At 40.2% G+C, this 72,089-nt stretch overlaps 1 protein-coding gene across 1 annotated transcript; it reads left to right on the top strand.

Annotated features, from left to right (window-relative positions):
• Positions 1 to 39,633: 39,633 nt before the first annotated feature.
• On the top strand, positions 39,634 to 48,412 carry OTP (orthopedia homeobox). Its single transcript, XM_020998362.1, is given in 4 exon segments — positions 39,634 to 39,670; positions 41,001 to 41,410; positions 47,881 to 48,018; positions 48,020 to 48,412. Coding segments are annotated over 4 exon segments (978 nt in total).
• The last annotated feature ends 23,677 nt before the right edge of the window (positions 48,413 to 72,089 follow it).

The raw sequence follows: 72,089 nt of genomic DNA, 5'->3' as shown, positions 1-72,089 counted from the left end.
ATTGTATTTCAAGAAATTCTGAAAACAAACAAACAAACAAAAAACCCAACAACAACAACAAACAAAAAAACTGCTCTGATATTTTAGGTCCAGAGGGCAAAATAGAAATTTAAATAATCCACCAATCACCTCCTGAAAGAGATCCCAAAATGACACTATTCCCAGGAATATTATAGCCAAATTTCAGAGCTCCCAAGTCAAGGAGAAAATATTGTAAGCATTAAGAAAGAAACAATTCAAATATTGTAGAGCCACAGTCAGGATCAAGATTTAGCAGCTTCCATGTTAAATGAGCTGCGGGGACAAAGGAGATAGGATTACAACCAATAATCATCTACCCAGAAAAACTGTTGTAATCCTTCAGGGCAATTCAATGAAATAGAGGACTTTCAAGCATCCTTGATGAAAAGACCAGAGCTGAATAGAGAATTTGACATTCAAACACAATAAAATGTAAACATTTAAATCATAAGGAACTCAATAAGGTTAAACTGTTTACATCCTATGTGGGCAGATGATACATAGAACTCCTAAGAACTTTATCATTATTAGGACAGTTAGAAGGAGCCTATATAGAGACAGTGAGTATGAGTTGATTATGTTGAGATGTTCTTTTAAAAAAAAGAAAAGGTGGGAAAGAGGGATAACTGGGAGAAAGGAATGGAAAAAAGAAGAATGAGGAAATTGTCTCACAAAAAAAGAGATGTGTAAGAAAGTTTTTGCAGTGGAGGAGAAGATAGGGGGTGGTAGGCAACTCTTGAACCTCACTTTCATTGGAATTGATTCAAAGAGAGAAGAATATGCATCTATGTATATAGATCTATATTTACACTCTCACACACAGTGTTGGGTATAGAAATTTATCTTATCCAACAGGAAAGTGGGAGGGGGGAAGGATAAGAGAAGGGATGATAAAAGAGAGGGCAGATTAAGAAAGGCAGTGTTCAGAAGCAAAACAGACTTTTGAAGTGGGACAGGGTAAAAAGAGAGAAAGATAAGCAAGAAAATAGGATAGAGGAAAGTGCACAGTTGGTAATCATAACTGTAAATTCGATGAGCTCACCCATAAAATGGAAGCAGATTGCAGAATGGATTAGAAACCAGAATCCAATAATATCTTGTTTTGAAGAACACTCTTGAAACAGAAATACACACAGAGAGAGCAGGATCTAGTGTGTTTCAGCTGAAATGAAAGAGGCAGGTGTAACAATCATGATCTTCAACAAAGCAAAAGTAAAAAGAGACTTAATCAAAAGAAGTAATTAGGGAAATTACATTTTGATAAAAAGTACCATCGACAATGAAGTAATGTTAAATTTTACAGCAAATTTCTCAGATAAAGGCCTCATTTCTCAAATATATAGAGAACTAAGTCAAATTTATAAAAATAAAAGCCATTCACCAATTTACAAATAGTCAAGAGATAAAGACAGTTTTCAGAAGAAGAGATTATAGTCACATGTAAAAATGTTTTTAATTACTATTTATTAGAGAAATGCTAATTAAAAAACTCTGAGGTACCACCTCACACCTATCACAAATGACAAATGTGGAATGTGGGGGAATAGTTGTGAACTGGTCCAACCATTCAGGAGAGCAATTTGGAACTGTGCTCAAAGGACTAAAAAACTGTGCATACCCTTGGACCCAGCAATACCACTGTTAATTTGCATCTCAAAGAGATAAAAGAAAAAGTAAAATGATCTATATGTACAAAAATGCTTATAGCAGCTGTTTTTGTGGTGGCAAGGAATTGGAAATTGAGGGTATGCCCATCAATTGGGGAGTGGCTGAACAAGTTGTGGCATATCATTGTGATGGAATACTATTGTGCTATAAGGAATGATGAGGGGATGGTTTCAGAAAAACCTGGGAAGACTTATATGAACTGATTCAGAGTGAAGTGAGCAGAACCAGTAGATCATTGTACACAGTCATAATATTGTAATGATGATTGGCTATGAAAGATTTAGCTACTCTAATCAATACAATGACCCAAGACAATTCAGAAGGAGTTTAGAGAGAAAACTAATGAACTGATTACAAACTGAGGTATAATTTCTTACTTGATTTTTCTTGCTTTTTTTTTTTGCTAAATGGCTAATGTGAAAATGTTTTGCATTTTTCACATGTATAATGCGCATCATATTCCTTGCCTTTTCAATAGGTAAAGGAGGAACTGGAGAGACAGTGAGAATTTGGAACTTTAAAAAAATGCTAGGACCCACATAAATCATTGATATTTCTCTATATTACCAACAAAGCCCAACAGCAAGGGATAGAAAGAGAAATCCCATTTAAAGTTACCGTAGACACTATAAAATATTTAGGAGTCTGCTTACCAAAATAAACCCAGGAACTATATGAACACAATTACAAAACATGTTTCACACAAATAAAATCAGATCTAAATAATTGGAAAAACGTAAGTTGCTCATGGGTAGGCCAACCTAATATAATAAAAATGACAATTCTACCTAAGCTAATTTACTTATTCAGCACCATACCAATCAAACTACCAAAATTTATTTTATAGAACTAGAAAAAATAATAACAAGATTCATTTGGAATAACAAAAGGTCCAGAATATCAAGGGAACTAATGAAAAGAAATGCAGGGGAAGGGGGCCTAGCCATTCCAGATCTTAAATTGTATTATAAAGCAGCAGTCATCAACACTGCTGGCTAAGAAATAGAGTGATGGATCAGTGGAATAGGTTAGGTATGCAAGACACAGTAGTCAATGACTTTAGTAATCTACTATTTGATAAACCCAAAGATCCCAGGTTGTGGTATAAGAACTCACTATTTGACAAAAATTGCTGGGAAAACTGGAAAAGAGTATGGCAGAAACTAGGCATAGACTAAAATCTCACACCATATACCACAATAAAGTCAAAATGGATTCATGATTTAGATATTAAGGCTGATATTATAAGCAAACTGGGAGAGCAAAGAATAGTTTACTAATCAGATTTATGGAGAAGAATTTATGACCAAACAGGAGATAGAGAACATTACAAAATGCAAAATGGATAATTTTGATTACATTAAATTGAAAAGTTTTTGCACAAACAAAGCCAATGCAACCAAGATTAGAAGGAAAGTAGAAAATTGGGAAATAATTTTTACAACCAGTGTCTCTGATAAGGACCTCATTTCTAAAATATATAGAGAATTAAGTCAAATTTATAAGAATACAAGTCATTCCCCAATTGATAAATGGTCAAATGATATGAGTTAGGCAGTTTTCAGATGAAGAAATTAAAGCTATCTATAATCATATGAAAAAATGCTCTAAATTACTATTGATTAGAGAAATGAAAATCAAAACAACTCAGGTACCACATCACACCTATCAGATTGGCTGACATGACAAAACAGGAAAATGATAAATGTTGGAGAAGATGTGGGAAAATTGGAATATTAATGCTTTGTTGGTGGAGTTGTGAACTGATCCAACCATTTTGGAGAGCAATTTGGAACTATGCCCAAAGGGCTAGCTATAAAAATATGCATACCCTTTGACCCAGCAATATCACTTCTAGGGCTGTATCTCAAAGAGATCATTAAAATGGGGAAAGGACCCACAGGTACAAAAATATTTATAGCTGTTTTTGTGGTGGCAAAGGACTGGAAATTGAGGAATGTCCATTGATTGGGGAATGGCTGAACAAGTTGTGGCATATGAATGTAATGGAATACTATTGTGCTATAAGAAATGATGAGCAGGAAGACTTCAGAAAAACCTGGAAAGACTTGTATGATCTGATGCTGAGTGAAGTGAGCAGAACCAGGAGAATGTTGTACACAGTAACAGCCACGTTGTGCCATGACTAACTTTGATAGATTTAACTCTTCTCAGCAATGCAAGAATCTAAACATCTCCAAAGATCTCATGATAGAAAATGCTATCCACATCCAAAAAAAGAACTATGGAGTTTAAATGCATATTGAAGCATACTATTTGCTATTTTTTTTCTTCTGTTATGTTTTGTTTCCTCTTTCCAGTGATTCCTCCTATTGGTTCTAATTACTACTTACAACATCACTAATGTGAAAATATGTTTAATAGGAATGTATATGTATAGCCCATATCAGATTGCATGCTGTCTTGGGGATGGAGGGGGATAAAAATTTTAAACTCAAAAGCTTATGGAAGTGATTGTTAATAAATCAGAATAAATTAATTTTAAAAATGCTAGGGGCTGCTAGGTGGCACAGTGGATAGAGCTCTGGCCTTGGAGTCAGAAGGACCTGAGTTCAAATACAGCCTCAGACACTTGACACTTACTAGCTGTGTGACCCTAGGCAAGTCACTTAACTCCAATTACCTCACAAAAAATGAGCAAAAAAAGTGTAAAAAATAAATAATTTTTTAAATGAATTAAAAAATCAGATCATGGGCCATAAATTTAGAGTGAGAAGGGATGTTAAAAGTGATTTATTAGAGTAACCTCTGGCCCATTAGGAGTACTTGCCCCTCATGTCACCTCATGAGTATTATGGTAGGGATAGAGTGGGCAAAGGGAATCTCTATGTGTACACAGGGATGTGCAGGACTGGACTGGCTTGAAATTGCAGCTGAAGTAACTACAATGCCCTCTCACTCTACTTTATTACCTCCCTAGGGACCCCCAGTGCTGCCATGCCTCTGAATTTAAAAAAAAAAAATTTTTTTTAGGCAGTTAGGGTTAAGTGACTTGCCCAGGGTCACACAGCTACTAAGTGTCAAGTGTTTGGTCTGAGGCCAGATTTGAACTCAGGTCCTCCTGACTTCAGGGCTAGTGCTCCATCTACTGTGCCACCTAGCTGCCCCCTCATGCCTCTGAATTTTAACCTTATATGTGAATGGACCTCACCACAGATGTTGCTGATGGGACCTCGTGGTTGGGTAGCTAGCTTACAAAAAGTTTATGGTTAAAGACAAACATGGCAAGTCCATGGTTAATCTCACCATCCAGAAAGATAACCCCAAGATTGTATATAGCCACCAATGAAGATTCAAAATTTTCCCATTCTGCTAACTGGGCCCACACAAAGCACAATGAAGAAACCAGGGACAATATGGAATCATTGATCATCAAGAAAAAAGAGCCTTAATCAGTGGACAATGTAGACTGATTTGTCATGATGTTGCTGATTGGTTCAAAAGAAATGAATACTGCTTAGGTCCAATTCTCTTTCTCCAGTGGTTCTCAGCGTGATCACTTGCAAGCTGTAGCTTTCATTTTCGTGTCTGCTTCCTCACTACTTGTCAAAATACCATGGTGGTGGCAGAGCTATAAAGAATCCTTCGGGCTTGTGGGTTGGTTTTCAGTCTCATAGGGACTGTGTTCATCAGTTTCTTTAAATTTAAATCAATGACCAGAGGTTGTTGGACCTGTATGTTGATATTAATATATTAAATTGTTTTCAAAATCATGTAAAAATGTCATTTATTCCAACCTCTTCATTTGACAGTTCAGGAAACTGAGGCCTAGAGAGTTAAATGACTTTGCTCATGGTCAGATGTGTAATGTGACAGAGTCCGGATTTGAACCTAGCATTCTTTCCACTCTGCCTTCCAAAGTTAAAAAAAAAAAAAGACAGGACTTGGTGATAGAATAGATACGGGAAGTGTCAAAGATAACTCAGGATTCTAAAAAAATTGTGGTACAGTCCAAATTTGAATATATAGTTTGTCTGGCTAACGAAAAATTTCACAAAAATTAATTTCATATTCAGTGGTAAACAAGTAGGCATGACTAGAAAAAAAGTGGAACACTGGCCTTCTACACTGAGAGAAATATGCTGATTAAGTGGGGGATCCAATTTGAGAGGGGAGAATTACAGAATCTCAGAGCTGGAAGGGCTCTCATAGGCATCTTAGTCCACCCCAAGAATTCCTTTGTAATGTAACTGTCACTTGATTTTCCAGAATTTGCTTAAAGACCTCCAAAGAAGGCACTGCCTTCTGAGACAGTGCATTCCACTTTGGGATATATAGTTTGGGAAATTTATCCTTCAGCAAGCCTGAATTATCTTCATTGCAACTTTCATCTATCATTCCTGGTTCTTTGCCCTCTAAGGCCAAGCAGAACAAATTTAATCTTCCCCTTTCACACAATAGCTCTTTAACTACTTAATGACAGCGATACTGTCACCTTAAAGTTTTCTCTTATGCAAACTGAACATTCTCAGTTCCTTCAATCCATCTACACAAGGCATGACTTCAATACCCTTCCCCATCCTTGTTGTCTCCACAGAGAATTCTTTCCTGGTTCTCAGAGTCCTTCCTAAAAAATGTTAGCCAGAAATGGAAACAGACACTCCAGATTTGGGTGGACTTGGCATAATACTGTGGGGTTATCAACTTTCTAGTCCTGAATACTGTCTCTTAGTGTAACCTGAGATCACATGAACTTTTCTGACTGCCAGTCACACTCTTGACTCATGCTGAGCTTACAATCCACTGTATTTGTGTCTGTATTACAGTCCACAGATATTTTTCAGACAAATACATCTTGTGAAATTGATCTTTTGAACACCAAGTGTAGGACTTTACATTTAATCCTGTTGAATTTCATCTTACTAAATTCAATGCTGTCAACCAAAGGTTCTTAACTGATATCCATGGATAGATTTGAGAGAGTCTGTGGTGAATTTGGATGAAAGGGAAAAAAATCATATTTTTACTTTCACCAACCTTTGGTTTCCTTTGCAATTTCATGCATTGTATTTTTTCCATTTAAAAACAAGATTCTTAGGAAAAGTTCATAGACTTCATCAGGGTTCCACAACACAAAAAATGTTTAAAACCCTTGCTCTAGGCTGCCAAGATAGGTTTGGATTCTGTCTCTGCCATTCAACATGATAGCTATGCCTCTGAGCTTTGCGTCATCTGTCCTGTGATGATAATTTTTAATTTTCCTTCTGTTCAATTTTATTATGCTGTTCCTTTTAAAACAGTTGGCTAACTGAAGCCTGTTTCCTGTTAATATTAATCTCACCTGGCTAAAACCTGACTCATGGAATGATAGTATAAAGGGAAGACTTTTATATTCCTGAGATAAGAAGCCAAAAAATAGGAAGAAGGGAATATAGCATAAGAATCTCCCAGACATTAAACTTTTGGTTATCTTTATGACATGTAAATCCATTCCACTCAGTTAGCTCATTGTGACTTCTTTAACATGTAGCCTTGTAGTTTTGTAAGTGGAGGATTTTGCAAAGTCAGTGTTTAAATCTGTATCTTAGTCTGCTTACTAATTTGTTCTAACTTAGTTTGTTCAATTTTAATTGAAGGAAGCATGAGATAATAAATCTGTTTGACCTTTGAGTGACCTAAGAGGCCATAAAGATGATTATAGGTTAAAAAAAAATATTTCTCTGTCACTCTGAGGTAATTTTTTCCTTGAAGGCTGTCAGAAACTCCAGGGTTATTTTTTCTACCTTCTGAACATAATAAACACAATAAAGCTTAAACACAACAAAACCTAGGTTTTTATCTCTGTACCTTCTTCTGATATTAACATATCCTGAATGTTCTAGATCAAAGGATAATTTTGGAGTATTTTTCTCTTTCTGGAGCAAAGGTTCTCCAGGAACTGACAGAGACTGAGATCTCTTCCACCTGCTTACTTGATGGCTGGCTGCTTTCCAAGCCAGTTTGTTACTGTCAACAGACCCCTCCCTACTATTTTCTCTGTGTTTTGGGCTTACCATCAGGGTAGGGAGTGCAGCCAGCCCCATGGTACATTCTATTCCCACCCTCCTCCCTCCCCCCAATACCTCAAAGACTTTATTTTCAGTCAGGGCCATAACTTAGAATTCTGGGAAGGTATCAAACTCAATTTGAGGTTGGAGGGTGGAGGATGACTATGATGATACTAGGCAAGTCCCAGGAGGAAGTAGAGGAGAAAGGGAAGCCACAGACAGAGATCATGGAAGGACCTAAGAGGAGTGGCATCATCAGAGTACTACATGGGTAGAAGCAGCAGAGACAAGGGGCTGATGGACTCAATTTCTGCTTGAGAGAGGATTTACTCTCAGGCAAAGCATCATTTGCCCCCCACACCAGTTACTTCTGCTTCCAGTGCCTTGCTGTGTTCCTCCCCCTCTTGAACCCCCAGATATTGTTCTTAAGTTTGAGGGGAAATACAAAAATAAGAAGTAATTCTTCATACAACTGATTGGGGAATCTTGTGTCTACAAAAGAGCTCCAGAAGTTTTATGTTCCAGAAGTTTGTTCTAAATCAAGGTGCCAGCTCAGAATCTTGGAAGCCAGATACATTTTTCAACTTTCCAGGGGTATTAGAGAGGCAAAAGGGCGAAGGAAAGAGAAAGGTAAAAGAACCTATATTAGTAGTCACCAAAGAGCACAGAAGGGTCCTTCTGGGCCATATTGGAGATAGACGGAAATCCTTGTGGTGTCATCCCTTTGCCTCAACATTTATCTCCTTCATTTCCCTATCACTTTTCCAGAAAATGGAGCCTACATCTAAGTTAAGAAGCTCCAACTCAGGTCCCCAGGACTGTGGACTTCTTAGCTTGATGGGAAAACACACTCAAAGCAGGAAGAACAAAGTACTCTTTTTTCTTTTTTTAAAATTTATTTTTAGTTTTCAACATTCAGTTTTATAAGATTTTGAGTTCCAAAATTTCCCTCTTCCTTCCTGCCCCCTCCTTAAGGTGGCATACAATCTGATATAGGCTATACATGTACAATCGTATTAAACGTGTTTCCATGTTAGTCACCTTGTGAAAAAAGAATCAGATCAAAAGGGAAAAACCATGAGAAAGAGAGAAAGAGAGAGAGAGAGAGAGAGAGAGAGAGAGAGAGAGAGAGAGAGAGAGAGAGAGAGAGAGAGAGAATATAATCTGCATTCAGACTCCATAGTTCTTTCTCTGGATGTGGATAGCATTTTCCATCATGACTCTTTTTGAATTGTCTTAGATCATTGTGTTGCTGAGAAGAGCTAAGTCTATTATAGTTAATCATTGCACAATATTGCTGTTACTATGTACAATGTTCTGGTTCTGCTCACTTCACTCAGCATCAGTTCATGTAAGTTTTTCAGGTTTTTTTGAAATCCACCTGCTCATCATTTCTTATAGAACAATAGTATTCCATTACATCCATATACCACAACTTGTTCAGCCATTATCCAATTGATGGGTATCCCCTCAATTTCCAATTCTTGGCCACCACAAAAAGCTACTATAAACATTTTATGTACATGTGGATCCTCTTCCCATTTTCATGATCTCTTTGGGATACGGACCTAGTAGTGATATTGCTGGATCAAAGAGTATGCACATTTTTACAGCTAGCCCTTTGGTCATAATTCCAAATTGCTCTCCAGAATTCTTGGATCAGTTCACAACTCCACCAACAATGCATTAGTGTTCAGACTTTCCTAATCTTCTCCAACATTTGTGATTTTCCCTTTTTTTTGTCATATTAGCCAATCTGATAGGTGTTTTAATTTGCATTTCTCTGATCAATAGTGATTTAGTGCACTTTTTCATAAGACTATAGATGGCTTTAATTTCTTCATCTGAAAACTACCTGTTTGTATCCTTTGACCATTTATCAACTGGGGAATGATTTGTATTCTTATAAATTTGACTCAGTTCTCTATATATTTAAAAAATGAGGCATTTATCAGAGACACTGGCTACAAAAATTGCTTCCCAGCTTTCTGCTTTCCTTCTAATCTTGGTTGCATTGGCTTTGTGCAAAAACTTTTAAACTTAATGTAATCAAAATTATCCATTTTGCATTTCATAATGTTCTGTATCTGTTGTTTGGTCATAAATTCATCCTTTCTCCATAGATCTGACAGGTAAACTCTTCTTTGCTCTCCTAATTTGATTATGATATCACCCTTTATGTCTAAATTCCACACCCATTTTGACTTTATCTTGGTATTTGATGTAAGATGTTGGTCTATGCCTGGTTTCTGCCACACTCTTTTCCAGTTTTCCCAGCAGTTTTTTTTTAATCAAATAACAAGTTCTAATCCCAGAAGCTGGGGTCTTTGGGTTTATTAAACAGTAGGTTACTATAGACATTGACTACTGTGTCTTGTGCACCTAACCTGTTCCACTGATCCACCACTCTATTTCTTAGCCAGTACCAAGTAGTTTTGATGATTGCTGCCTTATAATACAGTTTTAGATCTGGGACGACTAGGCCACCTTTCCCTGCATTTCTTTTCATTAGTTCCTTTGATTTTTCTGGACTTTTTGTTCTTCCAGATTAATTCTATTATTATTTTTTCTAGCTCTATAAAATAATTTTTGGTAGTTTGATTGTATAGCACCAAATAAGTAAATTAATTTAGAAAGACTTGTGGTTTTTATTATATTAGCTCAACCTACCCGTGTGCAACTGATATTTTTCTAGTTATTTAGATCTGACTTTATTTTTGTGGAAAATGTTTTATAATTGTGTTCATATAATTCCTGGGTTTTCTTGACAGGTAGACTCCCAAATATTTTATATTGTCTACACTAACTTTAAATGGAATTTCTCTATCTCTTGCTACTGGGCTTTGTAATAATATATAGAAATGCCAATATTTATGTGGATTTATTTTATATACTGCAACAACAAAGTGCTCTTTTGAACATTCACCCGAATATGAGATTCTGAGATGGAATTGCTAGGCCAGGAAGACATGATGCCTCAGATTTACTGAGCCTAGTTCCAAATAATAGCAACTGTTATCCATTCAGGTGCAGCATAATATGTCCAAATCTTTGTTGAGTGTATTACAATCTCAAGAAATTTAAATGTAATTCTGCATCTGGGAGGATGTATGACATTGAAAGATCATAGATTTGGGATTAGAAGGCCCCTTAGAGGTCATCTAGTCTAACCCCCTCCTTTTACAAATGAGTAAACTGAAGCTCAGAAAGGTGAAGTGATTTACCCAGTCATACAGGTAGTGTCACAGGTGGGATTTGAACTCAGATCTTCTCACTGCAGAGCTAGCACTCTTTGTACTGCACCATTCTGATCGTGGTTTGATCATAGTACAAGATGCTGACTGGTGCTTCCGTGGCCTGGGGCATTCTTCTCTGCCTCATGGAGCAAAACCTGGCTGCCCTTATTTAACCACTCTCCCTATTTCTTCATAAATGCCATTGGAACAATTCTAGGTTGCCCCAAGACTTTTAGATCAACAAAGTTTAGCTTACATGTTAAATCCAGTTAGGGGTTGTTCTCTTTTCCCTAACCACCCATCACATCCACTTCCTTTCCAGATAATGATATGGATATCCCTGAGGTAGTTTAGAAATTGTGATTCTAAGCAAAACATGCATGTTTCTATTTTGGCAAAAATTAGGTTGAAAAAATGATCAAAATAGTTGAGAGTTGGCTTTGAAGTTATCAGACTTCATATATATGGATAAGGATATTTTGAGGCTGTTGGCTTGATGTCTGTCTACAAAACACACAAGACACTGATGCATTGATTTGTAATGGAGACAGACTTTTTAGAAACTTTCAGGCCAAAAACTTTTAGGGGGTGTATGTTTCAAGTAAACGTTGGAGTTTGTTGTTCCAGAGCATTTCAAGCAAGAGAATTGGCAGATTCCTGAGAGCCCTAGTGAAAACCAAAATGGCCTAGAGCCCAGATTTGTACTTTTCTTCCAAACCTTGCCACTTAATTGGACCACCTGGGGTGTCAGAAGTTGACCTGATGGACTTGAAGATTTTCCCCTGTACACATGAGCAGCAGTCATGGACACAAGAGAAGTAATATGATAGAGTGAAACAGATACTATACTGAGAGTCAGGCTACTTGGGTTCTAGATAACTGCCATTTGGGACCTTGAACAATCACTTTTCTGTAAGTTTCTGTTTCCTTATCTATAAAACAAGGAGATTGGCCCATGGTCTCTAATATCCCTTCTTGTTCTAAATCTATGAGCTCATTTTTTTGAAGGGATTATTTTTTATTAATTTATTTTGATTTATCAACAATCACTTCCATAAGCTTTTGAGTTTAAAATTTTTCTTCCCCTCCCTCTCCATCTCCTTCCCCAAGATAGCACACAATCTGATGTAGGCTATACATATACATTCCTATTAAACATATTATCACATTAGTGATGTTGTAAGTAAGAATTAGAACCAATAGGAAGAACCACTAGAAGGAGGAAACAAAATGCAACAGAAGAAAAAAATAGCAAATAGTATGCTTCGAACTGCATTCAAACTCCATAGTTCTTTCTTTGGATGTGGATAGCATTTTCCATCGTGAGATCTTTGGAGATGTTTTAGATCATTGTATTGCTGAGAAAAATTAAGTCTATCAAAGTTAGTCATTGTACAATGTGGCTGTTACTGTGCACAACATTCTCCTGGTTCTGCTCACTTCACTCAGCACCAGTCCATATATGTCTTTCCAGGTTTTTCTGAAGTCTGCCTGCTCATCATTTCTTATAGCACAATAGTATTCCACTACATTCATATACCAACAACTTGTTCAGCCATTCCCCAGTTGATAGGATTCTCTCAATTTCCAATTCTTTGCCACCACAAAACGAGCTGCTATAAATATTTTTGCACATGTGGGTCTTTTTCCCATTTGTATGATCTCTTTGGGATACAGCCCTAGAAGTGCTGTTTCTGGGTCAAAGGGTATTCACATTTTTATAGCCCTTTGGGCATAGTTCCAAATTGTTCTCCAAAATAGTATGAACTCACTTTAAGGTCAGGACCACCAGCATTAGTCACATTAATAGTCATAGTAGTAACAACAACAAAACAGCCTGAAAAATGTTTTCTGGCTTTTTTCCCCTAGAAGCAACTAAGTGGCACAGTGAATAGAGTGCTGGGCCTGGAGTCAGGGAGACGAATTCAAATCCGGCCTATGGCACTTACTTATTAGCTGTGTGACTCTGGGCAAATTACTTAACTGCTGTCGGTCTATCTCCTCAACCATAAAATGGGGATAATAATCTTCCAGGTTGGTTGGAATGATCAAATGAGATATTTTGTAAAGAGCTTAGCATAGTGCCTGGCACATAGTAGGTGCTTATTGCTTGTTTCCTTCTTTCTTCCTAAGTTTTGACTTGTAGCTTTGAAGTAATAGAGAACAATGAATATTTGTGTTTTTCTTAATTTTGTTAATATCTTTTGTTTTAACTTCACCTACATTTCCCAGTATATCCTGTTCCCAGAAAGCCATCCTTTATAACAAAGAATAGAAAAGGGGGGGGGGAAACAGTTCAACCAAAGTAACCTACATATCAGTAGTGTTCCATTCACATCAGAATCAAACCATGGGTAAGTCATTTAACTTCCGTGAACTTCAGGTCCTTCATCTGTAAAACAAGATTAATTCTCACATTGCCTACCTGAAAGGGTTGTCAGAATAGCCCCCTCAACAAGAACTACTCTCAAGATCCTTGATCCTAACAAAAGTGGCTGGGTTAGAAAACCAAAGGCAGAAATGGAAGCACTGGATGTACTCTTGAGAACATACAACCCACACTGGATTTACTTAATTCCCAGGATCATGGTGAGTGAACTTGTTTCAAAATGAATGTACCTTCTGGGCTGATGGATCACTTGAGCTCTTAACTTTTGAACTACGGTGGCCTAAAGTCAGTTGGGTGTGCTCACTAAGACCAGAAGCAACATGGTGAGTCCCTGAGAGTCAGGAGCCATCAGGCTGCCCAAGGAGGGGCAAACTGGCTTAGTTTGGAAATGAAGAGTGTCTCAGGGCCCTCTATACTTCCAGTCCTATAAAGAAGAGGAGGAAAGAGAAAATGAATGCATCTCTGACCTGCAGATAGGGTAATTGTTTCATTTGGAACTTCTATCAAATCAGTAATTTTAAACTAAAAAAGTGGGATTTTTTTCTAAACATTACTTTCAAACAGGCAAATGCTTTTCCACATCCTCCATATCTACCCTAATGTACTAATATGCAATGTAAGCCCTAAGATGTGAGTAAAAAATGGAAATATGGAATCTTAGTGTATGACAAGATTAGATGCAAGAAAAGATGCATAAAATACCATAATCCTATTCCAAAGATGTACAATACACTCTGTGTTGACTAGAAATGATCGCTAAATCTTAAAAACAATTAAGATTCTAATTTCTTCTCCTGAGCATAAAATGTGGAGTGAGCATGTTTTTTAAATGAGGAGATAAATGAAAATCAAAGACAGGTTGGCTGGTGGAAACAAAATAAAGCCACATCTGGAAACAGCTGCAGCAGCAATTAAATGGTGTTTAATGTGACTAATATTAAAAGGGTGGATTTTTTTTTCTGCCTAGCATTTGGAAAGCAAAATTCAGGCATCTGAGCTGTTCTGTTATAATGGTTTTTGAGTCAATGGGTGTTTTGAAGTCAACTTGATATTTATAAAGAAAAGCCCCCGGTGAGTCATAGAAGGGAATTTGAGTCAGAAAATGAACAAGAAAAGCACAGTTTGATTTCTGAGAACCAGGCATCAATTTCACCGCTCTCCCACCCCCCCTTATCTGTTCATTGTTTCAGTTCAATGAAATAAAGGCCTCTCGTTTCCCATACCAATCAACTGACCTCCTGCCTTGTCATAATTAGTGGTAAACTTCAATATGCAATCCAAAAGACCACCTAATTAAAAAGAGTAATTAATTTACATAGATCATTCAAAATGGTTAGATTAGATAGCTGATGAAGATAATGTAAAAATCTCCTAGCTGCTTTTATTGGCACCTTTCCCTGCTGTTCCTCAGGTTCTATGTATTTCCCTGGGGATAAGTTTATCAAAGTGGGAAAGAATTGGAGGCGATGGTTTTGGCTAATCACTGCAAAACATTTAAAGCTTTGCAATGATTTTTATCAATTATCCAAGTGTAAATGGAAGAAAGGTCTTAATCTTTCTGCTTAGAAGTTGTATGGTCTATTGTCATTGGAGAATGTTTAAAGTACTAGGTGCCTGCAGAATGCTAAGTGTTTCCCGAAACATGTAAGAAATGCGCTTCCTCCCTCAAAATACCTTTATTAGAAGTCAACATATATGGAGGCACTCACTCTCCACAGTTAAAGAATGCTGAGGCAATGGGCTTAACTTCTCCTTTTGTCTTCTCTGTTTTCTCCTCCTCCTCCTTCTTTTTCTTCTTCTGTACCAAAGGTCTTTATTTATTAGAGTTTATGAGTTAATTCTTTTTTCCTTCTCCTCCTTGGCCATTCATTTATTCAACATGAAGCTATTGAACCTCCACCAGGTGCTAGGCATTATATAAGGTACTAGGGAGGCAAATATGAAAATGAGAAAGTCCTTGCCCTCAGGAAGCTTACATTCTGCTAGGGGGAAACAATATGTGCATGGATAAAGAAACAAATACATACACAGTAAATCTGATGTAACTTCAGGGGGCAGAAGAGCACTGACATTTTAATTTGATTGATTTCATAGAATTTATTAAATACCTACTATGTACTGTGCTAAACACTGGGTATATAAAGCCCCACCCCCCTGCCAATTTCCTTACACTATACGGGAATAAACAAAATTTACACAAAGCAATAAGTGTAAGGCGAGGACTGACCAATGAGTATGCTCAGTATGCTCTGCCAGATATCACCCTAGGTAGAGAGCTCGCTGAGCCTGCTTCTGGAAGAATGTGATAAAGGGACAGCTCTTCTCCTCCATGCTTCAGGGAATCTAAAGGGTTTCTTCTGACTACTTATTTTTTTTTGAGGGGAAGCAATCGGGATTAAGTGACTTACCCAAGGTCACACAGCTAATAAGTATTTGAGGCCAGATTTGAACTCAGGTCCTCCCTACTTCAGGCCCCTGTTCCATCTAGCTGCCCCTCTCTGCCTTCTTGTTGGTTTACTGTGCAGTGCTGGAAAACATTTTAATTGGCTGCAGAGAGGGAACTGAGTGTGCACACATAAGTCATGGGCAGAAGAAATCTCTTTCTCTGATAACCTTTGAGTGAGGAAGAAAAAATGATGTAAGCCTTTAGGTTGGGGAACCCCCTGACTCACCCAAAAGCCATGTGGCTGAAAATACATGTCCTGTGTTTCTTCTGATCTGTGTTTATTTTTTCCTGATCTTCGGTGAATGGTTAGCGGAGATAGAATGGACCAGGACAGTATGATAAAAATTGTCCTAGGATCCATTGATTAGATACTGCTGCCAATCATGCAATCAATAGAAATATGGTCAATAGAGATATGTTCAGAACATGGGCTACAATGATAATGTACAAAAGGGTCAGTGAGCCCAGAGCTTCGCTTTCAGCAAACTTCTATAGAATGTCAATACTTAAGCAGAATGGGTATGATGGATTTTATGGAAAGCAGAAGGGGAAGACAAACAACGAAAGGGGAAAGATAAGGATGTTTGCTTTGGAAAGGTCAGGGAACTAGCTGGTCCAAACTAGCACTGAAGTTTACGTACTAATGCTTGATTTTTTGCAGACTTCAACAGGAGATATGACCTGCTTGCTTCAAACAATGTCAAGAAGCTCAAGGCAGAGTCTGGGGCAGAGTTTTTCTTAGCACAGTGGCAGCAGAAATTCTCTTGTCAAATTACAACCTTGTGAGGTTCAAAAAGTCAGAAGAACTATCAGAGCTTCAGTAGCTGGAGTCTATGGCAGAGTCTGCCAGTAGCTACATTAGCCAAACCAGGTGGGGAGTCATTCCTGAGGAAATGACCTACTTGACACAGGCTATCAGTAAATAAGCCCAACAACCGAGTCTGGCAAGCAAGGGATCTATCCATCAGCCATACCACACCCAGAAGTGAACTTGATGGGGGAAATGTTGGTAATGATCAACTTAAGGTTGACTTGCAGATTCTAGTCCTTTCCTCTTTAGGGACCTGAATAGTGGAGGAGAGTGACCTAAGTTTATAATTTAATATGTTAAATAAGTTTGGTAGATATTTGTGTTTTGGGTATTCTCAGTAAATAAAAATCCCTTTGTAAAAAGTAATTGTGGGTAGCTCACTGGCCGTGGATTCAGGAAGACCTGAGTTCAGATCAGGCCTAAGACACTTGACATTTACGAGCTGTGTGACCCTGGGCAAGTCACTTCACCCCATTGCCTTACCAAAAAAAAAAAAGGTAATTGATACTGAGGAAATATCCATGGATTATCTAACATAGGAGAGATATGAACTGGTGATTGATATTGGTGAAATTTTAACTAATGATGATATTAGGAGAATATTGTGGATAGGCATTTGTAAGCTAGTGCAAGAGAAGACATCCTAAATACATCAGGGTTACCCCTAGAACTCTGAGTGGAGCAATAGCCTCACTCTTGGGAGCTGATCTCCTTGTTATAGCATGTATTGGGAAAGTGAGTCCAGAAATCATAAGTGCTACATTAGTACAAAACAAATCCAAAGTGAATGGGAGATGGAGTTGAGAAGAGCTCTAACAGCTTGAAGGAAGTTGGGAATTCCAAGAGATGAAGATAATGAGGGGGAGCTTTCCAGGGATGGGCTTTAGCCTGCACAAAGTACTGCCACAAAAGATCGAAAGCTGGAAACAAGAAGTAAGCCCTTTTAAATGGAATACAGAATAACATGGGCAGTAGTAATGAGAAATAAACCTAAAAAGTCAGCTTGGAGTGAGATTATGAAGGGCTTTAAATGCTAAGCAGAAGCAAGCAAAATACACTTTTGCTGGACCTGAATTAGGTATCTAAGCCATCTACATTGATCAGAATCACCAGGGAAGTTGCAAATGTCAACATTATTTTGTATTTCATAGACAGAACTTGGATTCCATTTTAGGTTCTTCTATTTGCCTTAAGGACTCAAGGAAATAAACTTCTTTCTGCCTTGGCTTCTTTGATTATAAGTTAGAGATAGTAACATTGCCTTAGCTCAGGGGCAAGAGAAGGGAAGAAAATAAGTAGTGGCTTCAAAGTGATATGAAATCCCCAAATATTATTTAAATTTAGAATGTTAGTCTCACCCAAAATACCCTTTATTTTTCTGTTATAACAGTATTTTCAGACTGATGAAATATCACATTTTACTACTTTGCCATCAGACAGAATACCCTTTTAAGAGAATAGGAACTAGGAGCCAGGAAAGATAAAGTTGTAATATAAAGGAAGGTCGAGGAGGAGAAGGAAAAAAAGTCATTTTTTAAACTGATAAACTCGAACAAGTAAAGACCATAGGTAGTAAAACAAACAAACAAACAAAAAAGTTTGAGAATTGGTATTAACTTGCCATGGATGGCAGACGGCATTATGTTCACCATACAATGACACTATACCATTTTGGAAAGGGAATGAACACAACTGTGTAATTGAATAAGCATACAAAACCCTGAGATAAATGGGGGCCAGCTTTGGGGAGTTGGAGGGGTTAGGCCAGCCCAGGTCTTACCTGTAGTTTGTACTAAGCCTGACAGCTGTGAAACTCAGGACATGGGCTCACCACCCCCCTGTTCCATCTCTTGAGAACAGGATGCAGGAAGGGAGGAAACGGATGGGGTACAGGACAGGATGCAGGAAAGAATGTAACAGACAAGGTACGAGGAAGTAAGGAAATCACTTGATTAGATTTGTACTTTTCATGAATAATAATGTTATTATTGCTTAATCCAGTACTATATAAGCCTGAGCCCTCAGATCAATAAACAGAGTTTGTTCTTCACTGCTCTCACCTGGCCTGTGATTCTTTCTCTCTTCACACTCTGCCAGCGTCAGACCACAGCCGGGGACGCAGGCGCTCCCAGCAAGAAACAAAGGTTGTTGAGTTACTATGGTTTTCAAAGCTGTAGCCCAGAATTCCTCCAAGTCAATTAATTCTTTATTCCTCCTCCCTCTTCCTGTAGTCACTCATTTGATTCTTAAGTCTAGGAGTATAGCAAAGAGGGGAATGAGTGGTAGCTGATGATGGTTGCCTTCTCCCCTCACTAGATAAAACTTTGAGAATTGCTGGTAAATCATGGTCTACTGGCTAGGTAGCCTAGGTTTAAACTTTCTCAAGGTCTTGGAAATGTAGAATGCTGTGATTACCATTAAAAAATATAGGAACAAAATGAACTCACTCATTCCTCAGACATCATCCCAGCACTCTAAAAATAAGAATTGGGATAACTATCTCTGGCTCTGCAGTTGTGCTAAGCTCATGCCTCCTTGCTCTTCTGATGTGGCCAGTGACAGTGTAAAAGACTAGAAAAAAATGAAATAATTTCAGCCTTTAGGATAACAATAATACAACTTAAAACCAGAAATTGTTTGAGCTCAGATTGGGAATGGTCAGACAAATTGTGGTGCATGAATATCAAGGAGTGTTGCTGTAGGGCATGAAATGATAATGATGGAGAATGAAGATGGACATGGGATGGCTTGTTTGAGCTTATACACAGTGAAATAGTCAGAACCAGGAAAATAGCTTGTATGATAACTACAACAATGCAAATGGAAAGAACAACAACAATAGAAACTGAATTATAACAGCCAGGCTTAATTTAGAACAAGAGATGAGAAAATGCAACTACTTCACTTCTTTGCAGAGATGAGGGACTATGGGTGCAGAATATTGCATATGTTGTTAGATTTAGCTAATGTGTTGGTTAACTTTTTTTTGTAATGGGTTTTTATTCACTCTTTTTTATTCTTTGTTACAGGGGTTGGGTCTCTCTGGATAAGGGGAGAGACACAGGAAAATGAGGGTAATGTCAAAACAAGGGATAGCAATAAAAATTTTTAAAAGAACTTGAGAATAGATTACATAGTTATGTAAATGAAATTCAAAGTTATTCATATATTCAACAGAATTTGTTGAGGATCTTCTATGTGAGAATTTATGTGGTAGCACACAATGGGATCGAAAAATATGTGAAGAAATAGTATCTGGCCTCTAGGAGCATGCATTCTAATAAAGAACTTAAGACATATAGACAATAATCTCAATGCAAAGATTTGTATAATACATGATATATAGATAACATAAACAAAGTACTATTGAGCTAGGCTTACTGAATTTAGGAAAAGCATTATTTAAATGTTGCAAAGAGCACAAAGGACTGTGCAAGGAATAGGTAGCTAATTAATGTTCTTTATTTGAGGAAGAGATCACCTGTGGTTGGAGTGATCAGTGAAGATTTCATGGAGGTGTTGGCATTTAAGCTGGGCTTTAAAGGATCTTGTTAGATGGAGGTGTGAAGGAGGAGTAAAATTTCTACTCTATCTGAGTAGAAATGGGGAATTAGAAAGGGACAGGTCAAGTTCAAGGAATAGCAAATTGGTAGCAATCCTAAACTAACAGCTTTTTAAAATGAGGGAGTGTGGTAGAATGGAAAGAACATTAGACTAGGAGTCAAGAAGGTCTGGGGAAAATTGAAGAAATTAATCAATCAGGAATGTAGCAGCATTCATTTTTCATACAAGATAAGATCTCAATAGAGTAATTGATTTCTTATCATTTTGGGTTACGTATTTCAATAAAACTATATCCAATGTTTTCAATAGAAAAAGAGGAAGCATATCTTGAGGTTGATATGTATGGTGATATATTTTAAAAGGGCAAGCAGTTTTTTTAATTACCCTATGTCTTAGTATATCTAAGTTATAAAGACAAAGGGACTTTTTTTTTTTAAGAAGAAGGTCTAGAACGCAGAAGAGAGGCCATGACTAGAGATATAGATTTGGGAGTTATCTGCAAAAAGATGACAGTTGAAGGGCAGCTAGGTGGTGCAGTGATAGAGCACTGGCCTTGGAGTCAGGAGAACCTGAGTTCAAATCCAGTCTCACACCAGACATTTTACACCTACTAGCTGTGTGACCCTGGGCAAGTCACTTAACCCCAACTGCCTCACAAAAAAAAGATGACAGTTGAAGCCAGTGGAATGAATGAAATTGCTAGAGGATTGTAGAGAGAGAAGAGGACAGGGCCTTGAAGAAATCCACAATGAGTTGGAAAGAGGATGAGAATCTAGTGTAGGAGACAGAGAAATAAGAGGTAGAGAGGGGGAGGAAAATCATGAGAATGTGGTGTCCCTAAAGTCAAAGTAGAGACTTTCCAATAGAATTAAATAATTAGTAAGAAAAAAATTAAAGAATGAATGCTTCAAAAAAGATTATTAGATTGGTCATTGCTCATCTTTGAGAGACCTGTTTGATTACAATGATAGAGTGAAAGCCCAATTGCAAGGAGTTCAGGAAAGAGTGGATGGTAAAAGGAAACATTGGATATAGATGGTAAAAGTAAGTTTAATGAATTCCTTTTGTTTTTACATTGGTCATTCCAGAGATCCCCCTACCACACACTTTGTTGAATTTCCTTATAGCAAAGAAGGATGGAAGGAAAGAAGGAAAGATTGATTGGATATTCCAGAATGGAGAGCCCTCAGGTGCCGAGAGAACTTCCGGGATGAGTAACGTTCTTTGGAAACCTGGGAACTAGGAACAGGACTGGGTGCACCTACCATTATTACACTTTGTTGCATTTTCTTGTGGCAAAGAAAAGATTAAGCAAAACCAGTGACCATGTCTGACAGCTTGCACATTGTTTTGCAGCTGTAATGACCACCTCTCTTCAGAAAGGATGGAAGTGTATTCTCATCTCTTTTATGAGGCCAAGATTGGTCATTAAAACCATTTATCACTCCATTTTGTTTCGGTGTTCTTTTCATTTACGTTATTGTAGTCATTACGCATATGGTTCTGTTTCTGATTGTTTCACTCTACATCTGAAAGTATTCTGATGTTTCTCTGGATTCCTCATTCATATAGACAACTTTTTCAAAAAGTTTAGCAGTAGAGAGTAATAGAAAGCTGTAATTGTAGATGGCTGGGATAGAAAAGTTGAAAGGAGGCCTTTTATGATTGAGGGGACCTGAACATATATGTAAGTAGATGATAAGGACCAGTAGAGAGGGAGAGACAGAAAATGTATGTCAAGAGGGAATGAGCACTGAAGACAGATTGTAAAGGTGGTGAGAGGAAATGGGGTCAAGCACACAGGTGGAAAGATCAACCATTTCTACTATCAGGAGAAGGAGGGAAAATAAATGGCTGATGATGCTTAGAAAATTTGACTAATGGAGGAGTGGAAATAGAAAGGTCAAAAGAAAGGTTTGGAAGGAAGATCACGTTGGATAGCCTCAATATTATCCAAGAATAGGCTGGATGACCTACTAATTGGTTGGGGAGGGGAGGAATAGAGGAACAAAGGGTTTGGAACAGATGTTGTGGGGAATGAGGAGTTATTAAAGATAAGCAAGGATTGTTTGGGTCCAGGTGAGGTTCTATATTTATACATTTATGGTGGGTAAAATATCAATTTGGTTGAGGTCAAACCCAAGGTGACAGAAACTAATTACTCTTGGTACATAAAAGTTCAGTTCTTTAGGTGATTTCAGATCTGTTTATGGCAGGCTTGTTTCTGTTTAGAACAGAATTGCTGCAAAGATGTGCTTTAGAAATCTAGGGCAGTGGAGAGGCTGAAAGAGGCAATAGCAGACTTGATGTGGTGGGGAAAAAAACACTGAGCTGGGGAGTCTCAGCTGTCATTTATTGTATGACTGTGAACAGGTCACCTCATCTCACTCGTCTCTATAATGAAGGGATCAAATTAGTACTTCCTAAATTCTTTTCTAATGCTATGATTATATAATCATGGTTCACCCAGCTAGTATGGAGGCAGCTTATTGGGTGGGGTGGGGGGAGGAGTGGTGGTATTTGTAGGAGTCTCTGCTAAGTGAAAGGAGCCTTTTATCTATCTAGGCCTATCCATCCAGCACTTTCCCCTAGTTCTGTACCAAAATTCAGGAGGGAAACAAAGCAAAACAGTTCAATTGGGAACTGATGAGCTGATCAATGCTCTCAATTTAGCTCTTTAGCTCAGAGACCCAAATTGAAAACTGGATGGCCACAGTCTCCGATGGACTGCAGCCGATGGCACTTTCCGTTGAAGGTTCAGCCATTCTGTGATGAGCAGCATTTTGAGAGGGGTGGAAAGCCAAGCAAAACATTGTGTTTAAGCTACTGAGTGTCAGCCCTTCTGGAGCTCCTTATGGGGACCATAGAAATTCATTTCCGTTAGAGTTTTAAATTCATAGGCCCATAGGTCTGTGAGGAACATTCAGAGACCAACTAGGCCATTCTACTCTGTCCAAATGGGATAATTATGAAGCCTACTCAAAAATGAAACTTTTTAGAAGAGAAATGGAAAATTCAGGGACATGTGCATGGGAACCTAAGCCCCAAACTTTACTTTCTTTCTTCTCTACTGTCATAAGGTAGGTGACCTCATCTCTTCTGTTAGGGAAGAGACTGATATTTCTATAACCACTCTCTTCTCCATTTCACAATTTATTTGTTCATTTCCACATCTGCTGTTTTTTTCTTTGTGTCTTATTCTTAATGTAGAGATTGTCCCTACTACTTGCCAAGGCTAACCCTTCTCCCTGTATCTTCAACCTCATCTCCTCCTGCCTCTCCCAGGACATTGATTCATTCATCATCCCCTCTTTCTCTTCCACTTTCAATTTCTTCTTTTCCATTGCTTCTTTCTCCTTTGTCTACAAAAAAGTTTGGTTCTCCCTTACTGTTAAGAAAATAACAAAGCTCTCCTTTGATCCTTCTATTCCTTCAAGCTACCATCCAATCTCCCCTTCCTTTCCCTGTCAAACTTTCCAAAAGACTATTCTTTATCTTTCACCTCCTACTTGCCCTTCAGCTTCTTATAACCTGACACTTCTGTACACAACTGCTTACTCAGAGGTACACAGAGAAAGTACCTTGTAGTTACTTATCTATGTCCCTATTTTACTCATGTAGGAGAGTACTAGGACCTCTAAGAGTTTCTTAAGTTGAATCATAAAATTATTTGATGTTAGGAAGTACATGTGTATGTTCGTATACATGTATACATGTGTATGTATCTTCATATTCCCCACAGTGCTTAGCATAGCTCCCTAAATGCTCGATAAATATGGAATTTGTTGATTGTGGGGGAAATTTATAAGCAAGAGTTATTTATTTTTAAAAGGCCTTTAGTATACTTAGGGCCTTATCCTTTACACATAGGCTTAACCCTTCTACTCTTAAGAACTTAAAAGCATCGCAACTTTCCCAGTTAAGACGCTCTTAGATTAGACAAAACATTTATTGAATGTCTACTTCGTATAAGTTACAGCTCTAAGCACTGGGAATGCAGAGACATAGTCCTTGCCCTATTCCTAACATCTATCTTCAATCTCTACTAATAAAATTAAAACACATTTCCTCTTGTCCTTTTCTGACTAGTGATGTAGGGAAGCTGGTCATGACCCATCAATCAATCAATAATTATTAGATCACTTCTCAGCCCTCTCTTGGAGAGGTCTTCCAGCAGAGGATGAATGATCACTTGTCAGATTTGTGATAGAAGAGATTCTTATTGAAGTATGGTTTGAACTACATGGCCTCTGAGGTTCCTTCCAACACTGAGACTCTGATTCTGAGATTCTCAGGCTCATTAATACCAAATTCTTGAATATTTTTCTCCTCACAAGTCTTGACTGCAGACCATTTTATCATTTTTGTTTCTCCCCTCCAAATTCATCTTTATGTACTTTGTCCATTTTGGAATACACACACACACACACACACACACACACACACACACACACACATACATTCAAGACTCCAAAAAGATCCCGACCATTATATTCTTGTTATTTTACTTGTTATACTAGTGTATACTTATTATACTTCTGTCACACATGCCTTTTAAAGATAGTGCTGCCTTATGTTATGATTCATTCATGGTACATTATGATCCTGTAATACACATTATACTCATGCTTAACCAGTTACTTTCTACGTTGTGTTGGAAGACAGAATTATGGTAGAAAGCCAAATGAAATTAGATATATCTCATAACCCAGATTGGCTTAGCTACTTTGTTTCTATGATTATAGAATTTTTTTTTTTAGGCAATTGGGGTTAAGTGACTTGCCCAGAGTCACTCAGCTAGTGAGTGTTACATGTCTGAAGCCAGATTTGAACTCAGGTCCTCCTGACTTCAGGGCTGGTGCTCTACCTACTGTGCCACCTAGCTGCCTCTTGCTTTTTTTTTAATAGAATATTTTCTAATAGTTAACTAGAAAATGCTGATGAAAAAGATTTCCTTTGCCCAGAATGGAGTATGTAACTTTAACCACCAAGACATGGTCTTGGGCTCTTGTGACCAGATTAAAGTTCTATATGGAGAAGCATAGAATAACATATATTAACTACAAGAAAATCCGTAGATGAGTTATTCTGTTCTTCCTCTTGTAAGACTTTAATCTGAATTACCATAATGGATCAACTCCATGGTCCTTCCAGTTCATGATTCTGACTTTGCTACTGGTCTCCACATGTGTTATAGGTGGGAGTGGTTTTACAGCAGGTTTATTCCCCAATAAAAGAATATCCTCCAAGTGTACTAATTCCCTTTAACAATCCATGAAATGGATAGGCTAGTCATAGATTGTGTTCAGACTTTCAAAACTTGTTTATAGTTTCAGCAAGAACGCCTTTCAGAGGTGGTGAGCTTCACAAGTTTACTTCTTTTGTATTGTAGTAGTACTTTCTTTGCTTTTCCAAAATTCATTTCCTTTAAACTTTGAAGAAAGACTCAGAATCATTCATACATTTACAACAAACATTTAAGTACCTATTATGTACAAGACCCTGGGTTAGATACTGTAGGAGGTACAAAGAAAAAGAAAATACTGTGTCTACCCTCAAAGAGCTTATAATCTAGCAAGGGTACTGACATAAGCAACAATCAAACAAATCAGAATATGACAAGTGCAAAGAGAAGTATAATGTTCTACAGGAGAACTTAGCATTCCAATATTTTGTCAAAGACAAAACCTAACCATGTTCCCCCTATTATCGGTATTTTTATAGACTTCAGTTATATTCTTTTTTAACTGTTTTCTTTGCAGACTAAAGAGTTCTGAGATTTTCATTCTGAGCTTCACAGTCTACTTGCCTCCTTATTTTTAGTGACTTCTCTAATCAAAGTCAGTCTACATTTCCATCCTGGCTTCTAAGTTGAAGATCCTGGTCACATCCTCCTATAAGGGGAAGTTGAAAAGCAAGCTCAATATGCATTATCTAAGTATTGATGTGAACCGGGCCCCAAATAAAGTCATGTAGAACACCATTTAGTACATCAGCTCATGTTGATATCATAAAACTGAAGAGGGCCACATGAGAAGAGCCTAGAGGTCAAGTCACTCAAAGGACCTATGGTGATGAAGCCCTAGAGAGAGAGAGAAACAATACCTCTTATGAACTTCTGTTATTATTTCAGAAGCAAAATGAGGTTGGGCAAAGCAAAATAAAGAAAGAAAGAAATGATGAGTAGGTGGGTTTTGGAAAAACTTGGAAAGACTTATGTGAACTGATGCTGAATGAAGTGAGGAGAACCAGGAAAACATTGTACACAGCAACAGCAACATTGTGCGATGATTAACTATAATAGACTTGACTCTTCTCAGCAATACAATGATCCAAGACAATTCCAAAAGACCCGTAATGGAAACCACATCCATAATGGCTAACCACATCCAGAGAAAGAACTATGGAGTCTGGATGCAGATTGAAACATACTATTTTCACTTTTTTATTTCTTGTGGGTTTTCCCTTTTGTTCTGATTTTTCTTTTACAACATGACTAATGTGGAAATATGTTTAACCTGATTGTGTATGTATAACCTATATCAGATTGCTTGCTGTCTTAGGGTGGGGGGAGAGAAGAGGGGGAGAAAATCTGGAACTCAAAATTTTACAAAAATGAGTATTGAAAACTATCTTTCCATATAATTGGAGCAAAAATACTATTAAGGAAAAAAAGAAAGAAAAGAAATGTGGCTTCTGGATTGCTTAGGTTTGTATAGGGCTACTTTTAACAATAATTACTCCATAGTTGTATAATCTTCTGATATGTGTACTTCATAGCATTTATAATTGTTTCTATCACCCAATTACAGTGCATTAAACATGGATTATATATGATCATCATAATGTTCAACAAAGTCAGTCTTCTATTGAGAACTTTCTGTGGAAGAAGTAAAATGCACATTTCATGATATCTAGAGCCTCTCAGCAGTAGGAGAGTGGCCCACTATAGTGAGTCAGCCAATTGTCCCAAATTGGGAAAACCATGAGTTTCTGGTCACCCAGGAGTCATGGCATTTGTCCACTTCCATGGAATGACTCCAGTTTCTAGCTGACTGCCCTTAGTCAAGGTGGAGGGTGGGGATATGGGCTATGTTGTCCTTGCCCTCTCCTAAACCAATTCAGCAATCCTGCCAGATAGACAGGTTGATTCTGGGAACCCCAAACTTTAATCTTTGAGGGATCTGTCTTATAAAGACCTAACACCCAGTCAAAAAAACCTTCAGGACTTCCATATTTCTACAGATTCATCATCTCATCAACTTGGATATTCCTTCCAATTGCACATATTGCTGCCCATGCACACTTTCTCATCCTAAGCAATACTTGTCCATGACCTCCCACAAGTTGTCCATTGAAGATCTACCAAATGGCCTAGAAATCTTCTTTTAGTCTTTAAAAAAAAACATTTCATGTGTACCAGCATTATATCTGGGGAAATAATCATCAATACGCCTTCAGAATTTTATGAACCATCAAAGGAATGCTGTTATGGAGGTGAAGACGTTCTGCTAAAAAGGGTGTGGGCAACATGACTAATGTGGAAATATGTCTAACATGATTGTATATGTATAACCTATATCAGATTGCTTGCTGTCTTGAGGAAGAGGGGAGGGAGGGAGAGAATTTGGAATTCAAAATATTTTCCAAAAGAATGTTAAAAATTGTTGTTACATGTAATTGGAAAAAAATATATTTTTAAAAAAGAATAGTCTCTCAGAGAAAGGCATTATAGACATGCAGAACTTTAATCATTGGTCATCAGTAAACAACATTTATTGATTATACACTTTGTATATAGCGCTGTACTTGGCAGTGAGGTGGGATAGAAAAGAAACAGAAGATACATCTCCTTCCCTTAAAGATTTTACCTTTTAATGAGGAAAACAAAACATACACATGAAAAGAGAAGAAAGGAACATGTAAACAAGTATGAATGAAATAGAAACTGTATTTACAAGTACTGCACAGACATTGGGTAATTTGATGATCATGATCAAATCAAATAAACCAAAGAAGGCTCTATTGGGGTGGATTTTAACTAGCTTTTGAATTGGGAGAGGGGATGACTTGTTAGGGAGAAGACAGGTATCCTAGGTAGGAAAAGGCAGGTGAAATGATTCAATTAAGATTGGCAATAAGTCAGTTGTGAATGAGGCACAACAAACAGATTTACTTGGGGGGGGAAGAGAATCTGTTCAATAAGTCAGTTGCTATTATTTTTGGGTGGGATAACAACTGCACATACCTTTGGACTTCAAAAAACAGATACTCTATATTAACAACTCTTGGTTTCAGCCAGATACAATCAAAGTTCTCATAGCTATCCGTCTGAGTAACTTGCACAACTGAGGTCACTGTTCATATCCATTTACCAAGTCTTTCCAAATTGAGATTGAACATCATTGAAAAGGGTGCTAGATGTATCAAAGAAAACTATTCTCTCTATAGCTTTATCTCATGGAGTGTTTGGGGATGAAGTGGCTTCTAGAATGAGACAGAGGAATGCTATAGCTCTTTTGGCAATCGAATTTTATTCTCCTACCTCTAAATTGCTATAAATGGATTTGCATTACCCTTTATGCTCAGAATCACAGAGCTGGAAGGAAACTCAGAGATAATTTGGTCCAATTCTTTTATTTTATAGAGGAACACCTTTTCCCTTTTCCCTTTCCTTCTCTTCTTTCCCTCATTTTCCTCCATTCCTTCCTCCTTTCTCTCTTCTCCTTCTCCCTAAAATCCACACTGATAAGTAGAAGAACATGGTAAAGATTGGGAATCACCCCTACTTCTTTATCTCCAATTCAAACTTTGCTTGAGGTATAAATTTACTGAAAAATTGACTTGGTTCATTGGCTAAAGTTTGGATGTCATCAATGTTGGTCAAACTCACATAGGACGTATTTTGGTATTTGATAGGGTTCATGGTACCTAAGTTATATTTGGGAAATCATAGCATAATAGACATGGATGTTGGTGAGTCCCTAGTTCTTTTGCTAAGTAGGACAATGCCTAAAATATGTCAGTACAGAGGCACCCTTCCCTGTTCACCTCAGCAATAAAAGAATATAATATTCCCTAGGATCTGAGCTGGAAGGGCTCTAAGAAATCATCTAATTCTCTCTGCCTTACCCCCCTTCCCCTCAGCCTCATTCTATAGGAAAAGAAACTTTGAATCAAAAGTGGCTTGCCAAAGATAGAAAGGTAGATAATAGCAGAACCATGATTCAAACTCATCTTTGAGCATGAATCCAAACATTCTTTCCACTATACTATTGTGCCTGAGGTTTCATCCAGTGAAAATCAATATCCCTCTAATGGGAGGCTAGGGATCCTCTCAAACCCCAGAAAAAGAGGGAAAGCAAATCCTTGTTCTAAGACGGCAGGAAAGAAATCACCTACAACAGCCAACCAACACTCCCTGGTTCCATATGTTAGCACTCATCAAAGGGTGTGAGGGTGGAGGTGGCAGCTTGTGACTGTGGGCTTTTAGTCCCTAATGCATAAAATGTCTTAGTTGGATGAATGAAAGAATTAGCCTAAGCTCTGATTTTTTTTTTACTTTAGTAGGCTTAAGGAAGACTTGAATGACCCTCTGCTCTCTGTGACTCTAGTGTGTGAATTTTAATCACCTTCTTAAGGGGATGAAGAAGAATTACACCTCCAACTGATGGCATAGATCTCAGTTGTCACAACTCAACAACCCAGCAGCCCAGCAAGCCAATGGCTAGAGCTTGGTAATGCACAAGGTACAGTGGCATTTCAAGTGAGTTCTATCTAACAGATAACTGTCTTAGGCATGTTATCCTTAATATGAATGTGTAAACCAAATAGCCTTCATGGCTACAAAAGAAATTTGTGGAAGAAATTGAAAAGCTTGTTTTTTGTATTTGTTATAATTGATTTCACTAATCAGCTCTTTTGTTTTAATTTACCAGCTCATCAATTTGTCTTTTGTCATTTTCTTTCTGAGACTTGACCCAACTTTTTTCTAGATGGACATTTTTAACTTTATTGGTGGGAACTCTTCAGGATTAATTTTTTCCTTTCTGAAGTTCTTAATGAGAAAAGCATACACTTATGTAGCACTTTAAGGTGTACAAAGTGTCTTCTATATATCAGAAGAGTCATTATAAAGTGTATAAGTTTATAAAGTATAATTTCTCTCAGGAGGGATATCAACACAAAGCCCCTACCAATATAGCATTAATGAGATGATCAGATCCCTTTCTTTTGAGAATTCTGAAAAATCTAAGGGGAAACAAAATGAACAGAGGAAGAAGGCAGGAGGCCTGGTAACATCAAGACACATCCCAACAACTTCATGGTGTTGTCCGACTCATAGTGTCTGATTTCTATGTTGGAGTCATCATCAGTCTGATCATGTCACTGCTCTGCTCAAGACCCTTCCATGGCTCTCTGTTGCTTACTGAAGGAAGGTCAGATTCCTTAATCAGGCATCTAGAGTCCTCTCCGATCTGAAGACTCTGTGTCCAGCTATACATCACATTGGTCCTCTCCTCATACTCTAAGCTTCATACAAACCGAACTACTTATTGTCTGGTGCTTCTCTACCTCCATACCTTTGTTTTTGATCTCCCTTAGCCACACCCCACCTTTGCATCTGTTAAAATTATACCCATCCTTTAAAGTTCTGCTCAGATGGCATGTCCTCCATGTAGACTTCCCCAAACTCCTAGGCTTTCCCCTTAGTATCTCATGTAGACCTTTACTTGCACCTTTCTTACATGCTTATCATGTATCATTGAGTCACTGAACCTGATAGTTTTAGGAGGTTCACAAACCAAATTGAAATAGTTTCAAATGACCAAAATGAATTGAAGCTCAAAACAAAGAACAGTTTATTTATTAGTAATTTAGTTAGAAAAACAATTTTCTTTGGGGAAAAAAGAAGAGATCTTCTTAAACTCTTTTCAATATTCTAAGATCCTCATAAAAAATACCTCCCTTTGAAACTGGAGGAAGCCAAAGGTTTGTTTCATTTGAGGCATGCATATTGGTGTAGGGAAAGAATTTTAAAACTACCTAAAGCTTTAAAATCTATTAATTATTCAAAGACTACAAAAAATATTTTGGGCCTTTTCCTTTGATGGCAAAATTAAAACACAAATAGGGTTGAGGCCCTTTATTCAGAGTTGGAACAACATATGAGAGCCATTGTTTACAATCCTAACAGGAGGGCCCTTCTGACCCTGGGCCTCGACTTAAACTGGTACACAAATGAATGATGTGTCCATCCATTTGTTTTTTCATCTTGGTCTACAATCTCCTATCCCAAACTGTAATTACACACATGCCCCCACATTGAATTCGGAGAGACTTTAATGTAATGTCTCTTCACCACTGCATCAGACCCCCGGAGTCATCTGGCTACACAGCTATGCCCCAGGGAATGGTTTATGCAGTTTTCATACCTTATGTGTGTTTTATTTTAGGAAGTTTGCATAGAGTGTGTGCTTCTAGATACATGCCACTAAGTATGAACGCCATAACAATCCTTATAGAAGGGATGCTATTAGGCGGTTTCTGAGGTCCCTTCTAGAGTCAACATCCCCTGACTCTTACAACGCTGTTTCTCCCACCCTGCTGCTATTCTAACCAACCCTAGCCCAGGCTATCTTAAAACTCGCCAGCAGCGTCTGCTGGGGTCTTGGAGAACACTGGGTGCCCGGGGCCGATGCCGCCCCCTTGGGGTAGGAGATATGGAAGGAGCCTCGGGAAAGGCGGGACCCTTCCTGGTAACTTCGGGCGGGCTCTGGTTTTGAAAGAGGAGTTGGGTTATTTTGTAACTCCACCATCCACCCAAGCCTCATTACCACCTCTTAATGAGACCCCTTTACTCCGTGACGTGCAACCGCTCCATCTCATTAAGGAAATCGCTCTTCAATGCTGATTATTTTATTTGCAGCCATAATTATATTTCTTTCGGCTAAATCACGGTTTAATCGAGCCCACATGGAGGGCAGCAGCACTAATTACGGCGGGAGATGCGGTGGCGGTGGCTGCCGGGCTGGCTGGCCGGAGGAAGCAGCACCCGAGGCGGGGCACGCAGCCCCTGCTATCCGGTCTCCTCCAGGGTAGGGTGGGGGGGGGAGGAGGAAAGGAAGAAGGGGGGAGGGGGTCTCAAATACAACAACTTATTACTTCTAATTCCCCAACTGTCACCAAATCACCTGCACGAAACAAGAATCTAATTTGTTAAGCTGGCATGTCTGCAGATGGAAGATCGATCTTCTCTTTAGATTTCTCTAATTGAGTGAATATAGACGCCCTGAATTAGCCGCACTTGGGGGGAGGGGGAGGAGAGAGAGAGAGAGAGAGAGAGAGAGAGAGAGAGAGAGAGAGAGAGAGAGAGAGAGAGAGAGAGAGATCAGAAAGGTAATGAGAGAATACATAGAAAAAGAGGAAGAGAATAGAGAAAGTGAGGAGAGAGATACAGAATAGAGAAAGTGAGGAGAGAGGGAAAGAAAGGGAGCAGAGAGAAAAAAGAATACAGAAAAAGCAGAGGGGAAGAGAAAAATAAAAAGAACAAAAATCTTCCTGATAAAATAAGCCATTTTACCTCTAGAATTGCCCCCCAAATAATAAAGAGAGGTGTGGATCGAAAGGCCCAGAGTGAATGACAGTCATATTTCTGTGACTAACTGGTTTTTTAAAGGGAAAAGGGTTAGGATGGCTGGAGCATGCTAACTAGCAGGAGAGAGGGGGGAGCGGGAGTGAGCACCGGCTGATCGCTGAAATGGCTTACAGAATTACATTTGTTTTTCTTGTGATTTTATTAAAAGTCACTCCTCATCTCCAGAATGCGTGAAAATATCTACTTTCCACTCAGATACACCACATTAACTTGTTGGAGGCGAATTTGTTTGTTTGTCTATTTTATTTATTTGCTAGATAAGATTGATGCAGTCTTATTAGCGGTATATCTAGTTATAGAAAGAGATAAGGATGAGATGTTTTTCTTTTTATTCCAATTACTAGACTTGTCACCTAACTGAATAACTGATATATGATTATTTATCTTGAGTAAATAGAAATCAGAAAAGCAACGAACTTAACCCATACAAACAAAATCTCTATGTTACTTATTATAGTCAGTGTATCTAATTGGGGACATTAGAATTGTGAAAGGCAAAGAGGGAAAAAGAGAGTGTCTGTCAATCGCAGGCACGGGTTTCCTTTGTTGGGCTGTATTCCTCCAACCTGCCTGCGAGTGTTCTTACAAAAACAAACAAAAGCCGTGGACCACAACACCCACAGACACCCGAACAGGTAGAGAGGGTTTTGGGTTTTTTTAATCCTTCCACGAAACAAACTGTGTAGGTAGTCGCGCTTGCTCCACAGCCGTGGCAACAAAAACAAAGAAGCTTTCTCTAGTCACCTTAGACTTCTGGATAGGGCTGTAAAATAAAGACGCCCTTTTACATATTTGAGGTTCCCGCTATTCGCCCCCCCCCGTCCCGCCACTTTCGGTGGCCCCCTCTGTATATCTGACAATTACTGTCATCTCGGATAATCTTGAGTAGACCCGCGCCTTCTGTTGACACACGCAACCTCCAATACACACACTCACGCTCGCGCATTCACGCTCCCTGCTCTTGGGAGGGGAGTGGTGCAAGAGACGAGAAAGATTGTGACTTTGGGCTAGGGAATCCTTTGCCTTTGTATCGGTAGACGTTTGGGGTCACCCGTTCCTCTGGCTAAAATAGCTTTCCCCCCTAAAAGACTGGTTGTCATCGTTCTGATGGGAATTAATTGAAAGCAGCCTGAGCCTTCCATCTAAGAAAACCGATTCGGCAGTGAAGGTTTCCACACACAGCCTGTCAGCCATCAGGCAATTTGAAGAGTTGCCACAGACTTGACCGAGAATATTTCCTGAATCAGACAGGGAGATGGGGATGTGGGAAGGATATAGGTATTTGGGATAGAGGATGGGGGATGGGATTCAAACTCAGCTATCCAAATGTCCCCAACCAAATTGGACCTGGACGTTTGTGCAGCTCGGGTGGGTGCACCTTACGTAGAACCCAGCGGCAAAAACAAGAACAAAACCAAAACCCAACACCCGCCTTCATCATCTATTGCCTATCAAAGTTCATAAAGCTGCTTTTATGAGAAGTGGATATTGGTACATAAGTCCCCCTTCATGCCCATTCGTACCTATCCCAAGCTTATCCACCACTCCCACATCCCAAATCTCTAAGGAAACAAAACCCTCTATCCCTAGAGCAAGCTTTCTCTAGCTTCTCAACTAGGAAGCAAAGAAAAGAGAATGCTAGTTAGGAACACTAACCCCAGCAATAGTTCCCGTTGACACTCTACGAAGACTTTTTTTTTGAAGAAAAGTCATATTTTCCAAATTGTGATATGTTGGCATACCACTGTGGGGTTGGCATGGAGAGTTTCTGTTCACTCACCCCTCCCCCTTTTCATTTGCTCTTCTTCTCCTCCCATCCAAAAGATGTCTCCTCAGGAAAGGAGAGAGCCTAGCTGGCCGTTTAGGTTAGTGTAGATCTTGAAAAGTAAACAGTAACGCGCACGCTACTTGATTTGCTTTCTGTAAGCAAATAACACCCAAAAGCATGGCTGTAATTTACAACGAATTAAAATTGATTCTTTTCATCAGGCAAGAAAATAGGAAAATGTGAGATCGTTAATTATTGAGGGAGGCGCTCCTCATTAAAGGGAACAATGTTACAATTCAGCATTTAATAGCAGGAATGTGAATAATAATGCACCATATTTCAGCCCGTTGTCTGCAAATAGGAGAAAGCAGTTTACAAACAACTCAAGCAGCCGAAAGTTACATTTAATAAACATCCCAGGCTTCTGTAAGTGTAAAAAGCAATTAGAGCGCTGAGCACACAGCCCATTTCTTGACCAAGCCTATTTTTTTTCTTGACAAAGGATGCTCAATGAACGCATAAATACAATTAGAAGGAAATTTAGAATTACAAACCTATCGCAGTAATTAGTATAAATCCATCTTTATAACATTAGGAGCTCAGCCCCTCTCTCCCCTACACCCCCATAACGTTTTTAGGTCCAGTTCCTAAACAGAAAGGCTGAGCTCAGCCTTTGCTGAGTATGCTTTCCCTTATTTCAGTACAGGCAGTGGGTGCCTGTACTAATCTGTTGTAGCATCATCCATCTAAACTTTGATCTAAAAATAACATACAAAAAACCCACAACCCCCCAAACTCTAAAGTTCTCCACCTTTCTCGGGCACCCAAGTCCCAGCAGGAGAAGCAGGTTGTTTGCCTTTAACCACTCCGTGAGCTTCGTTAAAAAGGAAAAGGGGGGGGGTGGGAAGAGGGAGAAAAAATGATTTCCCTGTGCCTAGCCCCTTGGCAGGCTCTTGTACAAAATTCAATCTCTATTTTTTATGAGAAGTAAACTGTCTAAATAAATTTTATTAGGGGCAACCAATATATTTTCTGGTAGTTCCCTTTGTTCCACTTTTATGTGTGTGTAACAATCTAAAACCTATTTATTGAGGAAAAATCACTGGATCCGTCATAGAAAATCCTTTTACTTTGCTTTGAAGTGATTTCTGAAGACATTCTTGTCATTCTGAAGATTTTGGGGCCATTGCGCTAAAGCCTTTCCTTGTTAGGGGCTTCAGCTCCCATGATCATGTGGGAAATGCCTTCAATTATCTACGAAAATAGGCCTGACTGGCTCTTTTCTGGCTGCCCCGAGAACGTGGAAAGATGACGGGGAATAAAATTCTTGTAAATACATCTCAGCCACAGCACAGGTGGATGCAGACATTTGACAGAACAAGTGGAGGAGAGGGAAAGAGCGCGGGAACACCGTTTTACACCTGACTATTGTCATTTTCTTCTGACGTGCCTCCTGTCAGCTCCGTTTCTTCTCCTTCTCTGCTCCTCCTTTCCCTCCCCCATCCAACCTCCACCCTGAGTGTGTGCCCACCCCCACGCCCGCCACATACACACCAGCAGACTTCCCTTCCTCTTCCCCCCCCTTCTTGTCTTTTTTCCACTCCCTGAGACGATTGTGCTCTGAAGTATTGGAAGAAATGATTTAGTTTGTTTATACTGCTATAAAAATCAAGAGCAGTTGAAAAGTCATAAAATGAAGCGGGCTATCAATCACGCCGCAACATTGTTATTCAGCAGTTACTAACAGAGATGGATAATCCTTAGATTTCGTCCCATTGTTATGACTCTGATGTGTCTTCACATTAACTATTACACATTTATTTATCGACCTGAAAGATACAACAAAGCAGAATATATGAGCGAGTGCAGGAGCGGGTGTGTGTCTGCGTGGCTGGAAACTTGTTCGAGAGTATGGGATTAGTGCAATACACAACCTCTACCCATCTGTACGCACACTTGTCGAGATGATGTGTTCCTCTCTCCTTTTCCCAAACGGGTGCAGTCCTGTCCTGCCTCCCTCTCTCCCCGCCTGCTCTAGGGTCACAGAAAGCTTTTCCTTAGCCGAGCACGCCATTCTATTCTTAGCAAAAACAAACAAAAAATAGGGAGTAAGGCCATTCTTCCTCTCCTCCCTCTTCACCCTCCCTGTAGCTTGCTCAACCCTCCCGACGCTCAGCTTACGATCGACCCCCTTAAGAATTGTGAATGACCAGCAAGCCCTACTCTAGTCGAAGGAGAAAAAAAAAACCACAAAACAACTGGCGCTCAGAGGCACTGGGAGGCGCACTACGGCCTAGACTCCACTGTCGTCCCCCCAACTCCCCCGAGGGTTAGCGTAGGGCTGGACCCAACTTTCCCTCTTGGCACCTCCGCCCCAGGACAATGCAGGACACTTCTTGGCCTTCCGCGCAACTGGGGCTCCTATTGGTGCTCGTGGCTGCTGATAGGGCTCCCTGATCCTTTCTCTCTTTTTTCTTCCCATTTATTGGGGAAGGGCGGGGCAAGAGGAGTTAAAAATCAAGGCCGGTGTTTTTTTTTTTTTAAGTGGGCTGCTGTGTGTGTGTGTGTCGGGGGGCACTGAGCTGTTTGGGGAACTCGGCGGTTCTCTAATCCGGCAAGCTGATCTTTCTCTAAAAGTACTTACAGGCACGCATTCCAAGGGGGAGGTTGCTGAAACTGAAACAATAAGAGAAAAGCAGCCACTCAAATAAACAGCTGATAGGTGCTGTTACTAAGAAACCAGCTCGGGTTCGAGCTCCCTGTCTACGTGTGTGCGCGCGTGTATGTGTGTTTCCCTGTCTCCTCAGCTTTATAAAAAGATGCAGCAGTGCAGCCGCGGCCCTGCAGGCTGGTTCAGAGGAACCGCCTGCCATCTCTGTAAGATGGAAATGAATCAATGTGGTTGAGGCCCTGAACACTCTTATGTTGTGAGTGCGTGAGCGCGCGCGCGCCCCCGAGGCTAAGGATAGGGTGGGCAAAGCGTAAGATGGGGGTGTGGGGGGGAGGATAAGGGAACAAAACTGCCCCAGAGTTCACTCTGTCTCCTCCTTTGTCTCCTCGCTCAGTCCCTGTCGAAACACATAGTGGAGGAGATACACGCGTACGCACACACACACACACACACATATGCACACGCACACACACAATTCCTCTCGCATCTGGTCGAAGGCAGCATTTTCAATGTTTTGTGTAAGTCAATTGGACGGTGAACAAAAAAAGCCATTTGCTCGGTATTATTTAAAAGACTTCATAGGACCACCCTTTTGTGGAAGCTTTATTTGCACCAAATGAATAATCTTAATTGCATCACTTTCGAATTAAAAATCAATGTTAATCAAGTTGGGAGTAGTAAATATCCGTTTTCATTGGGCCTGGGTAGAGGGCATTTTTCTTCTTTTGCAAATAAAAATACAAGTAAAAGAACTTTAAAGGGGCATTATGTTCTGCTACAAATACAATTGAAATGGATTGTTTAGGAGCGGATCAGAAATGGTACAGAATTTTGCACTTAATTTCCTCAGTTATCATTTACAATAAGACCCTCTTGGCTTGACAGCCAAGTCTAAACAGTAGTAAATTAGTACAAATTTATACTGATTTTACTCTAATAATCGTAATAAAAGCTTATAGATTTGGCACTAATTACATAAATGCCTAATGATCTTGAAAATTACTCTGGTTAGAAATATATTACTAATCTAAACTTTGTTGTTGGCTGGCTTTGAAAAATCAGAACATTAGAAATGGTTCGCTTCACTTGTGCAAAGCACTTTAAATTGTTCAAGTAGTTTAACATATTCAAGAGGAAAATAAAAAGCCTTTAACTTTATTTACGGCCTTAAATGGAGTTTAGAAACAAACTGAACTTGGAAACTTTGACCAAAAAGACCCCCTCTTCCAGTCCAGGGTGGGGGGCAGGATTAGGGCGGTGTTAAAAATTTCAGTCAGGACCAGAGAAGAATTGGGGAGGCCGAAGGAGGGGGGGAAGAGAGGACTAGTGGGAAGGCTTGTGTTCGCGCAGCGCTGACCCTTGGAGGCCCTACGAGCTGAGCCTGGGAGGACAGAGGAGCAGAAAGCCTGAAAGGCAGAGTGCCAGCTCGGCCCCCTGAGGAGGAGGGGGCTGGGCTGGACCTAGTGTTCTGTAAGCTGGGGGAGAGTAGGCGCATCCTCGCCACCTTTCTCTCCCGACCTCGGAGTCCCGACTTCAGGCACAAGCCTAGGGATAGAGCAAGGAAAAAGTTGCCTCTGGAGCCTCCAGGGAGCTCCGAGTCTCTTCCTTCCTCCCCACCTCTCCAAGTTCCAGTCCAAAAAGTGCGTTTGGACTCAGGGCCCTGGCATCCCAAAGTCTCCCCATCTCTCGCCCCAAGCACCGCGGTAGCCGAATCTCCTCCAGTTTATTAGGCTGCATTTGTCAAGTCATTGAAGGGTCGTTCCTGACAAAATCTCCTTCCACTTGCACCTCATTCACACATACCCTGGTCTTTCCTCCCCACCCCCACCCCCTTAAAAAAAAAAGGAGGGGAGAATAAAGAAAAGAAAAAAAGGAGTAGGGATTTGGGAGGGAAGAGAATGTTGGAGGGAGGGTGCGAGGGAAAAGAAGATGGGATCAGAGAACGTGTTGGGAAGAAAAAAAGTAAAAAGCCCAGGCCAGAAGCCCTGAGATGATGCCGTTGTCGCTGCAATTGCAGCTGCTGAGTTGCTGTTGTTCGTCAGTGTTGCTGCTGCTGCTGCTGCCGCCGCCGCCGCCGCCGCCGCCGGCGCTCCGGGCTGCGGGCGGGCGGGCGGAGTGGGGGACTCTCCGGGCTCTGACATTTGCAGGCTGCCCTCCTGATTGGTCCCCTCGCAGAGCTGCTCACGGGTTCATTCAACTGTTAAGCACCTCCCCGTCTCTCTAAAGGACATTATAATGCAAGAAGCCCCCTTTTTAACCACAAACCGAATTTTCTTTCATTTAGGTGATCTATATATATCTATATCTTATAGCTTATATCTTATATCTATTTTAAATAACTTAAAGCCGCTAAAATTTGGGGGGGAACAGCTTTCGCCCTGGAGCGGTGCGCGATGCTATCTCACGCCGACCTCCTGGACGCCAGGCTAGGTGAGTGTGTTCCTCTCGCCCCGGCAACCAGGAGAAGCCAGGGCAGGAAATAGTCAATTTGTTCCTTATTTTACCTTAATGCGCCCTAAATGGGCTAATTTCTTTAAAAGTAATTGTGTTGCATTAAAGTTTAATTTGATTTAACATCGTCTTTAAAAAAATCTATGGAATATGTAGATTCAAAAAAGGAGTTGGAGAGTATTGCTACTTTTGCTTTTCTTCCTTTTTCTTCTTTTTCTTTCTTTTTGCTTTTCATTTTTTTTCTTTTTGGGGAAGGGAAGATCTACATCACTGATAATTTGTTTGAAGCTTTTCTCTCCTTTTCTGTTTGTTTTAATTTGAGTTCTCTCTCTTCTCTCTCTCTCTCTCTCTCTCTCTCTCTCTCTCTCTCTCTCTCTGTCTCTCTCTCTCTTCTCTTTCTCTCGCTCTCCCCCTCTCTCCTCCCTCCCAACCTTAAAAAATAAGGTTAAGTTTGTCAAAAATCTGGCAGGAAGGAGAAGGCGATGAAATGTAGGCAGATTTCAATGCCTCTGGAAAAGAAAAAGACAAAATTTACTTTCACAGGCTGGCTCTTCCACTTTCTGGAAGGGGCTCCGAGATCCTGCTGACTAGGAGATTCCTGCCTTTCTGTTTACTGAAGAGAAAAGTTTAATTCTTTAAAGTTTGATTCACTGTTCTAGAAGCCTTGTCAACATCAGTTCAATTGTACTCGTTGGGGGTCTCCTGGCTTTTACTATACTTTTCATTATTACTTAGGCTTTGTTGAATGAGGCTCGAATTTCCAAACCCATTCGCATATCTGGGAGGAGATAGTATTAGTTGGGATTGAGGTTATCCCTGGGGTCTCAATTTGTTCCCGAAATGGAAAGGTTTGGAGATTTTCGTCAGAAGGTGAGAAGTGTATTGGCCATGGGGGAGAGTTTGCTCCTCTTTGGAAATGCAGGTGGGAAGAGCGATGGAGTTATGTTGGTTTACTGTTGCACTGGGGATGCGGTTTATCAAAAGGGCCTGGGACATGTTTTATTGCAGGGGATGGGAGTGTATTTTATTACAGGAGATACGGAGGTATGTGCTGTTTATCACTGGAGATGGGTCTAGAGAGTGGGGAAGGGGACATGAGGTATTAATCCACCTTGGGTTTCCAGATCGTGGACTAACAAGGCCAAGATGTTGAGAACTTTGATGGGCCGGCTGGAGTTGATGATGGTAGCAGTCAGGTCTTGATGGGCGGAGAGGATAGGGAGTTTCGCTGAGGTGAGAGAGGCAGGAGAGGGGTCCCTGTCTCGGCCTCTCGGGGAAGGTAGTGATGCCATTTCCTTTACATCCTCAGGTATGAAAGATGCCGCCGAGCTTTTGGGACACCGGGAGGCGGTGAAGTGTCGGCTGGGCGTGGGGGGCTCCGACCCTGGGGGTCATCCCGGAGACCTGGCCCCCAACTCGGACACGGTAGAGGGAGCAACACTCCTCCCGGGAGAGGACATCACCACGGTGGGCTCTAATACGGCCTCACTGGCGGTCAGCGCCAAGGACCCGGACAAACAGCCGGGGCCACAGGGCGGGCAGAACCCCAGTCAGGCTGGACAGCAGCAAGGGCAGCAGAAACAGAAGCGCCACCGCACTCGTTTCACCCCCGCGCAGCTCAACGAGCTGGAGAGGAGCTTCGCTAAGACTCACTACCCGGATATCTTCATGAGGGAGGAGCTGGCCCTGCGAATCGGCCTCACCGAGTCCCGAGTACAGGTATGTGGGGCCTTGGGGATTGCACTGCCTTTTCCTACTGGGAGAGTCAAAGGGGACAGAAAGTAGAGAAACGCGGTCTTGCTCCTTCTCCTCCTCCCCGCTCCCTGGCTGCTAGCTAAACCGCCTACGGGATTCTAGATCGGATTCCTTCCTCATCTACACCGTGCCAAGCTCAGAGTCGCCACCTTAGCTTCCCAACAGGCACAAAAACAGGAATTCACTCACAACCTGCCCTCGGCCCTTTACTGTGCGTCCAAAACATACACTTGAAAACTTTAACGTCTGAAGACAGAAGTGCGGGTGTTTCTGAAGTCAGTTCCATCTCGCTCCTGTGAAGAGAAAAATTCAGATATTTTCCTTCAGGTTAAGTCAGTTGGTAAAGTCTTAGTCTAGCTCCAATTATATACATATATCTCCCGTCCGTCCCTCCCCCACCCCCCACAAAAAATGTCAAAGGTTTGTTTCACTGTGTGTGTGTTTCCAGACTGATGCGACAATAAGTATGGTAAACATACACACACACACACACACACACACACACACACACACACACAGGAAAAGAAAAATACTTGGCCTAGAATTAACTCCTTACCAAAAAATCATACCCCGGCTTACATGGAGTGTATATTTCTCCTTAGTGAACTACACAAATACATAAGGATACATAGACGCCAGCTTTGATTCTTCATCGATTTTTAACTTTGATAGTCTACAGGGATCATGGTGCTAACTGCGAAATGGACCTCCGGACCCGTCTTAAACGGCTTAGATTTATCTCCTCAACATTCATTCTCTCTCTTTTGAACAACAGCGCTTTGTAAGTGATCAGAGACCTGAAGGGTCTTGGCGGTAGGCTGGGTGTAGTTAAGAAATAACGTTCACTTTTGGAAATATTGGCAGTGAAGAACACTACTAACCACTAGGCCAATGGGAAAGTATAAATAACCTAGGAGATTACGTTGATAAGATTCCTGAAATGTTTGAAATACAATAAAAGCCTAATAAATTTCTAACCTAAAAGCAGCGTTCGTCCCCAAACCCCGTTAAGAATATTGTGGAATTTAAGTCCAAACTCAACTCCCTAGATCTCATTCGCGAGCTCTCCAGGGTGCTGAAAAGCGGCATTAAGCCGGGCATCTTCTCTGGGTAAATTGGGGTAGTAAGTATCAAATCTTCCAGGCATTTTTCAAACAATCTAAACGGTTTGTTAAACCAAGGTCAGCTGCTTTGAAAAATTTAATTTTAAAAAGTCACGGTTGCTTCAGATGTGGATGTTATCCAGTAATAGAAGAGGGAGGGTGAAAGCAGTCGTAACATCGATACGTGTATATGTATGTATATGTGTACGTTCATATGTGCATATATACACCTATTACCGTATTTTTAAAAACTGCTCACATTGAATATTCTAATATACAGCAAATGAATGTCATCAGATGCCTAAAGTGGGCAAAATTAATAATAAGATAGTATAAAGGACACAACATAGTGACTATATTTTTTACACTCCAATAAATCTAAGTAGTTTTCCTTCTAAACGCTCAGACCTGAACCTATCCTCATTGAAATTATTCACTGAAAGCCCTTTAATTGCATTGTGCAGTGACATTACTAACGTGATTTAAAATTTTTACACCAGACGTCTTCCTAGATCTAAGTTTGAGCATTTACAAATAAGATTTTAAGATTTTCCTCAGTACAAAGATAATAATAATAACCAGGTAAATCGCTGTCTTGATGTTTCACAATGAGAAAGTATGGCGGTTATTTTCCCTCAAAGAAACAGCAACTATATATTAATTTTTGTTTTTAAAAGTAAGATACTTTTGCTTAACCTAGCCACATTGATAATTAGTTTAAATTAAAATAGAGATTAGAATTACAAATAAAATATAATTGGACAAGTGACTTTATGAAAAAAGAAAACGAGGTCTATTAAACTTTATTGGGTCTTCCAAAGGTTAATGACAGCGACTTCTATATTAGGAAAGTCATAAGTGAAATAAAATATAAAATATGTAATGGAAACAGTTATTTTCCAAAAGTACACAAAAGAAGTACGTAGGAAGAAAGAGACAAAGTACTTTAATTGTCTCAGCATAATCTCAAACCAAAGATAATAGCTTGAGACTGCTGATAGAAACAATTTAATAGAGTGGCAATTTCAATATTTTTAAAAAATAATGTTCTGTAGTTTAAAAAGTAATCAGATCAACATAACCTTCTTAATTAACATTTCAAAATGATTAACATTATGTAATGTAATGCAGAAATAATTTATGTGAAATGTATTTACTTCACAATTCACTGTACCATTGCTCCTTGACCAAATTCAAATTAGATAGTAATTGGTTTATGTTCTTATATGACGAGTACTTTATAGTTTCCTTTATAGTTAACAGATTGCTAGTGTTCTTTCAGTATGTGGGCCACCACACTGATTAAAGAATGATCTAAACATTTAATTTATTGCCATTGTATATGTTTTAAAATGCTTCTGATTCCAGAGTAAATTGTCCCGAATACTATATTTCAACCTACATTTAATTTATATTACACTTCTAGGCAATTATTAAATAGACTTCTACTCATATGGAGACCAATTCCATGTCTGATATCTCTCCTCTTTTCAGGCTGGTGTAATAAAACCATTCCTTTTATAGCATGCCATTATTAGAAACCAATTTCAGAATTATTTATAACCTGGAATGGCTTATTAAGCAGCAATGCGAGAATCATGCAAATTACGCGATCAAATGCAATATAATAAGCATAATCATTAGTCTCTAGCACGGATTAATTAACTTTCAATATTTTATTTACATAAAAACCAAATCAGTGAAATAACTTCAGCACAGTCAGGCTTGCCTTTCAATATTTTATACGAACCAAAATAATGTGCTGTAATTCCATTGACCGTGTCCCCCAGAATGGCCCCTGTCACCTGCCACATCTTAATAGGGGACAAGCTGAGAGTATTTTCTAGTTTTCTAATGGAATGAGAAATTGCATTTTCTTCCTCTCCCAGCACTATTAAAGTGTAATGAATTCGGCCCAGAGTTCACGGCTGGCTGATCGAAATGAACCTGAGATCTGAGCTTTAATACAGCTCTCCAGATTTCCTACCAAATCTTCACATTAATCATTCGCTGGATTCCAATGAGATCTTCATAAAGGTTTCGCTTCTGGGAAAAAAAAAAGTAATATCCACCCCCCTCCCCCATTTCTGAGCCATTTATAGCTAGGGAATTAAACGGGCTATATATTTTAAAATACATTTACAGTATGTCTATATTACTGTAACAGCAGATATCATGAAAATAGATTTTTAGATTCCAACCTCCATTAGACCCTCACTGTTGTATTAAGCATTTTCAGGGAATAGTTGCATTTCCAACAGAGTACAAAGTTGGCCAATGCTTACGGTTAATATATTTTCTGGACTTGTCATCTGTGCATTGTCAAAAATCTCCCTGAGGTTTTCTCTGCATTTTAATCTGTCATGCACTAGTTTTCAACTGGAAACATTCATATTTTTTAAAACATATGCGCCATAGCTTTGAACTGAGGCGATCAAATCTGATGGAGATTCTTTCCAACCTCAGTAAGCCATGAAACCATAAAAGATTGTGCAGACACCACTTAACTGTTAACCCTAAAACATAATTGAACACGATTTTTAGATTATTTTTTGTAATATTTAGTTCCTTAACAGCTGTTCATTTTGCTAATGGCTGATCTTATTTGCTGGTCTGCATAGATGGCAGTCAGTGACAAACCACTGCAGATTTCGGATCAGAACCCAGCCCTGTAAATTCCCCTTCCCTCCCCCAGCTTCAGGGCTTCTAAAAATATTTCGGGATTCTCCAGTCGAAGGCAAGACGAATTTGTAGAGCGTGAGGAATTCATCTTGTACTTATGTATTCTCCGAAAAACTGTGCGGAGTGGGTCCATATATTTGTGTAGTGTGAGTGAGTGTACAAGCACAAAAAGGGAGATGCAATCACCTTGAAACCCAACACCAGTTCATCCTTGTCTCATTCTCTCTCTCCATCCCCTTCCCTCCGCCTCCCCCAAACTGGGGTTAGAATTCAATTCCCAGAGCCAAAAGTTTTGCACCGGTTTATTACGGTTTGGAAGTAGACCTTGGGGAACCAGGTCGGCAGATCCTGCCCGGTTGTCAGAAACTCGGGAGTGAATGAAACACGAGAGGTTTCCAGACCTGCTGCAAGTCCCTGAGAAGGAATCCTCCAGTTCCCCCGGCTTCCCCTATAACCTGCTTCCTCTGAGTAACAGGCCACAGACAGCTCAATTCTAGGCTGGCCACATTGATCCCTTTCACTATGAAAGTTTCTGCAGCTTCATTAATCCGTCACGCTGCCAACTATCCGGGCTGCAGTACGGAGGAAAAGGACCCTCTCCAAGGAGGGTAAGCAGTCATCATAGTAAATGGGGCAGAGATGAGAGAAAAGTAACAAGGGATGGTCTGGCTACCAGATCCCATCCAAAAGGCAGTTTTCTGAAAAGATCACCCCTTCTCCGAATTTTATGAGAGTGAGGAACTCCAGATTACAAAATAATTCAGTACTGGAACTTCAGAGCATGTTTACAAGTAGTTTAGGGGTGTTCTGGTGGCCCTGTGTCCATGTCACCTACTTCAGGTAGAACAATGACAGGTGCAGCTATATGGAGGGTGACTCATAAGTGGATGAGGGTAGACCCCTATGAATACAATGGTCAAATTACGTCTCCTAAATTTTATAGTAAACTCATTCAATCCTACAACTCCATCCCATGTAATTTTTTTTTAATTTCCACATGGTTAAAAGTGTCCAGATGACACATATGCATAACCAAAAATTTTCCAAGCATCAGTTGACCTTTGGATTAAAGAAATGAAAGCCTAGTTAGTAAACCCCAAAATGAATGTCCTAAAATACAAAGATGATAATCAGCATGATGATGATTCTCTACAGAATCCTAGTGCCATTTTAGTGACTTTGGCAGCTATACATCAGTATAACAGATAAAAGCTGAAATTCCAGGAGCAACTAATAAGAAATAAAACAAAAGTCCTCCACTTTTGTTTGGGGTATTATTTTCACTAATCGAATGTTTTTCGTTGAGAAAGGAAGAGGTTTGTCAAAGCAAAATCAGCTATTATTGACACCTAGTGCAAGATTAGATCAACGCCTTCTCTTATTTGCGACATTAGAGAGACAAATTCACTTTCATCCTATGACTAAGGAACTGAAGCTAGGCCTTAGCTTTTGGAACCTCTACATAGCTCAAGAAAATAGTAGGGACCTGAAGACAAATCAGTTCAGAGGCTCTGAAAATAGATTACAGGACTCTAAAGGACACTTAGAAAAGGTGCGGTGGAAGTGGCTGCAGACACAGATGTAGATTAGGTGGGAAAGCTTGGGGCAGTGGCAACAAACATTATTGGGGCAACTTGGGGACACTGGAGGTCACAGTGGTTACACAAACAATAATGTGAATCAATGGCACTTACCTTCCCACACTAAACCTTGCATTAACCTATCCATCCGTTCACTCCACAGCTAGACTATAAGGGTTTTTCTTTTATCTTTTGTATCTGACCATTGTCGGCCACGGTATTTTTGTTTTTCTTTCAAATTTTAAATTTCTAAGTTTTCTGGAAATGTTATACTATGTATAACCTTATATTGTGTTAGAAATATATAGCTATAACCCTCTATTGCATCACAAACATTACAATGGGAAATACTTAGGTTTACATATGGTTTTCAATATATAAAGCTAAGAAATACATACGTATTCGTACAACATGCTGTTTTTCTATGTAGACCTATACAACACAGAGCATCTCCATGTAAGCATGTATTTTCTAGGGCATGATAGATATACTTTGTGCATACCTTCACACAGAACATATACGGCATATAAAGCCAATACACCCATCCCCATAGGGCAGGGCACATTTATTGTACTCAAGGAATATCAACAAGATTAGTACTAACAGAAATATGCCTGCATGGATAATGTGAGGTTGTGTCTAGTAGAAAACCTAAGCACTGTGTAAGCATAGTGTCAACATTGAACAAAAATTAGGCGGGAGGAGTGAAGATAAGGGAGAGGAAGAATCAGAAATTATGTTCTGTGTGGCTCTGGGTATTTTTAGCCAAATGCCCTTTTGCCTTTCTTTGTATCCTCAGCGCTTAGTAAGGTGCCTGGCACATGCAGGCTCTTAATAAATGTTTATTGACTGACCGACCCTTGCGCCAGTGACTGCCATCCACCTAGTCCCATCTCCCTGAATTGGACTGCTCGGCGCCCGTTTGGTCTGTCTCTTCCTGCCCTTCTGGCTGCCTCGCTAACTTTAGCCTCTGTCTCTGTGTCCACCTCTCTGTCTCCCTTCCTCGACCTTGTCTTCCCCTACCCAAATCACTCCTCCCCCACCCCTCCCCAACCCGGCCCCCTTGCAGGTATGGTTCCAGAACCGCCGCGCCAAGTGGAAGAAGCGCAAGAAGACGACAAACGTTTTCCGGGCTCCCGGAACGCTGCTGCCCACGCCGGGCCTGCCGCAGTTCCCCTCGGCCGCCGCGGCCGCAGCAGCCGCAATGGGGGGACAGCCTGTGCTCCTTCCACGCCAATGACACCCGCTGGGCAGCGGCTGCTATGCCGGGCGTGTCGCAGCTGCCGCTGCCGCCCGCGCTGGGCAGGCAGCAGGCCATGGCGCAGTCCCTGTCTCAGTGCAGTCTGGCGGCCGGGCCCCCGCCCAACTCCATGGGCCTGTCCAACAGCCTGGCGGGTTCCAACGGCGCCGGGCTGCAGTCTCACCTCTACCAGCCCGCCTTTCCCGGTATGGTGCCCGCCTCCTTACCCGGCCCGAGCAATGTCACGGGCTCGCCCCAGCTCTGCAGCTCCCCGGACAGCAGCGACGTGTGGCGGGGCACAAGCATCGCGTCCCTTCGCCGCAAAGCACTAGAGCACACAGTGTCCATGAGCTTCACCTAATGCCCCCTTTCCCCGTCCCCAGGCCCAAATCCCGAACCTGCTCTCCTCTTTCCCGATGGCCCAGCAGCATCTCACCCATTTCCTTTCCATTCCTCTGGCCTCCCCCCTACCCCACAGCACTCTCCCACCCCCACCCCTGCACCTCCCTCCTAGATACCCCCTGAATCCCCTCTCCTTCTTCTGCTCCCCCTGTCCCCAGACTCTTTTCTCTCTCTCCACGCCTCTTCCTTTGCTCTCTAGTCACCTCTGCTCACGAGGCCTCCTCGTCCTCCCCTTCCATAAGCTCATCGCTCTCCTTGACTTCTTCTTACTCTGACTTCTAACTCCCTTACTCCCTTTCCACGCCGCACCCCCCCCAGCTAAATGCCAGTTTCTTTATCTTCATCGTCTTCCCCCTACACTTGACCCTCGAAATTAAATCCCTCTGTCCTTTTTTCTACTCCAGAATGTTCACCCTCTCTTGGGCAACTTCTTTGCCTCTCCAAGCCTTTGCCACATTTCTCTCTCAAACCCCGCTTTTCAGTTACGCCTTCTCTTCTTGAAGGATTGTTATCACCGTCCACATTTCCTATTCTCACTATCATGCCTTACCCTCCTTGTCTCCTCTTTCTGTTCTTCTACCTACATCTCCTATACCTTCTCATGACTCCCCCAAAGTTTCCTCTTCATTGCCCGCCTCCTCGTCACATTCTCCTTCTTCATTTCCCCTCTTACTCTTCCCTGCCTCGCTCACCTCCCCCCACCCTTCTAGCACCACGCGAAATGCATTGTTCCCGCCATTTTACTTACCAGGGAGTCGACTCAGGATCTGAAATCAGACACCAATGGACTGGTTTGTGGGCAGAAATACACACACACAAACACAAATATACACACACAAAACACCTAAGTCACACAAGGACATGCTGAAGGGACAACGCAATAGGGACTTTTGTCTTAAAGGAGGACAAGTGTCTGCTACGTCTGCCTCATCTAAGGGCCTAATTGATCTAATTTAATTTTTCTGTCTCCTCCTCCTCCTTCTCCTTCTCCTTCTTCTCCTTCTTCTCCTTCTTCTCCTTCTTCTCCTTCTTCTCCTTCTTCTCCTTCTTCTTCTTCTTCTTCTTCTTCTTCTTCTTCTTCTTCTTCTTCTTCTTCTTCTTCTTCTTCTTCTTCTTCTTCTTCTTCTTCTTTCTTCGTCTCTTCCTCCTCTTCTCTATTCACCTGTTACTCACCCTACCCAGCCATTTCTTTGGCTTGCTGCGGAATATTGTTTTCTTGTCTTCTTTTTCTTTTTTTAAGCACAACAATGTGGGAATACAAATAGGAAGTTTCTTAACAGGAAATTGCCACTTGGCTGGGAGGCTGAAGCAGACTAAGAAAGTTACACGATGCATACTGGAGAGGTGATCTCACCCATTTTGATAAGTATTTATAAGGAAGAATTAAAAAAAAGTCCAAGTAATATTTCCTTTTGTAAAAGCAAAAGCCACATCCCTTTTCTGGGTCTTTCAGGTTTGGCTTTCTGTTGGTTTTGTTTGACTTTTCTATCTTTGTTCTTTGCCACTCTGTCTGTCTCTCTCGGTTGTTTTGTTTGCTGTTGCTGTTGTCCCCGCTGCACCTAGGCTAAGGCCACTGGCCCCTGCTGAAGGAGCAGGTCCATGACCAGGCTGGGTGCCTGCACATGGACATCTCCAACCCTGCAACTTTGTACAGAGAAACACAATCAGCTTTTTCTGCATGTGCTGGTCAAATCCAACCCCAGAGAACAGAAGCTATTTCTAAGAATGAACAAACATGTGAAATAGGATGTTTTGTGTAGATAAAGCATTCTTGTTACATACTGGTCAATTTGTGATATGTTTTAACTTATTGTCTGTGCTAATTTATTGAATTTGGTTTTCTTAATAAATGTTTGAGCGAATATAAAGCATATTATTTGACTTTTCCGGACAACTTTATATCAAGTTAAATGTAAATGGATAAAATAAAATCATTTTCAGTATGTGATATGGAGAATTATGGGTTTTGGTTTCGTGTACGAGTAAGTGGTATTTGGTGGCCAGGGAGGGGCTTCTGGTGTAATTCCTATTCAGATTCAGGGGCAAGAAATTATCAACATTGGTTTGCTTGACCTTTGAATTTGGGGCATTTTATTTAGTACAATCACTATATTCATTGTCAATACACTTTGTTTAAGCTTTCTAGTTTCTAGCCTGGAGCATAAATCAAAGGAGATTTGCATGGGAGCAAAGAGATCGATTAGTAAGGAGGGGCCTGGGAACAACAGATAGATTCCTAGGAAGACTAGAGACCCTGGCTCTACCAGTGCCGGATTCAGAATTAGGGGTGGGGGTGGGGAAGCAGGATGGCCAGTCTAGGGACTCAGAAGAGTTTCTTTAAGGTGAAGAAGTCCACCTGTTGTTTTGGGTTCAATCCTTAGGGTGGCAGCAGGTGTGTGTGTGTGTGTGTGTGTGTGTGTGTGTGTTGTGTGTGTGTTGTGTGTGAGAGAGAGAGAGACAGAGAGAGAGAGAGAGACAGAGAGACAGAGAGACAGAGACAGAGACAGAGAGACAGAGAAAGAGACACATAGAGACACACATAAAGACAGAGAGAGAGAGAGAAAGAGACAGAGAAATGTCAGGGAGGGCAGGAAGGAAATCGTAGTAAGAGAGCACTGCTGAATGTATGGAGACAAAAGAAAGCGGCTCTGGGATCTCTTGTCTTCAAGAGTGGTAGTGGGCAAAAGAGATTAACGCTCCTTGTCTTTAACAGATTCTGTGTCATTCAGAGTCAGAAGGGCAGTGTCTAAGCTAATTGTTTCTTCAGGGTTTTGACCACATCAGGGGGCAGCTCAGGGGCTCAGGTTTCCCTTTGTCCTTCCCAAGGCTCCAAGTTCTGCTTCCTGGCACTGGCAACCTGCTAAGTATAAATTCTCTGGGTAAAGGATGCCACTGAAACAGCCTTTCATGCTGGTGCCTGGGAGGGGCAGGGGACTCCTGGCTGAGAGGTCTGCCCCTGTTTAATAAAACTACCAACCTAGGCAACATTTCATCACAAGGTGCTTTCTAAGTGCCTAGCATTTTGTGTAATCCATTTTTGCACATGGTCTCTTGCCCAGGGACTGGTAACAGTTCTGAGCATCCAGTAGTAAATAATGTAATGGGAAGGAGAGGGATGAGTTGGTTTAAAAATGGAACTTCCCAGCAGGCTGTGTCTATGAGGCCAGGCTATCCATCGAGGTCTATGTCACCTAAAAGAGCTATACCTTAAGCTAAATCAAATTCTTGCCTTGAAATGTGTAAGGATTCATAAGAGGTTCTCTTTCCCATAGAAAATTTCTTTATTTGGCTACTATAATAGTAAATCCTGTTTCTGAATGCTTCCCCCCCATTTATACTAATGAACTACCTGTGAGCATAAAGGACTTCCTCATTGTTACTTAGTTAAGAATCCCAATTAGTGAGATCTACTCATTTTTTTCCCTTATCTTTGGTGGGGGGGAGGAAGGAAGTCTTTGGAAATTAAATTGATAGATAAGTCTCACAGCATTTCAATTCTCCACTTTCTGAAACATTTTTGATTTAACTTTTGAAAAAGTTTTATTAAGAGACTGCTCATTTTGTCTTTCATTAGGAAAAAGAGACTTTTTTTTGGCATAATGAGGGTCACACCAATTTGTCACTTCTCCCATTATCTTTAACTCTTCAGTAGGCGAAGTATTGTTTTCTTATTTTTAAATTTCAGTTTGCTACCTAATGTCTCCCACCTATGCCAGCACTTGGCAATTGTTTTTAGTTGGAAATGATGTGCAATGTGATCTCAAATCACATTTTAAAGATCAGTACAAATCACACATTGTGTCATCCAGGGAGCATGGAAGATTGTTTACAAGAATGCTAATTTTATAGCTTCTTTATGCCACTGTAAAGCATAACTTTATGATGTCGGAGTGCAATAAAGAATGGTAAATGGGATCTTTGAAAACATTGGATTTCTCCAAGGCAGGGAAAGTGACATTTGTGATTGGGAAAAAGGTTTCAACTTATGACACTGATGAGAAGCTGCAAATCAACAAAAGTAATAGATGTTTCGAAAGAGCTTTGTATTTTGAAAAATAGTAATTATTTTATCAGTGTTTTAATGAAAGTTCACAGTGCTTTGGCTTGACCCAACTTTGGTATAATCTCTGTTTCCATGGTGATAGATTTTCATGTTATAGATGTTGAGCATTTCTAAAGATATGTGTAAGTATGTATGTATGTATATACATATGCATATACATATGTATACATACATGTGTATACACATGTATATATGTATATGCATATGTATACATATATACATACATACGTATATACATATACAGATGAGTCTTTCTAGCCTAAATTCTCCAAGTTGACTGAGCTACTCCTGCTTAACAAAGATCAAAAGCTAAAGAATGAAATTTTCTATCATGTATTACAGGTTAAACGGGAATGCTGTAAGTATGAAAGATCTCTGCCTTTGAAGAAAAAAAATACATCAGAAAATAGAATGACGCTTCATCCTATTTTTATTCCTCACTAACCATTCTGATTCAGTACTATTAAAGTTATGCAAATAGTGATTACATTACATAAGAGAATAAGGACAAAAGCACAAGGAAGAATAATTGAAATGAAGCAGGTAACTAGAACTTAAAGGTGTCCTACCCTTAGTGAATTGTACTTTTTTTTGTGCTAAGCAGTCTTCTTAGACATTGAATGGTGTTACTAAGGCTCTATAAAGGCCCATTTAGGTATAGATAGATTACATAAATACATATATACATACATATATATGTATATATACACACATAGATTCAATAAACATCCAACAATGATGTTGAACTTGTTGCTTCAAGGGGAGGTAGAAAAGAGAGGATGTAATAAAGCAATGTACCCCACTAAAGAAGGCGATTGCTGACTGAAAGCTCAGGAAGGTAGGAACTCAGAAGACAGAAGATCGTTTGGTTTTGCTACCATATATTCTACACCCTCAATGATTGCTTCCCCTGAAAATGAAAATGTGTTTTAATTTGTATTGTGGACTTCAAATTTTCATTTTTAGGGTAAAAAAATTTAGCCCCTGAAGATGTGTCTTGTGTAATGGAGGTAGTTAACCTGTCAGTTGAAAGTACGTAACCTTCCTTTTCTCCTTTTCATGACACAAAGGTAATCTCATCTGAGGGCATTTATGTGAAGAAATAACAGCATGGCATGGTGAAACTACTGGCTCATTAATCCTGGCATCTACTTCCTACAGGGTTCCTTGATTAGTTAAATTCATTCATTGGATATTTCAGAGTTTTTGATTTGTCACCATTGGCCAGGTTCACTGAGTTCAGGCTAAATTGAGCCAGAAGCAATGTTTATTAGTAATTTTGTAGTACAGACTACCCTAATAATTCAGCACAAATATCTCATCTGAAAAATATCCATTCACCCTAGCATCTAATGTGGCTTGCAGCTGTGTTCATAAGGAATTGAAAGAACACAAGTGATTGGGCATGTATTTTCTAAATTATTAATATGATGGCTAATAGCTGTAAACCCATCTTCATATCCAAAGCAGAAATTAAGATCCATTTTAAGTGAGAAAGCCCTGGCAAAGGGGTGTACCTCCTGCCTGGCTGTCTGCTACCTATCACCAGTCCAGATGATTCAGTACAGGACCTATGTCCTGTTTAGCATGCTGCCATTAAAAAGGGAAACTAGACGAGGCTCTTGTCTTTTCCATATATGTGCTGGGGTAGATTTGCAGCACATGCTGAAGGGTGCTTTGAAGTGATTAGAGACATGAGCTTTGTCCAAAGGCCTTTCCCTATGTGCATAGAAATCTTCACTGCCCCTGGAGAAAGCATCATCAGAAGGTTTGCACAGGTAACTGCAGCTTTCATTGGAATCAATCAGCACCTGTGAGCCTTACCTTTAAAGCTACTTTGGATTTTCAGCTCACTCATGGCAGCTGCTGATGTCTCACACCAGCCTCTGTTCTGAGCTGAACTAGCTCTCAGTTACCAGGAAAATACACATTGAACCCCGGGCAACACACAGTAAGGGCACTAGGTGGAGCAGTGGGCCAGGAATCAGGAAGACTGATCTTCCCGAGTTCAAATCTAGTCTCACACACTAGCTGTGTGACCCTGGGGAAGTCATTGTTTGCTTCAGTTCTGTAAAATGAACTGGAGGAGGAAATGGCAAACCACTCCAGTATCTTTGCCAAGAAAACTCAAAATAGGGTCATGAAAAGATATTACTGAGAAAGGGGGAAAAAGTACAGTGTTTAAACATTTACAATCTTCATAGAAATTTCAGAAACCCTAAATACTTTTAATTACTAGTCCTTAGAGAATCCAATTAAGATCACCTCAGAATGATTGAACAGAACCTCCTAAGGTCACTTGCTTTACCCCAACGCCTCCCAGGAGGGCTTCACCTAAACCAGTTATGACAGATGGGAATCAATTCTATTCTCACGAAGATTTCTAGGAAAAGAGGTCAAACAAAAACATAATTTTTAAACAAAATCTCTAACTTAAATCCCTCCCAGAGTAGTTTGAGCAGGATGGCTCCTTATACAGTGAATATGTGCCAAAGCAACATACCCATAAAGGTTTCCCCAGTTTCCATGATGCCAAATAGGATTTCTCTATTATCCTACTGAGAGGGGAAGTTTCCTGAAAATTCAAGAACCGGGAAAGACAAACAGCATAGGGATCAGTCACTTACTTCCTTACAGTATTCCCATCTCAGTAAGTTGTTTTGTCTTCATTTCAAAGAGGACCGATGCCATCACAGGGTGATGTCTTGACTTTTAAGTGAATCGGTTTTAAGTGAGGCAGAATCACAGAGTCATCAGTCTCACTTTCTCTTCCAGAGTCTTTGAAGTCCAGTGACAAGACAAAAGTCAGGATGACAGCTTTGTATAGCATCATGCTTGGCAATGAGCTCTTTAGGGGCACTTGAATGGGGATGGAGGGAATACCTTGTTTTCAGTGACAAGGAATTTCCATGTGTCTTTGACAGTCCAGATGGATTCCATGGATTCTCTCAAAGCATCTTACAAGGAGCAAATTCTTGTGTGACTTCTGTATCCCATCTTGAAGTTCTCAGCTCACTGTGAGCCTACTCTTTTTCTTCTGCCCTGCAGACATAGCCTATCACTACATCGCTATGTTCTGCAAACTTCCAAACAATTGTTTTCATAGACTGAATTTTAGAGATGAAAGGGACTTTAGATGTTCTGCAGGTATTTTAAACTCAACATATTCGAAATTAAACCTATCATCTTTTCTCTAAAAACTTACTTCCTCTCCCTTTTCTTCCCTTTTACATTCCCATTTCTCCCTTTTACACAGTATTTTATTTCCCCCCCCCCCCCCAATTACATGTTAAAACAGTTTTTTGACTTTTTTTTTTTGGCTAGGCAATGGGTTTAAGTGACTTGCTCAGGGTCACACAACTAGTAAATGTTATGTGTCTGAGGCTAGATTTGAACTCAGATCCTCCTGACTCCAGGGCCGGTGCTCCATCCACAGTTCTTTTGACATTTTAAAAAAAGTTTTGAATTCAAAATTCTGTCCCTTCCTTCTTCCCTCCTGTCTTCCCTCCCTTAGGTGGTGAGTAATCTGATCCTCTCAGTCCTTTAGTATCAACACATTTTTCATCTTCTCACTCTCTCTCTCTCTCTCTCTCTTCTCTCTCTCTCTCTCTCTCTCTCTCTCTCTCTGTCTGTTTCTCTCTTTCTCTCTGTCTCTGTCTCTCTCTGTCTCTGTCTGTCTATCCATCTGTCTGTCTATCTCTGTCTCTCTCTCCTGAACTCCCATACTACTTTGTATTTGGCCAGTTCTGTGGGGACATCAAGGTTGTGGGAGTCACAGGAAGGGTGAGACAACTTTCAACCTGCATAGCAAGTAAGATTGCTGTGCTTGGTAAGCCAGCATTTCTTTCCTACACTGAGATTATATGCATTTTGTTTAAAAAAAAAGTCAATAGAGTCATTGCTTGTGCATAAGAGACTAGTTCCCACTAATCTTGCTGATTATGACACTTAGGTGGTTGCAGTTACCCTGGATCCATAGGCATCTGCATTTTCTTCGAGTATCACTATGTTCTGCTATATTACTGACCGCTATGAGAAGGCACATAGGAAACTGAACGATACGCCGATTCTCCCCCTGCATGTCTCAAGTCTGTGGCCAAGTTGACAGATCGGACATAGTATGGAGTAGCCTGTGATGATTCTGTGTCTTCAGGCTGAACAAAAGCTATGCTGCCATCTCACACAACTCCTGTCATTAGTGCACACAGTAGGGCCAAAAATAACAATACTCTTGTTACCCTTTTACCTCTAACTTGTATTATCATTATTCTTATAATTCTTATCATCCTTTACAATCTTGTTTTACAAAGCTGATACTGTGTTTTATTTTTTGTTTGTTTGTTTTTGTACACCCCCTCCCCCACAAATATTCCACACTCCCTGCAAAATGCCTACTACAGGTACTTTGCGCAGTTGGAACTCAATAAACATTTGTAGACTTTGTTCAAAGAACTGAGTTCAGCCCATCAACCTATGCAGAAACCACTAGCATATGACCATCCAGATTCTTCTGGGAGCTCTTTATGGTGGCCAGGAAGTCACTATTTTAAGGACCAGTCCAGTTGTTGGAAAGGTCTTTCTTATAACTTCCACTAAGCTGTCCTCTTATTTCTGGAGCAACAAAGGATAAGTACACTTATTTTTCTACAGGACAGCCTTTCAAAAATTTGGAGACAGCTATCATATTCTTCCTAAGACTTCTTTTTTTCCATGTGAATAATTTCCAATTCTTTAAACCATTCCTGTTATGATATGGTCTTTGGATGAATCAATCAACAAATATTTATTGACTTCCTATTGAGGAGAGGCTATGATGGATAAAAGCAGAGAAACATAAGGCACTGCTTCTGCCATTAAAGAGCTTACAGTATAAATGAGAATATAACCAGCACCCATGAAACAGAAAACAATATATTACTATATATTACAAGAGTTCTAAATGGTGCAGTCCAGATGATTAATGTAAAAATTCAGATAAATGAGAAGTAAATGGGGATTGAAATAATCATGGAAGACTTCATTTAGAAGCTGATTTTGGGCTGGACCTTAAAGATCCAATAACATCACTTCTTTAGACTTTCCTTCCTTAATCTTATTCCTTTACTCATGGACCTTATTTTCCATACCCCTGAATTGTGTTTTATACTCTCACCTGAGTCATCTCTGAAACAGGACCAAGATCCCATTTTTAACACTAAAATAATATTGTTTCTATTCTTCAAATACAGACGTTGTCCCAAAGGGAAGAGGGCACTTCTTAAGATCAGATAGTTGATTACAGAGGCCAGGGGTCCTGGTCCTCAATCTACTTCTATTGTCATACCACCAGTATTTCTGTTCTCATACTGAAGGGGAATTGGTTAGTTATTGTTTCTGAAATGCTGAGTATAAAGGCGCTTCTGCTACTGTTAAGTGAAAAAATAAAAAGAGAAGAGAAGAAGAGCAAGGCAACATTTTTATTCCCACACAAGAGAGTGTGGGAAGATCTAGTGGTGAGTAAACTATTCATTCAGAGTAAACTAGTCACCTGTGAGAGTCTAATTATCTATTCCAAGGAACTGGGGTATCATTTAGTATCCTGAATATGGTAATTTTCTCAATGGTGCCCTGGTGTCCTGGAAGAGTTAATTCACCACTCTCAGAAACTCTGGTGACTTGCTAGTTTCCCACAGTAGAGAAAGGAGAACATACTTTGCTGGGAAGCCAGGGCTAGCTCAGATTTCCCTGTTGGAAGCCTGAAGAGCTTCATTTTCCTGTTACCCATAGCAGTGCCTCTGAAAACTGGTTGTATTCCAGGAGACATCTCAGAGTTGAAGAGATATGATGGGAATTCCCTCCTCAGGCAGAGAGACTCCAAGCTAGAGATTAGAGATCACATCATTTCTGCAGAAGGCTGGCAGCCCCAGTACAATTTAATGGACTTCTAGCCATTTTGGATAGAGATATTTTAGATGTTTAGATATATAAGGAAACAGCAGCCCACTTTTTGTCTTTCTTAATATAAAGTCATGCATATAAGCAGTTATATATGATGTTATATATAATATCAACAAACATGAATATTTCAATATTCAAAGAAAAAAAAAGAGGATTGTGGAACCTCTGAACTTCTACTATACACATTTTTTTTTGGCAAGGCAATTGGGGTTAATTGACTTGCCCAGGGTCACACAACTAGTAAGTGTCAGGTGTTTGGTCTGAGGCTGGATTTGAACTCAGGTCCTCCTGACTCCAGGGCTGGTGCTCTATCCACTGTACCACTTGAATGCCCCCTACTATATGCAATTTTTAAAAAAGTTTATAGTAACCCCACCTCTATTTCTACTCAGTTACAATTGGAGATAATTAGGAAAGGTGTAGTTGAATTGAGTGAGGGAGAATTTCCATAGTTTAAGGGGCTCCATTATTGAGAAAATGTTGATTTTCTTGATTGCTCATCTTCCATTTCAGTTCTCCCAGATAAGTAACTCCTCTGACAATTTTGGGGACTGGGGAAATCTACATCAGAGAAACACTCAATCAGTCAGCAGTCGGGGTTGTGCAATGGTGTAGGCCTGTGGAATTTGTCACAAGTACCCTTCTGTAGTGCGTGTTGTTGCCATTCATTGGTAGCTTCTTCTCTTCGGGTTAGGCTCCACCTGAAGGAGGGGGCCTGGGGTGTGTCACCTACCCATAACAAAAAAGATCAGGGCTATACCTGCAGAGGACTGTCAGAGAATATTATTCCATGGCAGCAGGGAGGTATGTGACGTGTGCAAGAAAAAACACTTTTTTATGGACAGAGATGGCAGTATCAAAACAATGAGGTCCATGGGAGCAAGTGAGTGATCTAATAACACATACATGGTGCATGGATTTGACAGAAAGAGAAAAAATAGAGATGTAATACACAACTCAGATATCCCAGAAAGCCAAAAATTCCTACTGGTAAAGTTGGCAAGGCAATACCATCTTCACAGGATATTTTAGGGGGATAGCATCGAAAGAGCGGGAATAGGGGGCCCAGAGTTAGGGATAGGGAACAGAAGTAAACAGACATGCTACTCAAAGACCCCTTTGGATCATTCACAGGAGAGAAGTGAGGGGATATGAGTGTATGGCTGAAGTACAGAAAAGCTTGGGGGGTGGAGGTGAGAGGTAGGCACAGGTTGGAAGACAAAGAAATCCCAGGAACTTGGGGTATTGTGTTTAGGCTTGGCTGGGTGTTGATGGTGATGATTAGAATGATAAATGATACCATGAAAAAACTGTCAAGATTAACACTGATTTTATATATCCTATAGAACTTCCAAAGTGAGTTTTCACTTTACAAAGTGAAAAGAGAACTGGACCAGGAATCAGAAAGAATCAGGTAGGGCAGTGAATAGAGCTTTGGCTCTGGAGTTGAGAAGACCTGACGTACATCCTGATTTAGATACGTAGACTAGCTGTGTTTCTCGGGGTAACTTATTTCACATGTGTCTGCTTTGCTTTCCTGATCTATAAAGTGGGGATAATAATAGCACCTACTTTTTAGTACTATTGTGAGAATAAAATAATATTTGTAAAGTGCTTTGCAAACCTTAAAATGCCGCAAAAATGCTAGTTATTATTATCTTTCCCCTGATTCTTACTCATAATGTGACTGTGGGCAAATCACATATCCTTTCTAACCCTTAGTATCCTCATCTTTAAAATGAGGCAGTGTATATGTATGTCTGTACAGGTATGTATACATGTATGTATATACACATATACTGTCTATACATATCTCTCTATGTGTATGTATGAAATATATATTACATTTTATTTATAATCTCATATATATACACATATTTCATATACAATATATTTCATTATATGATATGTAATATTTTGACTGCACAATCTTGTATATGTATATATTGGAGAAGGAAACGGTAAACCATTCCAGTATCTTTGCCAAGAAAACCCCAAATGGGGTCATGAAGAGTTAGGCATGATTGAAAAATGACTGAACAACAATAATAAAATGTTTATACATATACCAATACAACACAATATAATATATTATAAGTACACACTCTCATACATGTATATCTTTTTATGTACAATATGTGTATACATGCACAATCTCATTACCCTCAGAACCCTAAGAAGATAGATACTACAGATCTTTTTATCTCCACTTTGCTGATGAGGACACACACACACATGTACACAAACATATGCATATCACATATATATGTTACAATTTACAAAATGCTTTACAAATGTTAGCCATTTGTATTAACAAACTAGAATTTGACTATATAAAAGTCATAATAATTACTATTATTTATGTGAGATGCACACCATGCAAGACTATGATTAAATTTGTATGATCACTATGTGGCAGGCAGACTTTGTTTTATTTGATTCTAGCAGTAGATACTCTACCAGTCTGCTTGGTCTTACTTATTGTTCATTTAGTATATAGCCATCTGTTCCAGCATAAAACAATTAGAGGAAATACAGAAGAACTAACAACGATTTCTCTTCATCCAGTGAAGTCCATTCAGAATGAAGGCGATAGCAAGGGAATATTCCTTCTTGCCTCCTTTCACTGACTGATATCTTTAAATACTGGAGTCCATTGGCAAGAGATTAGAAATACAAAGTCAGGTTCACAATTTTTGCCTAGGTGTGAAGACTCAATTCAATTCAACAAACATGAATTAAGCACCTATTAAGTGCGAGGGATAGTCTTAGGTGCTGGAGATATAAAGACAAAACCCTCTGTCTCAACCCTCAAGAAGTTTACATTATGTATCTATAAATTATATTTACATTATGTATAAATATATGAGATGGTATAGTCAAGATATTACATATTATATAGTAAAATATACTGTATATGTAATATGTATGTATATATGGGATTATAAGTAAAATATATGTGTATGTTTCCTATATACATATATGTATAGGTAGTATATCTGTGTGCATGTAAGTAAATGTGAGACAACAGTTTTTGGCAGGGAGCATTAAGCTAGGGATCAAGCAAAGCTTCAAGTAGAAGGAAGCAACACCTGAGCTGAGCCTTGAAAAAAGGTCTAGGCATGGTAAGAGGGGACAGCACAAGAGAAGAAAATGAATTCCTGTCCACTCATTCGGTTGACAAGCATTTATTAAGTATTTACTAGGTGCCAGGCACTGTCTTAAATGCTAGGGATACAAGGAAAGGCAAAAACCGAAGACCTTACCCTCAAGGAGCTCCCATTCTAACAGAGGAGACAACATACAAGTAATTGTGCACATAGGAGATGCACAATGTGAACTGAAGGACTAAAAGGGGGAGGGCTCCTGGAGAAGTGGGATTTGAACTAAATGTTAAAAGAAGACAGGATACAGAAGGGAAGCTGAAGAGCACTGCAGGCGTGGGGGACCCATGGCACAAAGTGAAATCCAAGAGAAGATGGAATACCATGTTCTGGCAACAATTAGTAGACGATTTTGGCTAGAATGTAAAGTACATGAAAGGGAGAAATATGGAAAAATTTGGAAATTTAGGTTGGGGCCAACTGTGAAGGCTTTGAATGCTAAATTTTGTGTGGTATCCTAGAAACAGGGAGCTATTGGTGACTTGTGAGCAGGGGAGTGATATGGTCAGACCTGTGCTTTAGGAACATTAATTTCACAACTGTGAGAAGGATGGATTGGAGAAGGGAGAAACTGATTGGAGAAGGGGGACTCATTAGGAGCCTAGTGATATAGTCTGAGTAAGAGGCGATTAGGGCCTAAACTGAGGGCAATGACCATGTGAGGGAAAGTCTTCATCCTCTGCTGTTGACTACCTTCTTAGGTCCATGGATACTGCTTTCTCCTATTTCTCCTTCTAAGGGTTTAACTGTTCATTACCAGTCTCCACTCTTCCATCTTTCTCTCATCCACTAAGACCAAAGGAATCCCCAAGGCTGTGCCCTGAGCTGTTTTCTTTTCATTCTAAACTCTTTCCGATGATGATCTCATCTACTCCCATGGGTTCAACTATGAGCTCTTCATAAATAACTCCCAGATCTATATCGCTACCCTCAGCTTCCCCCCTGAACACCAGTCCAGCATTTCCAGCTGTTTGAAGCACTTCCATTAGACTACACAAGAAGCACTGTTAAAGCAATTTGCAGAGGTACAGTTCTAGAAGGAATTTATTCATGTGAGACCATACCCCATGGACAAAGCCAATCAATCATTCAATAAACAATTATTGAGTGCCTACTGTATGCCAAGGAGTCAGTCAATAAGCATTTATTAAATGCCTACTATGTGCCAGGCATTATGCTAAGGACTGGCAATGTGAGAAGAGGCAAAAGATATGACTTTGGGCAAGACAAATAACCTCATAGGGTCTGCGTGTCTTTACAGATGACATGAAGTGGTTGGAGTAGATGATCTCTGAGGTTCCTTCTAGCTTTAGATCTTTGATTATTATCATTTTCAGTAAGTACTGAGTACACAGCATATTTTACTACTATTTTTTATTGGGGTTCAGATCTGTGATTTCCTCTATATAGGGAATTCCTTACTGAGGAACTTCCCTACTGATTTGATGCACATCACAAACTGTTCTTCAGCTCCTAGTCTTAGAAAGTTGCCTGAGCCATTATGAATTTAAGTGACTTGCTCAGGGTTGCATAACTAGAAGATGTCAAGATGGGACTGACGCCCACGCTGTCCTGACACTGACACTGGGTCTCTATCTGTAAGATCAAACTGTCCTTTCTTCCAGTAACTTTAAGTTTAAGAAGAATGTAGATGTTTTCACTCTATTTTAATTTTTTTAAAAAGGTCAAATGTAATGGGAAGCTGTTTTGTGTGTGCATAATTTAGTGTTTATTTTTATTGTTTTCCCTTTCTTAAATTCATTATGCTTGAAGTTGGAGTCAGAGGTGATTAGGAGGGGAGAATATAAAAAAGACTGGAAGAAAAAGAGAGGGACATTACATAGGAGTAAGAGGAGACAAAAATAGGTTAAAGGGAGAAGGAAAAAAGAAGAGAGAAACATGCTTGGAGGAAGACAGAAGAGGCAGAGGCAAGAAGATTTTAAAATTACTAATTTAGTTTTTTTCATTATTTTATTGTCTTTCAAAAATAAATTTTATTGATATTTATTTTTATATCACCTACCTATTCTAATGTACTCCTTTCTTCCTCTTAGAAGAGGAAGCTCAGTAAAACTAACCAATACATTGAAAAAAATGCTGTTATACGCAGTGGTCTACATCCATAGTCCCCCATCTCTGCAAAGTTGTTGGAGGTTCATTCTGATGGAGGTTCATTCTTGGGGATCATATCATAAGGATCCCATTTATTAAGTAGTGTGTAGTGGAAGGGAGAGTTTGTTTCCTCTGCCTGAAGCCAAGTTGATTTAATCAACTTGCAAGGGACAGATAATGAGGTGTTTGCATGTTAAACAAAGTTCAAAGGAATGTCTACACCTTATTAGTTCACAAAATGTGAGGAAAGTTTTCCTGATGGAATTGGAAAAGCAACTTGTCACTGGCAGACCAAAGATTGGCTTTGGCTCTCATGTTCTTTAAAAAGCTAACCTTACCAGTCCTGGAGGCAGTCAACAGAGTCCAAGCAGGAAGCAGCTCTGTGGAGTGTGATCCCTAAACCTCTATCAGGGACCAACAGAAAAGGGATATCCCTTTCCTCTCCCCTCCCAATATGGTATCTTGCAGCAGAACTATCCACCCAGGAAGAGACACTGAATCCAGCAGGGAAGAGAGTTGGAGTAGGAAGCAAATTCACAGGAAATGCCCTCTGGCAGCAAAGAAAAGAGCCAACTCTGGCTTGGCCTTGCTTTCTCTTGCTATGTTGCCTGGGTCGTGTCATGAGAGTGGATCTCAATAGAAACCCTGTGGATGATGTGATGAGAGCTGCTTTCACATTGATTACAATGCCGAAGGGGAAGGTGGCAAATAGGAAGTCCTGTATCCATGTGCTTCAGACCAGTGAAAAACTGATCATGCACTAACTGTACTATAGAGTATTTACGCAGCCTTTACCTGTCCACATAGCAGCAATCCTGGTTTGGTGAGAGAGTCACCAAATGTAGACATATTTACTTCAAGGTATGTGATGAATGGGGAGGTTAATTTTATTAATGTGCACACACTCACACACACACACACACACACACACACACACACACACAAAGTCTGAATTTAACATGTCCCAATTATGTAATTGTAGGCAATCACTTAATCTCTTGGTGACTTAAGCAGCTAAAAGTTACAGACAATTCTTCCATCTACATTAATACAGGGAGTATCTTCACTAGAGTTTCCTGGAAGGAGGGTAGGGAATGCAAGGGAATAAGCATTCATATAGTGCCTAGTACGTGCTAGACACTGTGTTAAATGCTTTTACAAATATTAGCTCATTTGATTCTCGAAATAATCCTGCAAAGTAGGTGGTGATGTTATCCCTATTTCACAGCTGAGGAAATGGAGGCAAACAGAGGTTAAGTGACTTGCTCAGGGTGGCACAGCCAGTAAGTTTCTGAGGTTGGATTAACCTCAGGTCTTTCTGACTCCAGGCCCAGCACACTATCTACTTCACCATCTAGCTGCTGGAATAGTTTCCTACACCAATGAAATCACAGGTCTGGACCAAAAAGAAGAAAATTGTTTTAACTTCCAGTGACACATATAGAAGTTTTCATATTCTCTTAAATACATGATTTCATTTTCATTTCCAGTGTTATTATCCCAGTCACTTCTCATCTGGATTGCTGCAATTAGCCTCCTATTGAATCTAATTTCAACCTTCCTTACCTTCAGTCCATCTTATACACAATTGCTCACAGGTATAACTAGGACTTTTTTCCCTGGCATAAAAAAGAGTTGAGGAGACAGAAGAGAGAGGTAGAAAGCATAGCCTGGGAAGGGGACAATGGAGGCAGCACAGAAGGTAGTCAGATCACTTTCTCCCCCATTTCTCTCCCAACCTTCATTAACCCCAAATTCCAGTCCTTTGCCCTGTCTCCTTCCCAGGGCCTCCCTTCTCCCACAGGGACTTGGACCAGAAGAGATCTGTGAGAGTTGAGGCTTGGGCATGGCTAGAATGAGGCTTTGTCCCCTCAGTGTTTGCACATATGATCCTAGCTGCCCCTCCTTAGTTACAGCTCAGACACTGCTGCATTAATGTTCTTAAAGTACTTTTATCATGTTACTCCCCTATTCGAAACCCTTTAATGAACTCCTTATTGCCATTTGAATTAAGTTCCAAATCCTCAGCCTTGTAGAAACCAATCCCGTTTACCTTCTAATTTTTTCTCTTCCTCTTCCACAATGTTCTGGTCCTGTTGACCTGTCCCCTTAGCAAGGCAAGTATTTTCCCACTTGTTTCTGCTACCTAGAGTGGCCCACCCCTCTTAGCTCTCCCTTCAAGGGCTATCCATGCCCAAGCTCTTCTTCCATGAAGACTTCTCTGACCCTTCCTGTTCACAAATTTAGAGCTGGAAAGAGCCTCAGAAGCCATCTAGTTCACCCTCCTCCTTTTATATATAATGGCAGAAGCCCACTGAGGTTCAGGGACTTAGCCAAAGTTATGGAGAGAGAAAGAGTCAGTTTTTAAAACCAGATTCCCTGACTTCAGATCCAGTGACTCTTCTCTCTGAGAGATCATTGGATCCTTCCCCAGCCAAGGTTTACCAGCTATCTCACCTACCAAGCATGTCATCACACACTCCCTCAAAGCTATTGTGTCCTTCTTGTCTCCCCAGCTAGATCTGTAAGCTCCTTGAAGGCAAGCACTGTTTGTGGATCCTGGGTTGGAGTGGCTCTTCTCTCTGGTCTAACACAAATGGAACCCCTGGCCCCACATCTATGATCAAGGAGATTGCTATGATTGAGTTTGGTTTCCAAGGCCAGCTCTGTGATCCTGGGGGAGCCCAGTCCAGTCATTCTGTCTGGTTTTAGGAGTGGATGAGGCAGCACTAAATATTCCCCTGAGAGGGCCCTTCCCTTTATATTAGGCATCTCCACAGACTCCTGGCCCATTTGGTTGGTTGTCGTCTTTTGTTTCTCAAAGAGGACCAAAATGACATTTCTATGCTGGAGTCAAGGTATATATATATCAACATTTGGAGCAGGGATGGCTCTAAATTTGCACATCTCATGTTTCTTTTGAGCTACACAGTTCCACCTTGTTCACATAGCAAAGAGTCTTCTTTGATGCAGGCATGCCATGCTGGGTGGTCCTGTGCCATGTCTTGACCCATGTACCACATGTATCAAAGGTTTTTAATTAACATGTGTTGATGAGGCTTCAGTGTCCTCAGCCTTTAACATCATGAAGCAGGATCATAGGGTTTTAAACTGGAAGAGACCTAGAGATCATACAATTTAACTTCTTATTTTACAGAGGAGAAAAATCTGCCTCAGAGAGGTCAGGAGAAACGGGCATGAATCCTGCTGGTGATATTCACTTGCTATGTCCCTTTACCATTCAGCCTTGTTTCTTTACCTTTAAAATGGGGCTAATAATGTTTCACTTGCCTGCCTCATCACCTCCTATGTGGGCAATTGAAATAGCCTGTGGGTTGGAATCACTACTACAAGTCTGCTACCCCATTCAAATCCACCTTCCACTCAGCTGTCAAATTAAGTTCCTAAAAGTGAAGATCTGACCGGTCACTTCCCCCCCTCTGCCCATTCAGTAAACTCTAGTGGATTCCTATCACCTCCAGGTTCAAATATAAAATCCTCTGGCATTCAAAACCTTCTGGTCTTCACAGCCTGACCCCTCCTACCTTTCCAGTCTTCTTATACCTTTTTCAATTCCACATATTGTTCCACGCAGTGACCACTGGCATCGTTGTTGTTCCTCACACAAAACACTGCATCTTCAGACTCCAGGCATTTTCACTGGCTCTCCCCCGTGCCGGAAAACTCTCCCTTCTCATCTTCATCTCCTGGATTCCCCAGCTTCTTTCAGGTTTCAGCTAAAATCTTATCCTCCAGGAGAAGCCTTTCCTGATCCTCCTTCATGCTTCCTTCTCTCTATTGGTTGTCTCCACTTTATCCTGGATATTATTAAATATATGGGTTTTTTTCATGTTCTCTCCCCCATTAGAAGGTGAGTTCCTTGAGAGCAGGGTCTGCTTTTTTTTTCTCATTGTGTCCCCATCGTTTAGCACAGTGCTTGGCACAGAGTAGGGACCGTTTGACTGACTGACACAGACAGTTTTTGTACATTTACTTATAAGGAGTACAGCAGTTTGGCTGCCAGAGAAAGGAGAGGGAGGAAATAGGACAAAGGTTGCTAGCTTTAGCATACCCACCTAGCCGCTTTCAGTCTAGCTTCAGAGGTAATTTATTTGGGTTCAGGTGAGGCGGACTATAATGAGAGGTTAAAAGATATTTCCTTACCACCATGTCACCCAACTCAGCCGCATAGATGTAGAGTTGGGAGACACCTTAGAAGTCATTTAGTCCCATTCCATCATTTTTCAGATAGGGAAAATAAGCTAATAGATGAGAAGTGCTTACAAACCCTAAAGTGCTAAATTAATGGTAGCTATTATTCATTAATGGAAATTAAATGAAATGGCAAACCACTGCAGTGTCTTTGCCAAGAAAACCCCCAGTGGGGTCACGAAGAGTCAGACATGATTGAAATGACTGAACAACAACAACAACAACAACAAATCATTTATGAATACAGTAGGAGATTTTTAACTCTAGGGAGATTATTAAGACTCCATCCTCAGACTGACACTTATTTCTCCCCATTGCCCAGGCTACAAAGAAATGCTTCTGATACAGGCTAGCCCTAGGAAATATTGTGAAAATTATATTCAGTTTCCATACTTCTGCATTCCTTCTAGCAATTTCTTTACTGTGTTGTTTTATAGGCTCCTTCTACCCTCATCATTACCTTCTATCTTAGGTGCTCAAATCCTTTATACCTCTATAATAATCTGTCCTAGCTGCTCTTCTTTTCTCCACACTTGGCCCATTACTATTCCCTGGAGTAGAATTTGTGTTCTTTCCTTCCTTCCTTCCTTCTTTGCTATGGAGAAAAGGGAAATAGTATAGACATATTATGGGTTGTCTTGGGGAGGAAGAGGGATGCAAGAGGATACTGGACATCTACTATGTGGGAGGGGGATTTTGTGGAAGAAAAATAAAAAGCATCACAAACAAGGTAAAGAAGAAAAGAGATGAGAAATTAAAGGGAGCTGAATACAAACTTCATTTTGTCTAGGGTTAGCCTGGGCCAAGAGAAAAAAGAAATGAGGCTGGACTCTTAATAATCTTTCCAAGAGAAAGATAGGTTCTGGTGCAGCCGTATGTCCAGGAAATGAGACAAGACAGACTATTTTTCTCTTTATTTAACTTTCAAACCCTAATAGGAAATGACCATACAGAGCTAAGTTAGGAGAATCTTACTTCCAAGTTACATGGGGACAGAAAGAGGACAGTAGGAGAAGAGACTGTTTGGAAAGGGCAGAGCCTTTTCTCTTGCCTTCCTGAGTGCCAAGCTCTTCCCCCTAAGGCCCTTCCAACCTCCTTCCTTCATCCTGCTTCTCCCCTGGATTCCAAACCCAAGTTCTGTGTAAGAGCAATAGCTACAAAATATTCCCCATACAAATGGGGGATGCACAAATATGCAAAGCATCAGTTGGAAGAGTAGGCACAACCTTAGAGCATACTAGTAATCAGGTACATGGAAAAGGAACAGATGTAGGCAGTGAGACAGAGTCTCAGTGCTATGAGGACCCATGTCCTTTCTCTTTTGGGGATATCCTAATGGCTTTCTTCCCTAGATACAGACTGTCTGCTGGAAAGGTCTCTCTGCTGGGGCTCCTTAAGCTCCTCTCTGCAGTAAGACTTTGGATTTACAGAGTTAATTCTCTTTTGAATCTATAGCTGGGAGGTCACTCTCCTCATTCCTGAATGACATCAATTTCTTTCAAACTGGTCCCTGCCTAGAGTGCTATTCTGATTTGTGTCTGCATCTCCATAGACAGCGTGTCTGTCTCTTGCTGGACATGTCACAACTGTGCCTTAAACGCTTGAATTGCACAGTTGCTGGCCTACAGGTCTCCTGCTGAATAAAGAGTCTCATTGCTTCTAGCAATGGTCGGGGCAGCTAGGTGATGCAGTGGATGGAGCACCAGCCCTGGAGTTGGGAGGACCTGAGTTCTAATCTGGCCTCAGACACTTGATGCTTACTAGCTGTGTGATGCTGGGCAAGTCAATTAACCTCATTGCCTAGCCAAAAAAGACAAAAACAAACAAATAAACAGAAACGATGGCCTATTAAGGCTTAAGGAGATAATTCTTCCCCTCCCCCTCCCCAGGGAGGCAGTGCACGAGCACCTAGAATAGCACAGGGATGTAAAAGAGGGGCAGTAATCACCTCTCCTGAGGCAATGGTATTAGCAATGGAGGAAAGCAACTCCAGATTTGCCACCCTCAGCGCCAGACTCCAGGTCAGGATCTGTGTAGACAGATTGTGCATAGAATTTACCCAGATGTTATTTCCCTTCACACCTCCTACACTGGACTGCAGTGGAGCCTGCATTTGTTTACAGGTAGCTATGGGACATAATGTATAGACTGATGGTTTAGGAGTCTGAAAGCTTGAGTCCAAAGGCCTGACATGTTTTCTAGCTGTACTATCCCGGACAAATCATTTAATTTCTCTGTGCCTCAGTTTCTTCCTCAGTAAAATGAGGGCATTGAACCCAGTGGCTGGCCTCTAGTGTCCTTTTGAGCTCTAAGTCTATTGATAACTAGCATTTATGATGCTTTAGAGTTTGCAAAACAAACTTTAAGATATTTGATCTTCCCAATAACCCTATGAGATAGGTGCTATTATTATCTCCATTTTACAGCTGAAGAAACTGAGACTGAGAGAGGTAAATGACTTGCCCAGAGTCACACAAATAGTGTCTGAAGCAGGATTTGAACTCACATTTTCCTGGCCCTAAATCCAGGACTCCATCCTGTGTCACTTAGCTGCCTACAAGTCACTTAATTTGTCCGTGCTTCAGTTTCCTTGTTTATAAAATGGGGATAATAATAGTGCCTGCCTCCCAGGGTTGTTGCAAATGTAAAATGAAGTAATATTTGTAAATCATTTCGCAAACCTTAAAATGCCACAAAATGCCAGTGGTTGTTGTTGTTGTTATTATTATTATCATTATTATTATTATTATTGTTATTATTATTATTATTATTATCATCCTTGCCATGCAGTGGAAAAGGTTACTAAGGGAAGATTTGGTAGAGGAGAGAGAGAGAAATTTATAATCAGTGCAAAGTTTTGCTATGATAGTTCTCTGACGGGGGCTTAGAGCTAAAGAAAAGAGAATCATTGATTCATGTCTTGTGATCTCTCATTACAGAGAGAACGCTTGTTCCAATTTCTCTGAACCAGCAATCTGGCTGGAGTGGGATGATGAGGTCACTGTGCTAGCTGGGCTGGCATTGGAGGTGGGGCCTTTGCCGCTTCCATTTCCATGGTTTCCTATGGCTTGATTTGAAAGGAAAACTACTCCTCCAGAGAGGAGCCAAGGCAGTGACTGGAAGGAGTAGCCCATTCTACACAAAGACATGGAATGAGTAAGAGGGACTGATTGATTGGCAGCTCTGCTTATCCACACAGGGCCATGAGTTCTTCAGCTTTCTTGGCTTCCATGTCATGTGTAATTCTCAAGAACCTTCAGGTAATTTTTTCAGACAAGACGATTCCACTCATACCTGCCCCATCTTATGCTTACAAAGTTGATTTTTTTAATCCATTGTGAAGACTTTCATTTATCGCTATTAGGTTTGTCTCAATGTTCTAGTTTGTTAATAGATTTTATAAATCCTATCTAATATTGAGTGTGTTAGCTGTCCCTCTCTAGTTTTACATCATTTGTAAATTTGAAAACTTTCCTCTTTTTTTGGTCTTCAGTAGTTGTGGCTTTTGAAGAGGCAGCTGTAGCACTCACAGAAGCACTTGCTAGGCCACAGCTCTGTAAGGGTGGTTTGCCTGGTCCATGGCTTTGGGAGCTGGACTGAAAGCAGATCTAGTGGTCTGGGAGGTGCTGCTATTCCCAGGGCTCTTGGGCTCAGGGTCATTGACTATCCTCATTAAGGATACTGTTCCATACCCATAGCCCTCTATGTTTTTAAAGTAGATAATATTACGTTTTAAAACTAAGTCAATATGTGCCCCACAAGGATCCTTAAGTATGGATTGGTCCCCGTTTCTATTGATTTTGAAACCCCTGATGTAGTGTAGGATGTAGTGATTGTGTTTATCATTTCTGTATTTATCATCTGGCATATCAGGCTATGCAGAATTTCCCATGCTTCTCAGACTTCCTCATGTTTATCAATTCTTACTACAGTTCTGTAATACTCCAATAGACTAGTGATCTCCCTGGTGTGCATATTCCCTCCAGACTAGCACCTCTGATTTGAGGGCTTGCAGAGCCCTTTTCAGGGCTGCTCATCCACGTTTTGTGTCTACCTGCCACCCAACTCTCACCTGTAGCTCCAAGAAGCTGTAGCATATGCAGAAGACACATACCAATAAAACTGTCTTCAAAGATAGGCTAAACCAG

This window comes from Phascolarctos cinereus, unplaced genomic scaffold (assembly GCF_003287225.1).
Source record: "Phascolarctos cinereus isolate Bilbo 61053 unplaced genomic scaffold, phaCin_HiC Scaffold_4;HRSCAF=312, whole genome shotgun sequence".
Lineage (NCBI taxonomy): Eukaryota > Metazoa > Chordata > Mammalia > Diprotodontia > Phascolarctidae > Phascolarctos > Phascolarctos cinereus.
Note: the sequence above shows the minus strand (reverse complement) of the source record. Positions and strands in the feature narration are given on the sequence as shown.